At 38.6% G+C, this 72,089-nt stretch overlaps 1 protein-coding gene across 3 annotated transcripts; it reads right to left on the bottom strand.

Annotated features, from left to right (window-relative positions):
• Positions 1–13,155: 13,155 nt before the first annotated feature.
• LOC309709914 (uncharacterized protein) lies at positions 13,156–69,377 on the bottom strand. 3 transcript variants are annotated; one of them, XR_014277630.1, is made up of 2 exons: positions 68,927–69,377; positions 13,156–15,525 (listed from the first exon to the last, which is right to left on the bottom strand). XR_014277630.1 is itself a non-coding variant. In XM_082538894.1 (2 exons), the coding sequence occupies exon 2, from the start codon at positions 56,554–56,556 to the stop codon at positions 55,615–55,617; it is 942 nt and encodes a 313-aa protein (XP_082395020.1). In that variant the 5' UTR covers positions 56,557–56,569; positions 68,927–69,377; the 3' UTR covers positions 55,529–55,614. The 3 variants fall into 3 exon arrangements, 1 of the variants encoding a protein (XP_082395020.1); XR_014277631.1 differs by lacking the exon at positions 68,927–69,377 and adding an exon at positions 16,015–16,092; XM_082538894.1 differs by lacking the exon at positions 13,156–15,525 and adding an exon at positions 55,529–56,569.
• Between the last annotated feature and the right edge of the window lie 2,712 nt (positions 69,378–72,089).

The following is a 72,089-nucleotide window of genomic DNA, read 5'->3' as shown; positions in this document are numbered from 1 at the left end:
GAGACGGACAGATAGTGCTTTTAAGGGTCTCGCCGATTTAACAAATGACACTGTTTAAAGTCCAAGGAATTTCAACTCGCATACAAAAACAATACGATTTGTTGAACATTGACAAATAGACAATATGTAAATTGTTATGTGTGCTAATGCCATCAGAAGTTAATTGTAATTGTTTTACATAACACATAATAATACAATGTACAATACATGTATGCACACTAAAAAAACATGGTTGCAAAGATATGAACATCTTTGTTAAGGTGTGTGTGTGTGTGTGCTCTTAAAAAGCCTTCAATCAAGATGTGATTTACAAGTCTTGGTTTCTGTAGCCACATTTTACTGCCTACAGCCCTCTGAGCAGGAGCCTGTATTTGGAAGAAGCTTAAACCTTGAGAGCAACATTTTTTTAATTAAATTTGACAGCGGTTTCCAGCTGCAATGGTTTTCTTCAGTTCTCATGACCACAGAGAAGTGGGGTCCAGGACAGAAAGTGTGGCAGAGTAGTCAGGGAAAAGGAGGGGGGAGGAAGAAGGGAATTGGGCCACTAGGTAGAGAATAGAAAGATGAAAATGAAGGAGGTAGTATGATGATGTGATGTGAAGTGATATAGAAAAGGCTTTGGGAAGAGAAAATGTCTTGGAAAACAGAGACTTAAACTGGTTTGGTGTTGGTTGGGCTAAGGATTGGATGAGGTATCAATGCCATGAGTAGACAACAAAATATTATCTAAAATGATAGGGCCAAGTCGCTAATTCCTATGAGAGTGTGTGATCAAACAGCTAACAGAAAGTCTGACAGCAATTTCAGAGACTGCCTTTGACTTTCCCAAACTGATGGCTCTCCCTTGCTGTAAACCAGTAGTCCAAACAGATGTAAGGAGATGTGGACCAACAAGTAGCTAGCTGTTTCATTCATCTCCAGCCACCAGCTTTAATTACTCAGCACAAAAAAGGAGCTTATGCAATATATATAAAGAGAGAAAAAATAGTCGTGAATTTTTCATATTTGGATCAGGCTTGAATTGGAAGCATTGTACCCCACCTTCCGAACAGAGTATAACAAGAAAAGTAAGATTTTTAAAAAAATCTCTATTCTAAATTTTAAATAGATATGCATTTGGCTGTACTTTTGTATAGTGTTGTCTGGTTTAACGTGGCATATAAAATAGTATACACTAAGCTGTACTATGATTCTTTTTTAAATCTTTGAGACACAATGACTGGTGGCAGTAGGACTTTTTCAATGCTGTTAAATTCACAGCAGAAAGCTGAAGGAGTGTGGGGGAAAAAGGGTGTACTTGGTAAAATGTTGCAGCTCTTTTATCCAGCAATCATACCAACATTATATAGCAGGATCAACCCTCCTTAATTGTGAGAAAAACAGCATTAGGAATTCATTTTTTAAAATATATCTGAAAATTTTTAGAGCGATGCCAATCAATATTTAATTGGGACCGTGCCGAGTACCTGTCTTTGCAATCCCATCACAAATCAGCCTTTCCATTCCTTATTTATACTCCACTCAAAAAATCTAATTAAACACCAAACACAACATGTTTGGTATGTTTGGGTAGTCAGTACCTTATAAACCGATACATATTGCACCATATTGTGAGTATGTAGGACATGTAGGAGAAGAACAATTTTGATCATTCTGACTTTAATATAAATCAAATTTGATTAAATCCAAACAATAATACTGGTGCCACAAAATGTATTTAAACTTCTTTGTTTTATTTCTTACTATGATTAATAGAAGTGGGTTAAAGTTATATTCCCTAATGAACTAAGAGAGAAAGCAGAGTAAGGACTCGCTAAGAGCAAAATGCAGAGAAATAGAAAACAATTGTGATGTGAGATCTGATCATGTCTAAAATAAATTTTTCAAAATGATAAGGTAGACACTTTCCCTGTCTATTTGTTCTTTTTCTCTGTCAGCTCTTTTATATTTGCTTCCTAGTTTGTCTCTCTTTGTATTATTATTAGCCGTAATGCTCCGACAATCCATCAAGCGGTGCGGGTTCGTAGCTTAGCAAAGTCGTACTAAAACATTTGACAGATTTTCGAACGCCGTGTACCACATAAAATCTTTTTCGAAGTCCGTAAACACAACCAGAATTCATACATAAGGCACACGGGATTATAAGGGGCCCTGTCGATCTTCAGAAAAATCAAAGGATTGAGTTTAAGTGTGCCGTATTTTCCAAAAAAAACACGGTAATAACGACGGCCCGCTAGCATGCTCTACCAAAAATAGTGCTTTGTTGTGTATCTGACGGATGAAAGCTAAACCAGTGAACAACTAAAGTTGCAGCATTTTTACAAACCAATTCTGGTTCATCCCTTTCATTCAACGATCCGTTTTCGCCCTTCTCATTCTCCATTGCCGCCATGCTGGTATTGCCGTGAACGGTATGATATGGCCCAGCCCTACTGCAGAGGTGGTTTAGTTTCTTTTGCTTATAAAAAAAAATGTTTTACTGTGTCCAACAAACTAATACTTTGAGTTTTCGTCCCCAAAATACATTATTTGGAGTAGTTTAAAGAAAAGGACAGTGAAAGAAGAGCTGGCCTAACTCTAACCTATCTGTGTTACATATTTACTTCAACAGTCACTGCCCTGAGTGCTCAGATTACAACAGTCACCAGTTTGTCCGTCTCTATCTGGAAGTCACACACAATCTTAGGTTGGGCATTTTGAACCTATCCTGGGGAGCTCCTCAGGACCCATACTCTGCACAGATGTTTCTGTATATTATGCCAGCTACTTAGGTTATAGCATTCCATGTATGCCCTGCTTGCTAGAATGCTATTATGTACTGGATTATCTCAGGGGCATCTCTACACAACCTGCACCTGGCATCCTGCCTGGTGTGGTGGACCCCAGTCTCTATGGATCTTGTACTTAGAGCTTGTTCCTGTGCTGCCATGATTAGTGCCTCTGTGCTGTCTTTCAGTCCAGCTTTGTTCAGCCACTAGCTGCATTTCTCGATATCAGACACCAAGTTGCAGCGATCATCTAATAAACCATCTTTCAAGGTGGGAGGCAACCTTTCTCAACAACTGCCATACAGCTCGGCCTGACTGCAGTCACTCTTGGACAGATTGTTGAAAGTCTGCAAATGTGAATTTATAAATGACAGGTTTCTTCAAATAATCTGTCGGTCTGCACTGACCAGTTGTATAGCAGACTTATTGCTGTTTTATCGCCATGTTGACACACCATGGTCTCTTTGAAAATAACAACACACTGGGTCCTGCTCCCCATCTTGAATGCAGCGGTTTCAAAGGCAACAACAGCACAAGTTAAATGCACATGGTAATGGAGCCAACAAAATAGTTATAATTGGAAATATTTTTTTCAATCTATTGAGCTTGTATAAATTTACTGTTGCGAAACAGTTACTGATAGGTCAGTCCCTAATTATCCACTTCCAGAAACTTTCATTTTGAATCTTTATACTTAATTTAATCACTTTGGGAATATTGTAGTTATCCAACAGCCCACTGATTACATTTTGTAAAAATAATTTAATTTGTCAATTGACAGTGTAAGTAGAATATTAAGATATGTAATTAGGAGTTCATGTTTTGCCAATGTATTTGCATCATTAAAACAACTCTAAATGTGCTTAAATTAACTAAGTAAAAGACCCACCACCACTAATTATGAGGGAAAGGGGAAAAGATGTTATTAGGATAGCTAAGAAGGAAACTGATAATACATATGTAGACAAAGCTTATATGACAAAGGTGAAAGGGAATGGTACAAAAAATGATAATTAGAAAGGGTGAAGCTGACATATAACAGAAAGAATACCAGCCAGATAGCTAAGCAGAAATAAAAATGTGTACTGCCCCTTCAGAGGAGGCAGAAGATATGGAGGTGGACTTACTATTTAAGAGCTTACTTGAGTGTTTTGTCATATAGGGAAGAGAAAGAGTAGGGAGAAATGTATCACTAACTGCCTACACAGTACGCAGATTCTAAAAGTAAAAGCTCCGTCATAGATGTTTATATAACATAGCAGAAAAGATGGCCAAACTGAATGAAACGTGTATTGTACCTTTGAAAGAATGCTCCAAGTAATTGAAAGTTTTGATTAAGCAAAGCATGAGGCTGTAACAGCAGAAATTAAGTTTTCAGGTTTCCTGTTAAAGATATGTACCAGCACAGAGGTGCCATTCATCTTTTAACACTGGTGAGAGGGTTTAAAACAAATGCAACCATTACAAGACAGCAAAGTTACAAGAAAGCAAGGCTCTGCTCTGATTCCTGATTCTGTGCATACTGCACATCTGAGGTGCAGCAGGGTGTTGTGAGAGTTCACCTCATAAGATTCTTTTGATCTCCTTTGATCTGTTTCCAGTTTCTACAGTACACCTAAAGCCCTAAAATCTAGGTTAGATATGTATATGAAGATATGGAGACAGGTAGCAAAGTAAAGGAATGAACAACATAAAATTTCCTAGTAAGGTTTTAGGCCAGTAAGTACAAATAAAGCAGCTTTGTGCCTTGTATTGATTCTGCAAGTGTATGACACTGCTAGAGAGATGGAAAACAATTATTTTAATATTTCAATGTAAGGTTTTTGGTAATGGTGTTGGAGAACGCCGTCAAACATGTTGAAACAAAATGTTCCTTAAGGGTTAATTTTAGTTTAGATGTTTAGATGACTGCAAATGCCATAGCATATGATTCATAATATTTTTTACTCTTGTCAGTTCTCATCATGCTTTATGAGTATGGGGGATTGGCCACTACTATACATTGTAGATGAACAGGAAACCAAAGGGTTTAACAAAAGAATAACTGTTGAAGGAATTGGACAACTGATGACAGTTTCATGGTCAGGTGACGCCTATTCTTAGTTCCATGACAAATTAAAAAGATAAAAGGTCTGGAGCTGATTCCAACTTCTGAAGTGGCATTTGATAGCTGTTAACTGGATTTTCAATATAAAGTTCAACTAGGTGTTGTTGTGGACAAAGGACACCATCATTAGGCTGCAAAAAACAAAATAATCCCTGTGATCCCTTTTGGAGGGAGAGCAAAAACTTTATGCTCAATGCAACAATCTGGTGCATTAAAGGAATACACATCACTTAAGGAACACAAAAACAGCCTGAGAGACCAGTGAAGATGACTAAAGTGGATGATTGCAGATCTTTTACCTTGGTTAAGAAAAAACTTCACAACATTTGTCCAAGTTAATAGGAGTCTTGATCATTCTCAACGTGTATAGAGATGCTCTAATGAATTCAAATGCGAAGGGGTTGCAGTAAGGTCCTGTTTGTGGGCTTTTTTTTTGTTTTTTGTGTGGGTTTTTTTTTTTCAGCCTAATATCTTTCATCAACATCAACACCTCTTTGAATTTTATATTGAGAAATTAATTCAATACCTAACAAATGCCAGTTCAAAAGCTGGAATCTGTTCCAGATTTTTAATTTCAAGAAACTGAAAATGCAGCATTTGGTGATGTCCAAGGGCTGTAAAGTACAGACACTTATTGACTGCAGATAATTTGATTCCAAGTATTAAAACCAATCCCTATAGTTACAATGATGTTAATTTGCCCAACTGTTCAGGCTGCAATTCTTAAATAGATGATAAACCCTCTGCAATGAAGCTGAGAGTCAGCCCTTGATTTACATCCACTGTGTTGGTGCAGACATGCAAAATTAGAAAAAAAATCCATCTGTGTATATTAAAACTGCATACCCCATTAGTTAATTTAAAAGTTTTATTGTGGAACTTGTTACAGAATGACATGTCTGTCGGTGCAAGTTCCGGTTTCATTTCCTATTTTAAAATAGTCTCCCTTTTACTTCCATATTGTTTTCAACATGGGCACATAATCACAGAGACCAAATTTATTGCACTGGAACAGATGACCTGTTTGATCTTAATCAACTCCCATTTTCAGCGATTATTATGCCGTTTGTAGTGAAACCATATTGACCACAGAATGCACATTTCTTCCATCAAGGATATTTTGGAAAACACTGCCTGGGAGGTAGGCCTACAGGAAATTAACCTTTTTTTAAACTAATATGCACTGTTGGATGGCATAAACAGAACACACACTTCCAAACTTCTATAAAAAGAATAGAGCAATGGGATTGAAAAATTAATTGGATTTTCTTCAATATTTTTCTACTAAATTAATTTATGCTGGTAATACCTGGTAACATGCTAACCATAATAATATAAACATAATGAGGATAATTTGGTACAGTAACTATTGTTACTGTCTTTGGAAATGTTGCCATGCTAACATATGCAAAGAAGGACATGGCCCTGCCACTGAAGTGTCTGATAACTTTTAAAATAATAAATATTTATCTGCATCCTAGTTATTTTTCATTCCATATAGTGTTACCTCTGAAGCTGAAAATTTACCCCAATGCAAAAGTAACAAGAAATGCAGACCTAGGTGCCACGTGAGTCTGGCTCCAAAACTGTGTGAACTCCCTTAGACTCCCTTGTTAAAATGCCTAATTTTACATCTTCAAAAAGCATATTTATATCCTAGTACAAAGAAAGCTTTTGTCTTTCTATGGATAGTTTTTCATACGTGATAATTTATAATTATTCAAAAAAGGGTGAATTTCTTATAACTCTTCCCCCTGCATACTGAAGTTGGGGTGTTGCTGCTTTAGTTCACAGGTGTCTGGACATAGGTAACTGTGTTTATACCTTGGGGGAATTTTTTAAGCATTTTCTGACTGACACTATTTGAGTTGTTATATCCCACAGGCCATTGAGAAAGTTTATTTGTTCAGTTTAGGTGACTGTAATTCCACCGTTTGTTTTTTTTTAGTCTGTTACGTCAGTAAACCGAAAACCAGTGGGTGTTGTCACTGTGGTTTTGTCCATTTTTTATAATGTCTGTGGTCTTTGCCCATGCAACCCACTCTCCAACAAGGTTCATTTAATTAAGCTGAGCAGTTTGCATAGTCTTGGTGACAAAACTGAGTGAGACTAAGCAAAAACAACAAACAACACTGAAATGCGTTCCTTTACTAAAATTAGTGCTGAAGAAATTAACACTTTGACCTGATGGCACTAAATGAAAAGTCAGTGGATCATTCACATTATTAAAATCCATCCAGACAAGAGCATGAATGTACCCACCAAATGTCAAGGAAATCCATCCAACAACTGACGAGACATTTCATTCTTATACCACAAATGTCATCCTCATTGGTGTGGCGGAGAAAAGGTTTTTCCAGAGTCACAAGGACTTCATTAATCACAAGAAAATAATTAATTTCTTTTAGGTTTATGGCAATCCACTTCTGTTAATTCTTTTGCAACGCACAGTGTTCTTACAGGTTTTCAAAACTAGAGACACTTATATAACTTAATCATGCAATGTTTCAACACTTAACTCACAATCACAGTAACCCCTGACTCACATATCTCATTTCACTCTTTCACTTAAATTTTCTATACTGCAAAATTGTATTAATTGTGTTTCATCCAGCTTCTCAGCTGACTTGCATCTTTCAAACATGTGATGCTTAGATCAATACAATGGTATAGCAATAAAACCCAATCCTAAGATCTCTATGAGGCTGTTATTAGTTTTAAAAGGGAAAATCATTTGATTAGATGGGATGACTTTGCCAGGTGTCAAACATGCTACTCTTTACTTTCATTAACCCCACTTTTCATGAGATTCTTCACACTGAAATACTTCAGAGGAGATTCGTAGAGTTTTTACCCTACATAAAGCACCTTGAGGCAACTGTTGTTGTGATTTGGCACTATATAAATAATTAAAACTGAGCTGAACCAGCAAAAGGTGACAAGGGAAGCTGTGTTAAATTGTTAAAAAAAATAGCATGTGTATTTAGTCAACTTTCTCTGAGTAAATAAAAGCTTAGCAATTTTCTCCTTGAGCAGTTTTTCATTTTAAGAGTAATTTCTCTAAATGATGGGAGGTGCAGCAGTTTCCACTCTGAAACCCTTCATTAGAGGTAGCTCCTTCTCACCAGCCTTTGATTCGGGGTCAAAAGTCAAGCCACCTAAAACTTGCTTGTTTAACTGCTCATAGTTAGATTTGCCCTTTCACACATGTGTGTCATATAGCTTGGCCCCAAAACACATTTCTTGCCACATGTAAGCTGGAGTAGATTTAGAGCTGTGAAGTGGCCTTTTTTTTTTTTTTTTTTTTTAAAAAAGGGGGAAAAAAATCTTTAAAATGTTGGTTGTGTCACACTTGGAAACGAGAGCCACATGTTTATGGTTCCACTTTTAGCTTTTAATACTCAGTTGTGTTGCTAGGAGGGGATGGGAGGAACCAAAATAAAGTCGACAAACAACAACAAAGCTGACATTTGTGTGATTTATTGTGAGAATGTTAGAAACACAAAAAGGGACAGAAAGTTTTGTGGAAAATTATCAAAATCTCAATCATACAAAGCACATGTTGATTGCACAGTAGATTAGTAACAGAATAATGACACCATGTGTGTTTAGACTGGTTCCCTATAAAGCCTGGTTTTCACTAATACTGAGGTTTGCAGGAAAAAAAATAATTCTCAATGGTGCATAACAAGCATGAACAGCGTAATGCTTTTGTTTTTGTCAGTAGCTTTCAGTAGGTAACTGACATGATGATTGGTGGAACAAGTACAGAAACTGTGATAATTCAATCCAGGATAACAAAATGAAATGTATTTTCAAAGAGGACAAACATTACAAAGATAGATATATTTAGAAAAGAAACATTTAATAAGTGAACCTAAAACAGGAATTTACTCCATGGACTCCAGAGAGTTCAAAAGCCACATTTAGGTGGCTGCATTTTTAACATGCATCTGGAGAAAATGGAAAGCTTTAAGTCATGAAGTGATGATGCTTGTTGGCATCCCGTACAAGTAAAGGTTTCAAGAAAATATTCCCTGTTCCTAGAAAGAAATAATCTTACCAAGCCTCCGTATTCTCCTTCTATCTCTGCTTGAAGCTAGTAGGCTCAAGGCTTAATTAACTGGACTAATTAGTTATTAGTCTATTAACATTACTGACCCAAACATCTGAACTAACTGTCCGCGATTACATCTTGTAATGTAAAATGTCAGTACCACTTTTTCAGCAATCCAAATTAGATCTGTGGGAAAAAAAGTGATGAAAGAAGACAGAAAATGCATTTTGTGGAAACACTGACTTGTAAATGTGACAGCCTGTATGACTTAGCATGTGGCTTTAATTTTAAGAGTCATCCCATTAGTCTTTAATTATTGCTACAAGGTGCTTTCTGAACTGCTTAGTGCCAGTAGGGTCAAACGCCATAATTTTGATGTAAATTGATCCTGAATTATGCAGTGCATTTTACATTTTCTTCAAAGAGCCAGCCACCACAGGCACTGGAACCCTCTTAGTTAAGTCTAGTCTAATTTTGTTTTGCCACTAAAATTAACTTAATTAGCCAAATGTTTCACATGTAAAAACTTTGAATTATGTATCTTAAATTGATTTTGGATTTTGCAGTATCAAAGCAGTTAATCAATGATTTACTGATTCTTACTATCCAAAAAGAGCTAACAGCAAACACAGAAGTAAATATGAGAATGTTTGATGTCTAAGTGAGAAGATTTCACATATGTTTGTGCTTCAGCCCCAGAGCGCCTATCATGATGAATAAAGTGCAATCATTTTAATTTCAAATCACTTGCCTTGTGGGCTCAGACTATGCCAACAGAGGGAGGAGAAAATGTGAGTCTGGATTAACTTTGCGATAAGTTTCTCTCCTCAGGACAAGCCTTGTGTCATAGAGATTAGCAGGGTGACAGAAAGGAAAGCAAAGTTTAGTGTTTGAACAAAATTGTGTAACACCAGCCTGCATATGTGTGTGAAGTGTGTATCCACTTTGCAATTCAATGGAAACCTGACAAAAAGCTTGGCTTTAAACCTTTGCATTAAAAGTTAATATGAAATTTTAGGTCACTATTAGTGTCACTATTACCAGGTTCTATTGTTCGATTGTTCTCCCAACACAGTTTTAACATTAGCATTAAATATTGTTCCTGCCTGCTCACAGTAATTTGAATATAAGTGTCACTGAACTAGAAAAGCCTTTATCCTCATTAAGACATCAGAACATGTCACTGCTTTAACCCTGATTTGAGTTTGTGTAATTTAATACACTACAGTACAGTGGTACATTTTCGGGGTTTGATTTTTTCAAGTGTGTATATGTCACAAAAAAGACATTGTAATGGTGGATTTCATGTCAGAAAGAGGAATACAAGGAATACTTCTATGTCACCAATCATGTCCCACCCGCAAAACCTACTGTACGATATCGAAAAACTAGTGACACATTGAAAGAATGCTTTCAGACATAATGCTAGAAAGTAACAGAAAAATGTGACTATTAGTGTCACTATTACCAGGTTGTAGTTGAGCAGAATAATAGTAGATTAGACTCATTTGGAGATTCAAAGTTTTCAGTTACAGTAACACTCAGATTTTATTTTTCTAACGTTCTTTCAAAGTTTCCTGTTTACAGATTGCCTCACATAAGTCAACATGTCCGCAAAACAAGATGAGACCTGCACTGAAAACTGAGCACAACATTATCTATGTTGCCAAGAGGGAGAGGACGAGGGAAAAGAAGGAAACTCATCCAATTTTAATTTGCTGGCCGCGGCAGCCAAAACTCTCATTTACTGTATAAATTTCTGGCTGCCAAGAGCTGGTGTCCAAATCAAATAGCCGAGCACAGCAGACGCTAAAACCGCTTCAAATGGTGGACTCATGGTCCAATTCATATTTAGTCTAAAATGAGCACAGATGGGAGGAGTTTTTTTTTTTATTATTTATTCTTTGTATGCTGGTGGGTGCTCTGACTTCTCTCATCATAAAAATGCCTTGAATGGAGGAGGTTTGTACTTGAAAAGGACATGCAGTAATGAAAATGGTATCATGATTGTTCTTTATACAGTTATGATTTGAGAAAGGGAACAGGAAGAAGGCAGAGATGTGTTTGCGAATGTGAGAGAAAAAGTGGTGTGTGAGGCGTAAGTTTCTGCATGTGAGGAAATCTGTTTAGGCTCAACTTCAAATTTACAAGGAGGGTAAGTCTCGGGCTATGTACTACATTCTGTGTGCATCTCATCACCCGAAAAAGCTGTGAAATTTATGCTTAAAATCACAAGTCGCAAATACTGTCATTGTGTCAGATTTTCTTTTTTGCCCTCCAGCGTGTAATGAAAAGGCCTTATGCTGTGAAATTTGGCAGTAAAAACATATAACCAAGCTAGATTATATTTGTATGACACTGATCTTTTTGCATTACAGAGAGAGAAAGCGAGAGAGAGACAGGGTACACCATGGACAGGTCACCAGTCCAACACCGTCCCTATGTGCAATTTAGAATTTAGAATGATCAATTAAACTAACCCCACTAACTGCATTTCTTTGGACTGTGAGAGGAAACCTAGAGTACCCAGAGAGAACCCATGCAAACGCTGGGAGAACAAGCAAACTCCACACAGAAACACCCTGGCCTGATGGTGGAATTGAACTCCTTCTTGCTGTGAGGCAACAGTGCTAACAGCTGTTCTACTGTGCTGCCCCTATATATAAATATAAAAAATGTGTTCATCCCCTTATTGGTTTCCTTATAGTCACACCTGCTTAGTCTAAGCCAAAGCAGGTGTAAGGTAAGACAATTCAATTGGTGACTTCTATGTTACCAATCATGTCCCACCCGCAAAACCTACCGTACGATATCGAAAAACTAGTGACACATTGAAAGAATGCTCCCAGACATAATGCAAAAAAGTAACAGAAAAATGTGGAAGTGATTTCACAAGACATGCTGTCTCTTGTTGGCTGCTTGACATGTAAAGTACATGACATAATGTTTTTGGTCAGCTTCTCAGCTACTATCTGTGTTCCTGACACGGCACTGATAAACGGAAGTGAACACATTTGACACACAACTTGTACCTTGTGAGAAAATGAAACCAATATCCTAGTTAACTTTTATTGGAACACTACCAGGAACATATTCACTAACTCCATTTACGATCACTTAAATAGACTGTGAAAACAGTGGAGCTCATCGTTGGTGTTCAGCTAACAGGACGACTCTCACAAAGTACAGGCAGCCAAAGTGCACTGGCACTTTTTTTCCCTTCTCATAACTATGTAGTCTGGCAAACAGTAGCAGTTAGTGAATACATCCCAGCTGGAGCTCACTGTCAGACAGCAGTGACAGTCACAGCAGGATGCAGAGTGCATGAGCTGATCAAAGCTACATAGCAACAAGTATGCATCAAAAAAACATTAATGTTTTTCTTTTTCATTTTGCCAGAAGTGTCACTCTAAAGACCTATTGGATGAATATGAATGTGTTGATCACTGCATTCTTCTGGCATGAGTTTGAATACCCCAGTGCACTAATGGTATGCATATGTCAGTAGGGGTACTGTACCTACATGTCAAGAAAGAAAGAACAATGTTTTTACCTATTTCTCTAAGCTCTGTTCTGAAGCTGAAAATATAAATAATAAAAAGAATAGACACCCAGAGTAAGGTGAGAAAGAGAGGAGAGAGAAACACAGTATTTGCAGCATTGGGATGTGACAGCACCCGTGGCTAAAGTGTTCTGGAAAAAAACATTTTTATGTTTTCTTATTAGCTCCCAAAATATCAGGTTTTTACACGAGAGCTCACTCCAGGCTGAAATTAATTCATGCCATCAGCATAACTATATTTGATTATGTAGCTCCCTGCCGTGAGGACAGAGAGAAAAAAAAAACAACTTAATTAACTTTCATTTTCACCATGGACTAGGTCATGTAACTGCCATGTCTACAGTTAGAAAAGAAGTATGCAACAGAAAAACATGATCATGGAAAAAATGTAATGGTATTTGCTCAACTTGGCTGGTCATTGTACAACTAATGACTGATATGTGTTAGAATCTAATAGACACCTAATAATAATTAAATGTGCTGAACAGAGTGGAGGTTTGGCTGTAAAAGAAAAAAATAAATAAAAAGAAAGTGGAATGAACAATCTAAAAAGTATCAAAAGTTTGTGTTTGTATTCTTTATGCCATTTATTTATCTCCATGCTAACGTGGCCTTCAGCAAATAACTCACCCTATCAAAAAACCTGACTGTGTCAGGTGTGAAGTGATCAATATGGCTTATAATGTAAAGTGTTTTAAGAGGTCAATAAACTCAATAATTCAGTAACCTATTCCTCAGCATTTTTTGTTACTTTTCTTCCATACTAATAATTGCATTTTGGTGGGTGTTTGTGAGTTTTTGTGTGTGCTTTTAATGACTGTTCTTGCTCTTGTTCTAAAAATGCAGATGTATACAAAGTGTTCAGTTCAGCACTACAGCTTTAGTAGTTATAAAATAGCCTGTAAAAGATGAGATTATATTTTTGAACAAATAGGAGGTTATTGTTTTTTTTTATACCTGAATGGACTCTAAAAACAGATATGGACAGATAGAGTGAGACAAAACTAGAAAAGCTGACCATTTCAAAGTGCAGTTAATTCAACATTTTAATAATTTTACTTTAGTAGGAGTAGTACACAAAAATGATACAGTATAAAATATTTGTTTGCAGTAAAAGTATTTAAATATTATGTAAAGTTTGCAATATATATTAGTAAAATTACATTTAAGCAGTAAAAACCTATTTACCTATATGTACAGTTATGTCCATATATATAAGGGAAAAGACAGTTGGGGTTTTTTTTTTAGGTTTTTATTCAGCCTCTGTAATCAACGATGTGATTTGTACTCAAATATGTTATTGAGTAGCACACTTTTCGCTTTAATGGAAGTGCTTTACAAAAGTATTGTATTAACTGTATTAGGAAGTACGACTATAGAAGATATATGCAGGAAAATCTAAAATCTGTAAGAATATGAAATGTTGTATTTCCTCTCTGGAGCTGTTTTCAGTTGCAACCTGTCTGAGATTAGGTGGCAAACTTGACTACTGAATATTATATCTTTGTTTTGAGAAACTCTTGGGTTCTTTTGCAATATGGTTGCTTGCCATTATCCACCAGCACTACAGAGCGCTGTCCTATCAGTTTGGCAGCACTTTCCTGAATCACTACCAATACACATCAGAATCCATCCTAATGATTCTTTCTGTAACCACATCATAAATAAATACTAATTTCATTAGCAGCCATACATATCCATGCCACAATATTACTTCCACCATGTTTGACATGTGGTGTGCTTCAGATGATGAGCTGTTCCTTTCCTCTGTCATATTTTTCTCTTTCATTCTAATGAAATCTGTCAGAAGTCATAGGAGTTGGCAGGAACTTGTTGTCTAGCAACATCTGATCTGCTCTTCAATTTAATTAAAGTCAGTTTTATTTGTATTGTGCCAAAACGCAACAACAATTGCCTCAAGGCACTTTATATCATAAGGTAAAGGAAAAATGATATGATCACCTACTTTTTTTTTCTCCTTTTAGTTTTTGCTTTTGCTCTGGTAGTTTTATTTTGGCATTTCTCTCATGGTCTCCTTCTTCTGTTTGGACTTAGTACTAAGCGTTCCAGTGAACAGTTACGAAATAGCAGTTCAACACTTCCATCAATCAATTCCACATCATTCCTTTACTGAATTTTTGATGAAAAACAAGCCTTATCTGATCATGACACTGCTTGTCAGACAATTTTCACATTACTTTTTGGGCTCTACACTGGGGGACTATATAATGAAACAGAACTCTGTTAGACTGATCTAAATTCCAGAAAATTCCAAAAGAAAGCTGAAATCTGGGGAACATTCTAAAAAAAAGTAAATATATCCAAAAAATCTATTGAAAATGTCAGCTAAAGTCTTTATGAACTGAAGATAACAAATAGCTTTTTATGATCCATTGAGAATCACCAGCCCCTCATTAAACAATATGAAATAGATGAAAAAACCCTAATTTCCTAATAATAATAGTGATAATAATAATACATACATTTCAGACATATGCCTGAAACCCTAAAGTTCCAGTGTGCTTTCAATAGGCAACAAAACTGGGTAAAATGATTTGAAATTGGTCTTAATCAGTTTCTTTTTTTTAAAGTTAATATATCTACTCATCAGTTCCACAACTGTAAGACAATAAGAAAATTAGTGGACACGTATTTTCATGTCTGAACCACATAGGGCTGATGGAAGGAGAAGCTGGATTTACAGTCCATGGTGCCGCAGTCTCTTATCTACACTGTTCCTGACCCTTTCCCTCTGTATAGTATATATAGTATATTCTCTGCTCACACTCTCTGTCATCTCTACAGCATCTTCATCTGCTTCCACCTCCTCCTCTTCTTTATCTGCCTCCTACACTGCTACTCTCTCCTCCCTCATCACCATCTCACCTCTTCCCCCTCACTTCAAGTCTCATCTCCTGAACTTAAGTTAAACCTCTAACATAAGAAAATATTCATTAACATGGACAAATTATTCACTCCCAATGTCACTGCAGTGAAGTTATTGTGAACAGATTAGATATGTGATCCTCCCCTGGAGAGAGAGAGGGGGAAAAGAACAACACACAGTAAGCCATAACTGCAACAGCAACAATAGTCGGTTATAAGGTATAGTGATGGGATTTCCGGCTCTTTTTAGAGAACCGGCTCTTTCGGTCCGGCTCACTAAAAAGAGCCAGCTCTTTCGGCTCCGAACCGGCTCTTCAGGTTGTTTTGTTGCTTCAATTAATTTATTATTAACAATAATATAAAATTATGCACAAAAGGAATTACTAATGTTAAAAAAAAAAAGTGGTTTTATTTATATATGTTTATATATAAATATATACGGTGGCCCCTAGAGACAAAACACGTACAAACTCCAAAACACATTTCTAGCATGAACTGAACTTCCAAAACAGAGCTACCTAGATCACTTAAATTACACAATTGAAAGCATGAAAGCATATGTGTATTGTTTGTGTATTTATACACAAGCACTCATATATATTCAAATAATTTAAAAAAAAAAAAGTTCATTTACCTGTTACTACCACACACCAAATCCGGTCGTTGGTACTTGCTGGCTTGTGTTGCCACTAGGTAACAAAAGCTCAACACTGCCCCCTAGCATCCTGGAGTAGTGATGTGCGATACCACTGATTTCCTTTCCGATCCGATACCAAGTAATATTCAGGGTGGTATCGACGATACTGATCCGATACCGATACTTTGTACAAAACGGATTTTATTTATTGTATCTCAAATTATAGCGTCATAATGATTACAGGACATCAGAATACCTTCTTCTTATCACTTAATAATGCAGAGTTCATCATATAGAAATAAAAAAACTAAAGTTTTGTGCTATTTGAACACCTTGCCTGCCTGGAGGACTAAAGGACTCCGTGAGAGACTCTCACCCTAGCAGCACCTGTCCCTCTCCTCCTCTTCAGTTCGCCTCAACATACGCTCGTCATATTTTGTGATATGATTTACTCTGAGGTGTTTGACAAGGTTAGTGATGTTGCCACAACCATACATGCCAACCCTCCCGATTTTTCCGGGAGAATCCCACCTTTCTCCAGATTTTCCACCCGGACAACAAAGTTGAAAAACCATATCGCAGAATTCATAGCGCGGCCCAGCCAATTCCAGTTTCCAACAATGACGGCAGCGACTTAGTTTTAATATCACTCTTATTTCTCTTTCTGGGTCGCAAAAAAACTTTTAACATATTTTCAGGTGAGAATGTAGCTGTGTAAACTTCAAATATCAAATATTATAACGTTATGATGGTGTGGAGAGGCAAATTTAATCTTAAACCCCAATGCCCCTGTTCCAGGGGCACGGGCTGTGATGCCAGGTCTGTTATGTAAACGCAGACATGTGTGGTATCCACAGGAACGTTAGAATCTCAACTAAAAGCTCATATAAACCATTTCTACGACCACCAAACACAACTAAAACAGCAAACGATTAAATTAGTGGGTAGTGTAAACATTTCGTGAAATGACGTAAGTGCAAACCACCCAACAGCATGTGAGCGGAAAAACAATACATTTTCTAAAAGCTGACATCATACAGATTCCAAAACAGCAACTTTCATCACGCTCTGACCAAAACTCATTGAACAATCAACAAAAGATGACCAAAACTATGCTTTACTTTTGAAAAAACAGTAGCATGAATTCTCTTACCTCTGCTGTCTTGCCTCGAAAACTTTATGTGTATTTCTCACCTTGCAATGTGTGATTGGTGGGATTGATGGTTGATGAACCTATTGGCTTAAATGATTAAAAAGAGGGGTCAGTCATGCAAATCCGCCACATGAAGCCAAAGTTACTGCCCCTCAGAATTTAAAGTCCCGAAGACCTTTTTTGCTGTGCAAATTACATTCACACAAGGCCCATTATACGTGTGTGGGTGATTCTTCCAAAAAAAAAAAATTCAAAATCAAGCATTTTAAGGGCATGTAAATAACGTTGAATCATTTCTGCTGCTCATTACCTAAGGAATTTCAGCACTCAGAGACTGTGCCAAAATGTGCCAAACTGCAAAACACTTGGCTATGTTTTCACTGAAAACCTCTCTAACTTAACTCTGTTTCACTTTAGCAGCATCAGTCTTTGCACAGATAATGTCCATATGTTGATCAAAGGAGCTTGCAAAGAAAAGCGCCTGGACTTCTTTAAGTTGCTTGAAGACATTTCACCTCTCATCCAAGAAGCTTCTTCAGTTCTAAGGTCAAATGGTGGAGAGTCCCAGATATAAACCTAGTGGGAGTATCCCCCCACAGAGGGACAAAAGGACCCCCTGATGATCCTCTAATCGCCTGAGCCAAGGTGTGAAACTGGGTGTGGGTCCCAATCTGGGAATCTCCACCATTTGACCTTAGAATTGAAGAAGCTTCTCGGATGAGAGGTGAAACGTCTTCATGCAACTTAAAGAAGTCCAGACGCTTTTCTTTGCCAGCTCCTTTGACTACGATGACCTGGATGACTGAGAACCTTCACAGACATTCATATGTTGATGTTAATATGGGTTTTATAAGGGGTTATACTCTATTGATTTTGGGCATGTCATTTTTGAACAGGAACCACAGAAAAACCCTTGGGATTTTAAAGGTTATTTTAAAAAAACAACAACATTGTTTTTTAGATAGTTATACACCTGACTGCAATGCATTGTTTTTATATTTTGTTGTTATATTGTCACCAACAATAAATCACACAACAAATGCATAATATGGAAAATCCTACCAAGTACAATTAAGCAAAAGCGTAACTGTTCAAAGTACTTCAAAGAACACAGTGTTATTTGCCATATATAGCATAAAAGAGATTGTTTTGTTTTTGTTAAATTTATTTGAAAGAATTTAGTAGATTATACCCAGCCCCACAATTATCCATTAACATCCCGTGATCAAGTTCCTCACTAAAATGGGACTTATATGTCAGCAACATTTAAGATGTGTCTCTTTTAGCTTCTGTGACAGTCAATTCAATTCAATTTATTTATATAGCACCACATTACTACAGTCATCTCAAAGTCATGTATATTGTAAGGTAAAGACCTCACGATAAAATGTACATTAGTGCACATGATGTAAAGAAGGGAGCAGGAGAGATTTCAACCTTCCATGGTCAATTGGTGGAGGAGTACATGAGAACCCTTGAAGAGTGAAATCCTTACTGGAATTGCATACCTGTTTCCATTGAGCTGGTTTGCTTTTCAGGTAAGCCTTCTCTGGAACACTATCCCTCTGAATTTGCTTGTACTTCATGAAGAAATTTAGAAGTCCCTCTGACGATACATATATTCAAATTATGACTGCCTGGCTGTCAAGGACATTTTAATACACAAATTTCAATACGTAAAAATTATAACCCTTTAACCCACCTTTATTTATATAAAAACAAGCCTTTGATTGAAAGACAGTATTTGAAAATAATGCATTTACTAACTTGCCACATAAAGCCAATTTAATAATAATTGCATTTTTGCACTTTTATGCTTTAAAATATTACAATTAAAATATTTTTTAAATATTCTATATATAGGAAATGACATTTTGATTAGCATATTTCTTTTTGTGACTACTTTCGTGACTTTGTGTGGCTATCAGGTAATAGCTAATGGTTAAATGGCTAACTGTGCACTATCCAGGTTAACGTTTATGATGACTGTTTAATACTTAAGTGTTGCTGAAATGGGAGCAGTGTGAAAACACCATGATCAACACCTCTGTGTGCAAATGTTGCTCCTTATTGACAGGCATAAAATCATTTTAACATTTTTGGAGTATCACTCTCCTAGGACAAGAATGGAGAATGAAATAACAATGCTTAGAGACCTCCTGAAGCTTATGAGATTATGCAAATCTGTATTAAAAGCAGCAACAGAGCTCATCAAGTTTTCTGCACCTAGCCACCTGTAGACAGGTTCTGCACTCTTAACTCAGTATGTCTGGAGTAGATTGACATTGATGTGAAGAAAATGGCGAATGATGAAAGAGTCAGAGTGTTGTATCTAATTTGGTGAAATCACGGTTATCAAACTTGAACAAAAATCATTTAGTCGATTGCCCAGGTGTTTATCTAACTTAAAAGCATCCAGAGCCATTCCCCTGTTACCCTTCTTATGCGAGCTTATCAGTTTTTATTCCAACCCAGACTCTCTGTAAACTGTTATTACTGAGCCCAGTCTCAATCTTATGCCTCAGTGTTGTACCATAGTTTGGCTTTGTTTATTTCAGCCCTCACCTCCCTGCTGAATTCATGAATGCATTTTTTTTTCCTTTCGCACAAAAGACAGTTTCTGTCATCCCTTAATTTCAAAACCGAATAAATGCACGAACTGTGGTATAATTGCAATTCATTGCAGTGCTTTTTATTTTTCATATGATTTACAATATAATCCTCATATATTTTTTGTAATGTAAGTTGTTTATCTTTAAAGTGGAGACAGCCACATTACACCTCTCAACTATTCTTATTTTCCATAATCACAATCTTTTCCCTAATCATGGTATAGTTGCCAGACATCACAGGCAGTTAGAATAAAAAATAAATGCCTTTGGGCATATGAGCAAATGGAAGTACAGAACATAATCGGGGGGTTTACAGAATTGTGCAACACCTCTGTTTCTCATTTCTCATGGAAATAGGATTTGGTAGTTTCAATACTGTTTACTGTGATCCTATTACATCCTCAGTTTACCCATTTACTCCTCAAAGCTTTTTAAGATTAAACTCTTTGGCATTTTCAGGCTTAATAAGGCAGAGAATAGCATTATTCCTCTGAAGGTGATACTAATTTGCATACATAGTTGCCCACTTCATACACACACACATACATACACACACACCTACTGCAAACAGCGTCCATCCTTTTATTGTCACACCACACATCCCACCATCCTCTACCTCCCTCCCTCCTCTTTCCATCCAGCTAACCCAGCAAATGTTTAAATTACACGACCAAGTAAGCAAGATTAATTAAAATGATAATCTACAGGCTGAATATATTTCACAGTTAGCTAGGCGGCTGTTTGAAATTGCTGTGCAGAGTTTTAAAGTCAAAGTGAAGTGTTGACCTAACCGTCTGCTTTAGTGAAACAGTCATTACCTCAATTAAGAACACACAGACAATAAAGCCCCCATTATATGCAAAATACCCAGCTCTATAATATACTTTATTAATGTAATGAATTGTAATGACATTAAAAAAATATAGTAATATTTGATTTATGCTGTAAATGTTAAATCATGTATATTTAATTTTAATACAGATATCTGGAGAGCTAACATCTGTGAAAATGAAGCTATCCGAATATAAAGTATTCCCCTTAAAGGCTTAGGAAGAGAACAAGTAGTCTCTTGAGCCTCATTACAGTATACACAGTATATGCAAAGGTTCTATATATTACATTTTTGTGTTCTTTTCCATATAATACAGAACTGAGCTCTTTTGCTATATTTAGTACACTGTTACCAAAGATGATTCTTCAGGTTTGAAGATGCTGCAACAATGCAGTTCTCAACTGCTCTATCTCCCAAAAACAAGCTTTAATCAAAACATGGGTGAGATTCTCTATTTGCGGATGCCAGATAATCCTCTTATGAAGTAACTATAGACTCAAACTTGAAACGGTTTCTCATCATTCTCCCATTCATTCTGATACAACATACTGAAACAGCACACACTGTACTGTGTTAGATGAGCCCATCACCCTGACTTGGGTGAGAATGGGAAAAGATTTTCAGAATCCTCAATCACTGTCAATTATTGTCTGAAAAAGTGTAATCTCTGTGAATGTATTTGCATGTATATTATGTGTGTGCATATCTGTACTTTGTGTGTATTCCTGTGTGCACAACTCTGTACAAGCCTCCTCATCTCCATGCTTCATTTAGCTGTCATTAGTAGAATTAATGGCTGTGGGTTTGGGCCAGGGAGAGAATATGGCACATTTCCAAAAATATGGGCGAACAACTCTGTGAGCAACTCAGAAGTTGCTCAGAGTCATGGATGCTAGAAGGATGGTGGTGAAGGATGAGAATTTAAATGAGGATTAGAATAAGAGACACAAACATGGAGAAGAAACAATGAGAGAGGGAGCTGAGATGCAGATAGGGAGTGCAAGTATTAGAAAAGATTGACTTGCAAGGGAGAAGTAATTGGTATCACTGGTCGAGCGACAAATGGGTTGAAGGAAGAGTGGAGATGGAGGCAGAGACAGAGATAGATGGTGTTCATTTTGATTGAAAATGAAGGAAAGACACTACAGCTGGAGAATGGCATGATAGCATATTGGACTGTTCTTTCATTCACGTTTAAAATATATGTTTTTTTTTAATCATTTTTGACTTTCTGTCAACAAAAGATAGATTTTTCATATATAGTGAAAATAGAGGTGTTTAAAACCCACCCTAAAGTAGATGAAAAGCATCTGTCCAATTGTATTGTAAATGCAGGCTGTAAAAGGAGCATTTTGAAATCCTTTTCAGAGAAATGGTCAAGTACTTTTTCACAGAGCAGCAAAATTACAAACTGTTTTCTCTGTGTCATTGTGACCGATAAAAGTGCATTTAATAGCTTATCATTAAGTTTTTGCTGTAAAGTGGTTACTTCAGTTTTGAATTATTTCTTAGAAAAACCGTCCCGGTTTTGATTATTTGTTAGTTGGAGGATTTCAGTGTATTCACTAGTTTATGCCCAGTCAGCTTTTGTTGGATTTACCAGAAACCTGTTTTAGCAACAAAGCTGAAAAGACAAAAGCTTCTATCAGTGCACTGTGAAAAAATCTCAACAAGGACTGGACAGCATTTAGCATGTACTGGTGCATTTATGGTTTATGAGATGAATCTTTAAATCTTTAACGTAAAGTGGTCAACATGTGAAACAATACACAACATTTAAGCATTGTCATACAGCAATACTGTTGTTAATATAAAGATTTAAAGTGCCACTATGTCTTGGTAGTTTGCAAAATCTCAGAACCAAAACTATTCAGGTGGACTAATGAATGTCTTAATAAACAAACTGCAGTGCATCGTGGATACTGCCATTGATTATATATATATAAAATTTTATAATAACGGAGTGAATAATGTGATGAATGAGTCCACTGGAAAGTTGAAGGATCACGATAAAATAAAAGTACTCAACTGAAATGAAAATATCCAAGAGCTTTGGTTGCAAGGTAGAAACATGTGAGAATGTGAGCCGTTAAGGTATTTTGAGTAGCAAATAAAATGCTTTGGCCTTGCATAAACCAGTGCTTAACCGTGACACTTAATACAAGCCCTATTTTGTGCAGAGCTGGTGAAGAAAGGTTAAGTGGATGCCACTGGAGAGCAGAGAAAACACAGCTTGGAGTAAAGTCAGTGAAAACAAAAACAAAACAAAAAATGGGATGTGGTAAGAAAAGACAGGAGATTATTGTAGTCATGTCAAAAAGAAGATTATATGCAGGGGAATGACTTATACGTGCGCCTGCTATTTTATCATTGCCCTTGTCATACATCCAAATTTTCCTTGATGCAGCCATGCAGATAGGTATATTTATAGGATGTATACTTTCAAACAGATCATTACTTACATTTAGAGAAGGCACTTTTTTTTCTTTTTACATCTGTCTTGAACATCAACATTTTGTGGGTATTATCAGGATGCATGATTGAATATGTGCTTCCTCCACAAAATGAGGTTTTGGTCTTTGGGGTGAATTTGGATATGTCGTACTTCTTTAGACCTTCACGCTTACAAGGGAAATTCAGGGAGGAAGAAGAACAAGATGCCTTCTCATCAGTAGCTTGTCAAGATTAACAGCTTAATTCTGACCGAATGTTATTTACTTGGTTTCAAATCCTCTCAAAAGACAATAAAATAGATTCGACCACTGAAAGTTGAGGTATTGTGTTGTGTCCCCAGTTCAAAAAGAACACAGAAGATTCCTGTGAAATAGAGATGACTGCTATCAGAAAATGTGTTTATATCGTTTGATTTATAATTAAGTATAAGTATATATACATTTTAGATGTATAGACCAAATAAATTCTCCTGTCTTCAAAGCAGAGCCATCATTTTCCCAGAAAAGAAAGCATTGTTTTCACACTAATAAACCAGTATGTATACATGCAGCAGCACATACAAACACACACATCAATGGTGGTGCCCTGTCAGCCTAATGAGCTTTTCAAAGCCTTGTTTTAGCCTTGGATGTGTGTTTTGAAAGCTAATATGACATGCAAAGCAATTTGAAAGTCAGAGCATGGCCATTAGGGTGGGATGGTTAAGGTTAGGCTTTGTGTTAGACTCCTCTCAGTGAATGGAAGTCAGTGTAATGTCTTAACAAGCATAGCTGTGTGAACCTGTCTGTACTTGTATTTAAATACGCTTAGATGTATGCAGGCATATTCCTACAGTATGTAGTATTTGTGAGTGTCTGTATTTTACATGTGTGTGTTTCCTCATCTACTTTCATGTACACGCAACTGTGTTACACCAGGTTAGACAGTCATGTCAATGGCAGGAATAACTGAGGTATCACTAATTAAAACATTTCTAATTGCTTTACTTAGTATCATTAAAGAAGTGAGGGTCAGACTGCTGACACACAAAGACAAATGTGACACAATGAGCACAGAGTTGTACCTACATACACAGATATTTTGGTAGTGGGATGCATTTCTGGTTATTGTGCACTGCGTGGATGACACTAATCACTGTAGCATGAGGTTTCTCCTAACCTTTCTGCTAGATGCTAGATGTGGGTATATTCACAAACGGCTAGCTACACTGATGTACTTCAAATTAGTTCAGCTTTGTTATGTGGTTGTATACTGTCTTCATGGCTATATAGGAATGGCCATTTACAAGACAGCAAAGGCACAGCTTTGACAAGAACTTAATTGTTATGGTATGAAAATCTCATCAATAATAAGCTGAGGCTGTGAGTGTGTCTCATAATGGTGTCAAGCATAGCTAATTAACATTCATTGCACTGGCAAGAAACACTACAAAACAAACAAACAAAAAATGTTTAAAGGCCTTACTTATAATGAAATGTGTGGGCTTACTAATTCCTGCATGTCACCCACCATTATATGTAGCAACTGACTATTTGGTGCTGTAGATAACAGAAAATTATCAGTAATTTTCAAACATAGATTTATAAGAATGGGTCTGTTAAATCATCTGTTAGACTCACCCCACTAGTTAAACATACATGTAACTTGCCATTGAACAGGTTCGTGTGGATGGAGTGCAGTAATGTTTTAAATGTACTTTCATTTAATGTTACATTTCACAGTACAGTACAAGTGTAGAATTTACTTCTTCTTTTTTTTTACACAATACTGACTGGCCAAATTTCTTCAATGTAAAAGTCCAATTATACTCTGACATGACACCTGATCAGAAGTTCTTCAAAACACTGTATAGCCTCCTCTGAGAAATAGAACTTTGTAAGTTATACAGTCATGTGCACTGCTGTCAGTATGTGTTGCATTATAACCATATCTGTATATACAGTTTATTTTGATGAGTTATGAAATATAATTGTTTATATATTTATTTTACTTAAAATGATCACCATGGCCTGGTGCTTGCCTCACAGCAAGAAGGTCCTGCGTAGGTTCTCTCTGCAAATGAATTTCTGTCTCTCTGTGTTAGCCCTGCACTGGGCTGGCGACCTGTCCAGAGTATACCCTACCTCTCACCCTGTGGTCGCTCCCGGAAAAAAAAATAAGCAGGTGAAAATGGATGGATAGGTGGATTAAATGATCAATTCAAATCAGGTGGCATATTTGCTTTCACATCATGACTGTTCTTCCATTGTTCTCCTTAGGACTAAATACCTCTATTTTCTACTCTTGTTGTCAAAACAGACTTGTTACTTTAGGTTTTATGCATTTGAGAGGAGTAGTTATTTCACTTTGCTGCAATGATTCTCAACATCAGCCCAAATGGAGGGAACAATAATACATACAGTCCTATTGATATAGCCATCACAGGCATTTACTGCACATAAAGAGATGCAAGAGGCAGCAAATAAACGAATAAAGCCATCTGCTGTACTATACTCAGGTGTTAATGTGCCCCTGAAGATTTCAGAATGGTTTTTGGTGCAAATCTCCATAAGTGGTGGCCGTGGTACATCAGCATGTAGCTTAGGAGTAACTTCATTTAAGTTGCAGGTTATTTCAAATGCAGCATTTCCAATAGCTCATCAAATATCAGAAAACACACTTTTTCTGTGCAGTTTTTAATCTATATCACAAAATGTATCAGCTACAGGTACAGGTACTATATTTCTTAGGGAGAGAAAAGATTGTTTTAATCTTCCTGAGGTGGATAAAGATGTAAGAAAGACAGAATGGGAGAGGAACAAGAGATTATTTTTAGAGGTATGGACTGAAAAATTAAAGCTTTTAGGTAATTTTTTATTTCTTTGCAGAGATATTAGATCTATACTAGCTCTGTTGATGAAGTTATGTTTGTTTCCATATTTTGAAAGCCTTGAAAAACAAACTGAAGCATACTAACTATGTCTTTTTTAGAGATTGCATGAAGATTTCAAGCTTACTTTTGGTTAAACGGGTTACTTTACTGCATTGTGGTAATAGCTCATGTAAGATCTGCTTATATCTTGTTGAATTCAGTTGCCAAAATCCACAAAATGCAGCAGCACAAGTCTGCTGATCACAGCCTGCATAGAAAATCTACTGGAGCTTACAACAGGAATTACTGTGACATATTACTAAGTGACTCTTTTCCACACATTCCACCACTATAACCGGTATTATGGTTTGCACACCTGCCAAATCTCACTTTAACCCATGACTAAACAAATTTTTCTGTTTAGGTGCAGAGGCAATGTTGCTCGTCTACGGTGCAACCACAAAAGCTATTTTTTTTATTCCTTTTGTTTTCTCTGCTTGTATTCTACATAACAGCTGTTCAGGCTTAATACATTCATTAGAATTTGAATTTAGGTTGATATAAAGTTTTATTCCCTTTTATTAATATTTCTTATCATCATACTAATGTAGCATTATATAAGAGTCTATTATCTTTGGTTAAAAATAGATGGTATAAATGTTCTAAACCTAACCTTTACTTTCATAATTTAAGTTGAATCAGCACTTTTTCCTAGAGTATTGCTTCAATACAAATGTCAATGCTTCCACTTAAGTGATGAACATCTGCACCTTTGACCTCTCTGCTTTTGGTAGCATTATGTATTGTGATCTTTGTTAAGCACATCTTTTCTTCAAAAAGATGTGCTTAACAAAGATCACAATACATAATGCTTTTTCCAGACATGCCACATCTTTTCTTCAAAAAGATGTGGCATGTCTGGAAAAAGAAGACAAAGAAAGGGAAAAAAAACACATTTCCACAATTCATTGGTTATTGGCCCAACACTGTACCATCATTGCCTCTCTCTTCATGTTTAAACTGTGATTTTCCCTCTTTTCCACCATATTATTTTATTTTTCAATAAATTGTGTAAAACAAGAGGTATGACCTTAAAGTCCTGTCCAGAGTGAATGCATTGTGTGTTAACTGCATCATAAATATTTCAATTGAAATGTTGATCAATAAATGTCAGTGACCCAGCGCTACAACATCTTCAGTTTTCCACCACACACTTCACAGTATTAGCATTCTGATTCCAATACACCACACTATATTCATCGGTTCCCTGTGAAGGACGAGTAGAGGTCATGTTCGATAATTACAAGCAGTGGATCACTAAGCTGTAAATAACATCAGCATCATTAGAGTGTGTTCGAGCAATTAGGATGCATCTGTCTTTACTCGCAGGTTGAGAATACAAAAGTATGCCAGCAGACTCGCATCTGAAATCATACATTGATCCTGGGTATTTTATTTGTTTGTCTGCTTTTGCTGTGTGCTTTGCTATCGAATTTTGGTAACTAAGTAAATAAGTGAATGGATTACAAAACTTTCCAGTTTGTTTGTTTGTTTGTTTTATTGCAGAATTATAGCGATCTTCTAGTTTTTCAAAATAATGATACAAAAAAGTATAGTCCTTTAGATAAGAAATATGTTACACCACCACTCAAAACCCCTTCTCTTCTTGACACACACACACACACACACACACACACACACACACACACACACACACACTCAAAGATGTAATGCCACTTGAACTTCATTTATTTTAAAGTGAACCATTTGTGTTTAAAGCCAGAGTCAGAGGCGCGCTCATGTGGCATTGCATTGTGTTTGTCAGGAAACACTGATCTGCACATAGTGAGAAACTGATATCATTGGCAGTGAAACCTTGGAGTGTAAGAGCGCCACAAATTCGGTCATATGCTGCCGATGCCAGAGGATGAAGTGCAGTCTCCTGCTGTTTGCATGATCCACAGGCAGTTAGCTCGGTTTGTGAGCTCCAGGGGATCCAGCTGAGGATTTTTTACAGTTTTGAGGTTTTGAAGTCTTTCGGGGACTGGAGATGTCAGGCTGACATGTGGTTTATGAGCTCCAAGTCATGTTTTTTTTTTTTTTTTAATTATTATTTATTAATGTATTTATTTATTTTCTTGTTTTATAGTGAATGGCATCATAAAAAGTTGTACTATGATACAGCATTATATTACGCTTCAGAGTCAGTATAATGCAATCTATATATTGAGGATGCCAGTATAAAATGGTGATAATGGTGCTGCACAGTGCAGAAAACAGCATGAACAAGGCCTGCTGTGGCCTTGGAGCCTTCCTGGTGTTAAATCTGCCGAATTTCCGGCATACCTCTAACAGATCGTAAGGCTGTACAGATGGCTGGAATTGAGGTGTGAAGTGGTTGGTTGAGAGGTGGGCTCAGCCAGGAGCGGATATCAGGTTGTTTTTCAGTTGGTAGTCTGGTTAGCTGGTGGGAGATCTGTTAAGCAGAGAAGACATCCACTAGCAGCTGATATCCAGCAGAATGACACATGCAGAACCATTTTACAGTAAACCTGGTAACCCAATTACCATCCGTGTTTAAAGGTTGACTCCATTTCCTGTAAATTGTTTTCATATAGCTAGGAAGTGGGGTTTTCAGTCTGTTTTTGTTTTTGATTGTTTTTTCTTTATGCTGTAGTTGTAACTTTGATTTGTTTATTGCTGCTGGTGGTGTTTTTATTAAATGAAACAACAAATAGTTGTTGACAGACATTCATAGCACAAATTCAATTTGCTGTTAAACTTAAGTAACAAAATGCATAAAAAAACAGTGTCTCAAGTCACAGAAAAGTTTTGTCGTACTAAAACTGAACTGGTTTTAAAACATGTTTGGGTCAGATTTTCCTTTTGTCTTTAAAAGAGAATACAGTATTGTCAATGCAGTATTGTCATGGCAGGTCAGTTTGGTTTTTTGCATATCTATGTTCTACTTTTGGAGGTCTTTCATCAGGTGGCGTTGCTGGGATGGCTCAGCTTGTGGTCTGCGCCTGGTGGTGGATTTTCCTGGTAGATTACCCTCCTCTCATACCTGGGGGAAATCATGTCATTGGCCATTCAGATATATATTAGGCTGGTAATCTGGCAATTAGTTATTAAATAAAATGCCAGGGTAGGTTTTTTTTTTTTTTTCATCCCAGTCCAGTCCTGTATTAGATAGATGGTGCCACAGTTCCCCACCAGACCATCTTCATCACTATGGTGATGATCAGGCCACTGCTGGATTGTTGTAGATCTCACAGTTTTTTCTGGATAAACTTGTACTTTGTGTTCCTTAGTTTGTTACCTGGATGCCCTTGTGGGATCTTGGCTATTTGGCAGTAAACGTACCTTCTCTTGGTGGTTCACCCTTTGGAAGTCAGCAACCAGCCAGTTCCTCCATAGCAGCCATGGCCTCCACCTGCTTCTCCTCGCTCTGCCTGCCCGATCTCCACCTGCCAGCATTCTGGAACACTCCTGCAGGCTCAACACCCTTCCTCGTCCTGTTTGTCTGCAATTAAAAGTAAGATCAAATCTGACAACCTGTGATTATTACCCTTTCCTGTTTGGAAACCTGGCTAACTTCCAGTCCCTCCCTGTGATTTTGTCAGAGTTAAGGCTCCCTTGTTCCAGTATCACATTTGTCAAAAACTTCCCTTACTAACTTACTTACTAAACTTACTAAAGCTAAGCAAACAATAACTAGCTCCAAGTCTGCCTTTTCGGTCCACCTAGCACTCTATCAAGACAAATATTTGATACTGTAGCTTTGAATTTGAGGTGTGTATGAATAAAAGTGGTTTAAAATATGTACAGCATGTGTTTTGTTGGTAAAGGTTGAGTTGGGAGTTACATATTTGACTGTATTATTATCTTGAATGCTGGATATATATTAAACCGTAAAGCTCATTTGATATTGCATGTACTTATTTGAGGCTACAGACTGAAATTAGCTAGTAGCTAAATCTGGTATAATGCGTCATTTCTCTTATAAGATCAATGTTTTGTGAAAGGCCGCTGAGAAATAAAGAGTGAAATTAAAATAAACCCAAAAACTGATATAAACCTTAACCAGAACGTCATCAAGTGGAAAATATTAATCTATAAAGAAGAGGCAGCATCATTGTGTTTTCCTTAGTTAATTCTTCTGGAGAGAGGCTTAATGGTCAAAAGCTCTACCACCTATTTTAGTTTTTGAAACTCTGTGAACCACAAATAAACCTGTATTCTGATTCAGCCAAATAATTCAAAGTAAAGTAATAATATGGTCTCTCTTTATTGTCCCTGTTAGTACTCGCACTGTGGCATTTTGGATCAAGTGAAGGCTTCAAAGGAAGCTTTTATGGCAACCACATAATAAAAAATTACAGTCCACACGCATATAAACTTGAGTGAAATCCCTTTCTTAATTCATGTGTTTAATATGATGTTAGCCCACGCTTGCAGCTTTAACAGCTTCAACTCTTCTAGGAAGGCTTTCCACAAGGATTAAGAATGTGTTTCTGGATCAGTTTCTTTGACCAATCTTCCATGAGTGAATTTGTGAGGTAAGAGACTGATGATGGATGAGAAGGCCTGGCTCACTTTTCTAAGTCATCCTAAAGGTGTTCTTTGAGGTTGAGGTCATGACTCTATGCAGGCCAGTCAAGTTTTTCCATATCAAACTTGCTCATCATGTTTTTATGGATCTTGCTTTGTGCACTGGTGCGCAGTCATATTGGAATAGGAAAGGGTCATCTCCAAACTGTTCCTCTCAAAGTTGGGAGCATGAGATTATCCAAGATGACTTGGTATGCTGGAACATTAAGAGTTCCTTTGCGTGAACTAAGGGGCTGAGCCCAACTCCTTTGAGTTGCTGTCAATTGCTATTGTCAATCCCAGTTGTTATAATACCACTAACAGATGACTCTGGAATATTTCGTAGTGAGGAAATTTCAAGATTGGACATCACATCACAGTACTACGCTGGAATTCACTGAGCTCCTGAGAGTGACCCACTTTTTCACAAGTGTTTGTATAAGCAGTCTACATGCCTGTGTGCTTGATTTTATGCACCTGTGGCCATGAAAGTGATTGGAACACCCAAATTCAATGATGGTCAATGTGTGAGTAAATACTTTTAGCAATATAGTGTATCTTATTAACAAATGATTGCAAGGTTCCGCAGCATAGAAACTCTTTTTTATTCTTTATCCTTTGCAATTAAACACATGCATACACATACATACTCACAAGGTCAAAACAGTACACATATTGCATTAGCAAAATGTGTAAATAAAAATGCTCATATACCAAATGAAAGGTACATACAGATTCATATTAGAATTTCAAAAACCTTAAACAGCAGAACAGTTACATTTTCAGTGGGATAAAAATTACTTTTGTTATAGCTGCTGCTTCTACATTTGTTATCTCCTGGACCATGTTCTGAAATGATAACAGACTCAGGCAAATGATAGCAAAATACCTCATTGTTTTATTTTCAGTAATGTTGCTTGGTCCATCAAGCTTTTATTTAACCTGCTGGAGGGTTTTAATTTGTAGGCTTCAAGCTTCCCCTAATAAAGTTGAGTTCAGCCTTAAGCCAGTGTTTGCCAGTCAGATCAGGAACCGATCTAGAACCCTCCTGTAGTATAACTAAGACTTTAAAAGCTTGTCTGTGAGGTACCTGTGGGTGTTATTCATTATTAATGTCACCAACAACAGTTTTTTTCTGCTTTAAATGGAGGCTACAGCCTGAACATAATAATATATTGTAAGTTGACTACAAATTATATTTTAAAACATCTTCCATGCAATACATGCAATACTAAACTATATTTAGCTCAAAAATATATAACATAGTGCCTTTGGCAACTAAAGTTCAACAACACAACTATATATTAATTTTTGGCATCCTCACCTTTATATAACTTAAACCGCAAAGCATGCTGAAGGAATCTACTATATCTACTATTGTTGGGGGGAGGGTGGGAGGGAGGGGGCATTATATCCAGGGAAAATTGGCTGGCTGTTCATGAATGCACAGTCTTGCCAAAAATCACATATGCTGTGGAAAAACAATGCTTAAAGGGGTTTTCATTTCCCAAAGTAAGAGTGATGTGGTAAACAATGACATTTAGAGAAAAGAGTCAGAGAAACAGGAAAGATGGGAAGACAGAATTATTAAACTGGTAGGGGGCTAATTACCAACTCCTGAGAATTTCCAGTGCCATTATGGAATAATGAAAATATCACTCAAAACACTATTATAGAAATATTACATTTCATTAGACACCCCTAGAGCTGCCCCACTCCTTTATCACATTTTACAACTCAGGACACTTGTTTCATTCGCTTAATATTTAATGACTGATGGAATTATTAGTTGAACCACTGAGCACTCAGCTTTTGTGACAAAACTCAATCTAAATGGAGACTGCATTAAAGTAGATATGTAAAAAGAAAGGCAGCATTGAATTTAGGTGAGTTTTGTGGACTACATTGGAAAAATGTCAACCGAATTGTCAAAGCAGGTAAGGAATTTGTTAAATAGTCAAATAATAATGCACAAGACATTATACCACTGTAATAAATAAATAAATAATCACAATGTTCATTAGAGGCATGTTGGTCTGAAGATGCCCCTTTGTGAAGTACACGTTGCATGCAGATATTTTAAAAGGCATTTGGAATATTGCAAATATCCACAAGGAAATCAATTTGGCACATGAGCTGAAACAAAAGGAGCACTAGAGAAAGAAAACTAGGAATCTGCGAAATAAAGGAAAATTTGACAAGTACAGCATTCAATTATAGTGTGCTAACTAGCAGGTCGATACACAGGAGAAAGTATTTGGTAAATCTAAGAGTTGCAGGACACAAAAAAGCATGGAGAACAAAGAAAACATTAACAGTTGAATGAATTTAGGCATATTGCAGAGGTAGATGTGGTTGATCTGATCAGATTAGTGTAACAAATGGTATTGAAAGACTTAAAACGTCCTTTTCTACAGTTGCACTGAATACTGCAACTGAATGTAAATGATCAATGCCAAATGTCACCAAAGCGAGTTGTTCAGAGGAGACGTTTAACAAGTATCGTCAACAAGAGATATGGATATGGATTTCTAACACTGGTTTGTTAAAGTGTTAACAGGATTCAGTAAAATTTCTTCAAATATGGAGCTTCTTGTTTACTGTATGTATTCTCTGATGTTCAAACTGTTCTCTATAGCATCTTACAAAGGGTAGTTCTGATCCATTACATACTGAATCAGAGCAGATTAACGTGTGGCTGTCTTGAGAAATTTATCAGCTTTATTATTGTGATTTTTTTGTCCAAGGTGATTTTTTTTTTTTACATTTAAATTTACATTTTTTAACGTGGAAAATTCCCGAAAAATGTTTTCTTCCTAGAAAACCCCTCTAAGCTCAACTCTGAGCGCTATTATTGTTTCAACACTCATCCAGGAGCGGGGATGTATTACTGGTGAGAGACGCTAAAAGTAGAAAAAGGACGAAGAGATTGTGAGGCAGATAGACAGGGAGAGAATGAGTTAGAAAGAGATGAAAACCTGCATTAGACAGTATTATTGTTATAAAAATATTGCATATTGAACCCTTGCATATTGTTCAATATTCATGCGTTCACGCTGTGGTCTGGGCAGAATTGGCAAAAATTTGTCTTTGCGTAAAAAGGATTTCCATCATAATAGTTGTCTGAGGCATATTTTGAACTACATATATTCTTTTAGAGTGTCTAAAATAACAACTCATTTGATATTAATAAATGGATGATTAATACTTAACTATTTAAAAAGAAGATTGCATTTCTTAGGGTTTGCATCACCTGTTTTGGGAGAAAACGTCTTTTATACAATATTATGTCCTGTGTTAAACATAACTGCCATAATGATTTAAATCGATTTTATGATTCTTTTATTGAAAATGAAAAAGTCAAAATTCTTCCACATGTAGAGTGAGATGCTCATAAAGTCATACAAAAAATGACTCCTTCAAGTTACTGGTGCTAAAAGTAGTTCCACCACCTACAGAATCATTTTGTCTCAGAAAATTTCAGAATCATTTAGTTTTTGTTAAATAATGTTACCATCAGGGACTGGCCAAAAAGACCTAAATGCAGGATTCACAGAAAAACATAAATGAACAACAAAAAAAAATTAAACTTTTATTAAGTGGGATGTCCATCATAATTCAACACAGGAAGTTCACAACAGAATCCAAAACTCCAAAACACAAGGTACACTTGATAGGAGGAGAGTAAGGAAAAGACTAAGACACACTCAATTCAATTCAATTTTATTTATATAGAGCCACAGCAGTCGCCTCAAGGCGCTTTATATGTATATCTATATACAGTAGACACAGAGAAAAACCCAACAATCATATAACCCCCTATGAGCAAGCACTTTGGTGACAGTGAGAAGGAAAAACTCCCTTTTAACAGGAAGAAACCTCCAGCAGAACCAGGCTCAGGGAGGGGCGGCCATCTGCTGTGACCGGTTGGGGTGAGAGAAGGAAAACAGGATGAAAGACATGCTGTGGAAGAGAGACAGAGATTAATAACAGATATGATTCAATGCAGAGAGGTCTATTAAATGGCCTGCATTTGTATAGCGCTTTTCTAGTCCCTAAGGACCCCAACGCGCTTCACACTACATTCAGTCATTCACCCATTCACACACACATTCACACACTGGACACTGGCGCCACCGGGCCCTCTGACCACCACCAGAGGGCCCTTTCTTATTCACTAACACATAGTGAATAAGAAAGGTGACCGAAAAGGAAAAACTCAATGCTGCGTCTATTGCAGCATAACTAAGGGAGGATTCAGGGTCACCTGATCCAGCCCTAACTATATGCTCTACCAAAATAGAAAGTTTTAAGCCTCATCTTAAAAGTAGAGATAGTGTCTGTCTTCCAAATCCAAACTGGAAGCTGGTTCCACAGAAGAGGGGCCTGAAAACTGAAGGCTCTCCCTCCCATTCTACTTTTAAATACTCTAGGAACAACAAGTAGGCCTGCAGTGCGAGAGCGAAGTGCTCTAATAGGGTGATATGGTACTACAAGGTCATTAAGATAAGATGGGGCCTGATTATTTAAGACCTTGTATGTGAGGAGCAGGATTTTGAATTCAATTCTGGATTTAACAGGAAGCCAACAAAGGGAAGCCAATACTGGAGAAATCTGCTCTCTCTTTCTAGTCCCTGTCAGTACTCTTGCTGCAGCATTTTGGATTAAATGAAGGCTTTTCAGGGAGTTTTTAGGACATCCTGATAATAATGAATTACAGTAGTCCAGCCTGGAAGTAATAAATGGATGAACTAGTTTTTCAGCGTCACTCTGAGACAGGATATTTCTAATTTTAGAGATGTTGCGCAAATGGAAGAAAGCAGTCTTACATATTTGTTTAATATGTGCGTTGAAGGACATGTCTTGGTCACTCGAACAATGAATATCAGCCAACTGAGTGAGATTTAAAATAGACAATTGGTAACAGCGGAAGTGGAGACAACCAGCAAACTACGTACAGGTAAAAACAGGTTAACACAAATTAAAGAGATGGAGACTAAATAAGTTACAAGATAACACAGGGGAGGCCGAATCTCAATGAATTAAATATAAACTACACATGCAACCACACATAGGAACTAGATTTTCAAAAGGTAGCAATAACTAAAACTGAGAATATAAATGTGAAGAATTCACCACAGCTAGGAAAGCTGCAACCACCAAATAGAGTACACCTAAGCACTTTCAGATATCCTGCTGGATAGTAAGCTGGCTAAAGAAGGAGATAGAAAGAAACCAGTGGCACCAAGACAAGAAAGCTCCTCACCATGCATGGAGGGTTTCATCCCAAGTCCAACACCCTGAGCCTGTACGCTAAATGTAATGAAGGATGCTGAAGACTAGTGAGTGTCAGAACCACTATCCAGGATGAAACAACAAATATTCATCAGTACATCAGGAAGATGACCACAACTGATCATGTGTTTAGTAAATACCTCAGACAGCTGAAACCTGAGGAATAAGAAGAGGAACAGGAGGAACCATCACAGAGGACAGGCCCCTGCACAGCATGTACTACTAGCAGATAGAAGAAGTGGCTGACATTGAGATGCCATGCACTCATGGAGTGCAGTCAGCTTCTTGGGAATCATGTTAGGGCCTGGTGCTGTCCGACTGTTCATTCTACATACTCTTTCTTGGATGTCTGCCACTATGATGGTTACTGGATCCTGCTCAAGGAGGTTGCTGAGCAGGAAAAGTATGCAACTTCCATCTGAACTGCCTTGATCTTGGCCTCTAGTGTCCTTCTCCATGGAAGGTGCTGCTCCTTGTTGCTGTTAATCTTGTTGCCAAGCATCTCTGTAATCACTGCTGCCATGGTATATATCAGCTGATTAGTTTCGGTGATGGTGGCGGTAGGGATTGTCCGTAATGCTGCATTCACATCTTCTAGTAGGAGTAGTAGGAGTCGAACCCCTGACTTATATATACTCATACACATAGCCTCTATGATGTGGGTCATGAGCTGGTCAAAAAGTCCACTGTCCATTTTCCAAGACATTTCCATACCTCAAGAGGTTTGACATCTGAACCAGCCGTCTTTCCATTCTCTTTCTACTACCCTCACTTCTTTCTTACTAACCCAGTGCACTTCCTGATTCACTAACTGTCCTCCATCTGTCCTCCTCTCTCTCATTTTTGACATTCATTAGCTCCTCAAAGTCCTCCTTACATCTTCTCAACACGTTCTTCATTTGTTAGCACATTTTTATCTCTACTCTTAATCATCCAAACCTGCTGCACATCCTTTCCAGCTCGATCTCGCTGCATAGCCAATTGATGTAAGTCCCTCAATTAGCATTTAGCTCTACATACATCTCAATATAAGCATTTTCCTTTTCCTCTGCCACCTCTCTCTTTGCTGTATGGATAGCCTCAGAGTAATCCTATCTATGTTTTTTGCCAACCTCTTCCTTTAAATACTTTCCTCTACTTCCTCTTTACACCACACTATCTCCCCCTGGGGATACTCCATTTATGTTCCTATCTACACTATGGTAAAAACAGTTTGAATCCACCTCGAGTCCTCCTGCCCTTGCATCCCTTCCACCTTGTCTCCTGCAGACACAATATACAGTGGCTTGCAAAAGTATTCGGCCCCCTTGAACTTTTCCACATTTTGTCACATTACAGCCACAAACATGAATCGATTTTATTGGAATTCCACGTGAAAGACCAACACAAAGTGATGTACGCGTGAGAAGTGGAACGAAAATCATACATGATTCCAAACATTTTTTACAAATAAATAACTGTAAAGTGGGGTGTGTGTAATTATTCAGCCCCCTGAGTCAATACTTTGTAGAACCACCTTTTGCTGCAATTACAGCTGCCAGTCTTTTAGGGTTTGTCTCTACCAGCTTTGCACATCCAGAGACTGAAATCCTTGCCCATTGTTCTTTGCAAAACAGCTCCAGCTCAGTCAGATTAGATGGACAGCGTTTGTGAACAGCAGTTTTCAGATCTTGCCACAGATTCTCGATTGGATTTAGATCTGGACTTTGACTGGGCCATTCTAACACATGGATATGTTTTGTTTTAAACCATTCCATTGTTGCCCTGGCTTTATGTTTAGGGTCGCCCCAGTCTCAAGTCTTTTGCAGACTCCAAGAGGTTTTCTTCCAGGATTGCCCTGTATTTGGCTCCATCCATCTTCCCATCAATGCTGACCAGCTTCCCTGTCCCTGCTGAAGAGAAGCACCCCCAGAGCATGATGCTGCCACCACCATATTTGACAGTGGGGATGGTGTGTTCAGAGTGATGTGCAGTGTTAGTTTTCCGCCACACATAGCGTTTTGCATTTTGGCCAAAAAGTTCCATTTTGGTCTCATCTGACCAGAGCACCTTCTTCCACATGTTTGCTGTGTCCCCCACATGGCTTGTTGCAAACTGCAAACGGGACTTCTTATGGTTTTCTGTTAACAATGGCTTTCTTCTTGCCACTCTTCCATGAAGGCCAACTTTGTGCAGTGCACGACTAATAGTTGTCCTATGGACAGATTCCCCCACCTGAGCTGTAGATCTCTGCAGCTCGTCCAGAGTCACCATGGGCCTCTTGGCTGCATTTCTGATCAGCGCTCTCCTTGTTCGGCCTGTGAGTTTAGGTGGACGGCCTTGTCTTGGTAGGTTTACAGTTGTGCCATACTCCTTCCATTTCTGAATGATCGCTTGAACAGTGCTCCGTGGGATGTTCAAGGCGTGGGAAATCTTTTTGTAGCCTAAGCCTGCTTTAAATTTCTCAATAACTTTATCCCTGACCTGTCTGGTGTGTTCTTTGGACTTCATGGCGTTGTTGCTCCCAATATTCTCTTAGACAACCTCTGAGGCCGTCACAGAGCAGCTGTATTTGTACTGACATAAGATTACACACAGGTGCACTCTATTTAGTCATTAGCACTCATCAGGCAATGTCTATGGGCAACTGACTGCACTCAGACCAAAGGGGCTGAATAATTACGCACACTCCACTTTTCAGTTATTTATTTGTAAAAAATGTTTGGAATCATGTATGATTTTCGTTCCACTTCTCACGTGTACACCACTTTGTGTTGGTCTTTCATGTGGAATTCCAATAAAATTGATTCATGTTTGTGGCTGTAATGTGACAAAAAGGTGGAAAAGTTCAAGGGGACAGAATACTTTTGCAAGCCACTGTATATACCTTCCTTCTCTCCATTATATCAGCCAACTCTCCCTCTTTACCAGTCATAGTCAATACATTTAAAGTGCCTACGCTCACCTCCTCACTCATGCCTTCCTTCTGTCTGTCTACACCAGCTCCCTGGTAGCCAACAGAACCAGAAGTGGTTGTTGTTAACCCAGACCGACCAATCTAGTATGTAAACCTCATTCTTGATGATCCACATGTTTGATTTTATGCCTGAGGTTTGAAAACAGCACAAGGAATACAATGGCTTGTGGGCCCCATGGCTGGGTTGAAGTCTCTTTCTGTCATGACTGTATATGTTTGTAAGTGTTCCGGTGTGATTCTACTGTAATTTACTCCCCTCTTATCATCAGCTGTTTGTAACAGCAATGAAAGTAAAAGCAGATGTTTCGATTTAATCTTGTGAGGTTTATGCATACTTCTTTTTCACAGTGGCCCAGCTTCTTTACATTCAGTCGTAATTATTATATTTTTATCCATTTAGTAAGTGATTGCATCTCAAAAGATATTTAAGCTTGTGCATTATGTGAACATTAACAATCAATCACTATCTTTTAATCATCATTACCACCTTCTAGTTGAATTTCACGTAAACCATGTCCATAGTTTGCAGTGAAGATAATTAGAGGTTTTAAACAAAATCTTACAACAATAATCTATTGTTATACTGTTGTAGTTTTTCTATTTCATGGTGTGATTAAAAATGAATATTGAGTATAAAAAAAAAGCAAAAAAAATTATTCACTGTTTCAGTGTGCTGTCAGATAATATAAAACATGTATTAGAAGCTTCACTTGTGCGTCTGATGGTAATTGATGCTGCAAAAGCTAAACTATTTTAAAGTCCATCAACAAAGAAGCAAAGAGAAGTGATATATTTTTATGCTCAACTTCTAGTTGAGAGAACAGAAGATTTTCTATATTTTAAAAACATTAACAATCTGTGTTATTGTCAGCAATCAGGTTCATGTGTGCTGACTTGATAAAATTTTAGAACTTCATAAATCTGGTAATTCTTTCACCAAGTGAGATGAGAAGATAAACATACAATTTAGCCTAGCTAAACAATCACATTACCATTTCTAACCACTGATCTGCACAATGCTTTTGAAAGACTGCCTTAAACCCCATCCAAACGAGCACTACCAAAAACAGAGCACTGATAGTAGATGGTGGAAATTAACTTGTCATTGGCCATCAGGCTAATTGGCTGGGCGATGTGACAGCTCACGAAGCAAGGTTGTGAGGCTCCAAGAAGACTTTATTCTCTGGTTTGCATGGTCTCTATGATGCTCTCCCTCTCTCTTTCCTGTCTGTCTGCCTGTCTGTCTCTCTCTCTCTCACACACACACACACACGCACACAGACGCACACACACACACAGCTATACTCGCAGCCACACAAACTCACACCTACCTCATCCCTGTGACAGCTAAATTGGGATTAACGAGCTTTAAGGGAAAAGCTGTAACAGCAGATCCCTTTCCCTTTGTTTTTCTTCCATTGACACCCCCATGCATGCCTGGCAGGCTGACTGTCTAACTGCCTGGTGCTTGGTCTTGCATCAAATGGAAAGGTTTCCTTTTTTAACATGGTATAGACCGTGTTGGTACACACAGCCCAAGGACTTTGGTTTTTTTCTGACGCAACATTGGTGAGCAAACTATGCTTTGGGATCAAGCTCAATTTGGAATGAACAGAGAAATTTTTGTACAAAACATAAACATTTGAGTTTAAAACACAGCATATTAAAAAACACCCACTCAAATACAAATATTAATAGGACAGGACTAAAAGGAACAAAAGTTAATGGGCCCTAATGTAACAGACCATAACAGATGGTGAGGCTTTGAGTTGGCAAAGTTAGACTAAGCTGAACTCAGCATGATATACTAGTGCCAGTTTCACACCATGCCATATTTTATGGTGAACCGAAGCTTCACAGCATGCACAAATATTGTGGGAAATATTGGTCTTTGGTATTTAAGACTGTGCCACAGAGATACATTTTTGTCAATAAAAACATCCGACTGTCTTTTGACAAGGCTGTATGTTGATTTATTTAATGGCCTACTGTGGGAGGGAAGGTAGCGATCTGTATAGAACTTTCTCATAATTATCAGGTTTTTTTCTGTCTCTTGCTATCTATGTCCAAGAACAGGTATCCTGCGTCTTTTTCTTGTTCTAGTTGTCCCATGTGCACATGAACTGAATAGATTTAGGACCTTATCTTGACTTTTCTTCTCAGTTTGTGCTTCTCAGTTTTAATAGAAATGAATTCCTCCTATTGTGTAATACAGAATGAGTGATAGCAACATATTCTACTACCTTTTATCTGCTACTACTAGTCTAAAATCATGCTTATTAGCCAAGTATTTACTCATTTGTTATCTGATCATGATTACAGCTTGAGAATTATGCCATACATCATATACTACAAATAGAGTTATTATGTTTTCTTTTTCTGGTACATGAGCAGGTGACACATCAGAAAAGCCTAGGTACAAGGCTGTCATTGCCTCTTATATAACTGTAGAATAATTTCCTGACACACTGCAACATAAAATGAAAAGGATTTGCAGCTTTAGGTTGAATGGTTTTATTACCTTCATGGCTGTCACAGCAGTCTCCTTATGGACTACAAGGCTATAACGATGCTCTGGTTATTTGGCACACAATCCTGGCTCCTCCATTTGTAAAGATGAGGGGGATTTCTTAGGTACCCCAGGGAGGACTAGAAGACATTAAGATGCTATTCGCAGTCTCACCAGGACACGTGTACCCTTATCCCCAACATCAACTGTGTGTCTGCAAGGGTTCAACTGCCAAGTATGCCAGAGAGGCTTCTTCTGCTGGTTTGTGTGTCATCACTATTCTCCTGTAAGTGAATGTGTGCAACCAAAAATGTGCATACAGGCACATGACTTTTAATTTTTTGTGCAAATGTTTTCTGTTATTAATGGTTTGTCAGCTGTAAATGAGCCAGAGCTGATTATGGGAGTACAATTATCCTCTGTAGTCCCTGGCCATATGTTAAAATATATCTTGACAATTACTTTGAAGGAAACAAAAATGCACACAATGCTTAAAAAAACAACAGTGCTCTAGACAAAAGGGTATGTCTGTGATATCAACACTTCAAACAGTCTTTGTCAGAGACAATACGGATATATTAAAAAAGAACATTTTATTTTTATTAGTCCAACTACAAGTGTCAGTGCATTATGCAATAAACAGTACTGACATGCATCTTCATTTCAGATACATTGTGGTGCCATACAAAGCTAAAAATCTGAAAATATTGTAAGAGCCCAAACATTTTTAAACCTAACTCTAGTACCTACAGACACATGTACTTATGCCATGCTTGAAAAGGTATAATTCTTCATTTTCATTGTAACAGTCAGAAAATAGTAATTACATTAAGATAAGAATACTTGCCCTTACTGACCAGTAAATGAACTAGTGTAGCTTTTCCCCCATGTCACAGTACTTTTCATTAGCAAGAGTTAAAATTAACTTTCAATTTGTTTTTCTTACAGAACTGTAAACTTGCGTCTAAACATAGTCCAGAGTTGTTTCACAAAAAGAAATCCAAAGTTTACACCTAATTAGAGTTACTATGTAATGTTATATAGTTGAAAGAAAAAGAGAGACACATTAATTGAAGTATAATGAATTGTTGCATGCGAAATAAACTGTGAATTAAGAAAAATATTATGACATGATGGAAGTTCAGAGCATTTCTCTTTCTTTCTTTTTTTGACCGAGGTGAGTAATCAGTGTTAAAAAGAAGGTTATGTCTGGTTTCTGTACAGTATGTGCAGCATCTGTGTTTAGTGTATCCTTCCAGTCATTGCCAGATAGCTAAATTACAATTTCTCCCATCTGTTAGCCAGGCCCAGGGTAAAAAAAAAAAGCTGAGCATACAGGGAGCAAAGATGAAGCAGAAAAAAATGGGGAAAATACATATAATTAGGGAGAGGGAAAGAGACATCCAGCTGAAAAAAAATTATGAAATAAAAACTTTAATTACGCACCCCATGACAAAACTGCGTACTTAAAAGTTTATAAAAAGGTACCGTTTCAGTTTCAGACCCAACCCATCTCTGAAGAAGGGACACATAAACATTCATAAGGTCAGAATTCATTAGTTAGAAAAAAAGCTTATAAAAACAAAACTGCCTCTTACCTTGCTCTCCCCTCACTTATTTGTTCTATCTTCCTTTAAAGCTCAGCAGAAATAATGAGCTGATAACAAAGTGTCTGTTTGACACCTGCTGAAACTCTAACGATTTTTTTGTTCGTTTCACCGATTTCTTTAAAGGTTTTCAAGAGGGAAAAAAACCTTGCCACATTTATTTATTTATTTTTAACATGCAACGTGAAGTAATGGATTTGAAGTCTTTATTCAGCTATTTAGTGATAAATTAGTGTAGTTATTATTTTGCACTTGTTTCATATATCCAGGGTGTACTGAGCACTTACACACACGTACACAGCAGAGAGCTAGCATGAATACCAACACTTTTGATTATTTGTGGTCCATGATTCTCAACCTAGTGAAATGGAAAAACTACAGGCCAGGCAACATGAACACACACACACACACATAAATATCAGAGGATTGACTGGCTTGTAATTTAAATAATAGTAATAATTTTAAAATAAAGTTGCCATTGGACCAACTCCATTGACAAACAAGGCCAAGCAATTCATATCAATGAAATAGCCTTTAAACACGAAACACGATTTGAATAATTCAGTCAGGTTTTGTTGTTCTCGACAAAAACAAGACCATCTTCAAAGCATGGCAACTGCAAAAAGTACCAGTTATTTGAATGCATGAAATGGCCTTAGAAAACTGCAAAAAGGTTTCAAAGCATAGTTTTATAGTCCCAGAGTGTCCTCATAATAATACTAAATCAGTCTCACTCCTGCCTTTGTGCACTTATCAGGAGAGGGGAGACTGTGTTGCAGCTGAATGACATTTCCCTAAGCAACATTCACTTTCTCCCTGATTTGTCTGAATAATGTGCTGCTGCATGGTGCCGCCTGTTCTGTTTTGTATGTCCCTGCACTATCAGTGTCCTCTTTTAGTACTGTGACATTTTTAGTTTCTTCAATACATAAAAAAAATGGCTGTGTGGCATGAGAAATGGAAGAAGTTTCAACTGCATGGATGTCACTGTGAGTGCATGAGAGCTGGCAGCCTCGTGTATAACCTCGTTACACAGACTGATTTAGTCCCTTCAGGAAAGTCCCCATCGCACCAGCCGAATCCTATACAATCAGTGAGCTAATGTTCATGCGAGTTGATTTTTGGCTGCAGTGAATAGACCAGCCAGGGTCTTTAAGCATAACATTCCCTACATTATGTTTCAAATCAGTGATCACAGGTAAGCTACGACATATTTGTCACCTCTGAAAACAGACACATTCAATTGTAGATCATGGACTCACAGAATGTTAAAGCCATTTTTTTCCCCTTTGTTTTGACTTTATCACCTTGACCTGATTGGAAAAAAAAATATGGATGAATTATTTCATTAGTTGCTGAAAAGAGTAATATGATTATATGATCATTTTGAAAGGAAACGTCAATATATTCACCTAATAATATGGAATATATTTGTATTTATATACGTATTTGTTTGCTTAAATGACTGCATATATGAATACACTAACACACACACACACACACACGTGAACACAGTCATTGAGAACCACAAAACTGCTTGTAGTATAACACTTTTAAATAAGCTCCCTTCTATCTATAACATTTCTACTGTGTGCCTGTCTTTCATGAATTTACATTTAAATGTACAAATAAGAACTATCATGAAACCTTCTTTCTATGGTAAAGCACTGTTGTTGCTTTATATTTGCCTACCGAACTTTTCCATTTTGAGCCACAGTATTGTTTAGAGCTACAGTTCCCTATGCTGTAATTCCTTAACTAAAGTATGCCCATACAGTTATTATAAGAGAAGTCTCGGTGATTACTCATATCACTGTGAAGGTAATCTCTCTTTTGGCAGCTTTCTGTATCATGCTGTGGGCCATATGTCCAAGCAATGGTTGTGCCCAAGCCCTTCTGTCTAGGTGATAGACTCAGCCCAATTAATACTAACAAGATTCAGACCATGGAAAAGCTCAGTGGTAAGTCATCAGTTGACTGTAGCCTTCTGTTTTTCTATTTGGAAGTTGTGCTCATCTTTCTTGTTCATAAGCTTGGCTCTATTCTGCCTTTACATCCTTTGTCTTGCTTTTATTGTCCCCCTTCAGTCAACAGTGCTTGGTTCATTCCTTCATCTTGCCTGTATGGTTGTTCTTCCCATAACAAGTCTTCTTATATCCCCATCCCTCTTCTGTTGTCATTCCTTCTGACCCCACCCCCTGCACCCCACTTTATTTCCTTGATTGCACTTTTACAAGCTTATAAGCCACACAACTCAATAAACATTGTTTCTTCCTGTCCGTTTTTAGGCTTGCTCTATTTTACTCACCCTGTTTTACTAAGCAACATTGTTTTCTAATTCTTTTCCTTCCTCTCTTTTTCATGTATTCCTACCTTAATGCTTGATCTTTCTTTACACAGATTGGATTACAAAGGTAGGTTTAAGGTATGAATGGTGAAAACAGGACATCCTACCACGGTTTAGAGAAACACACCTAATATTCTCTAGCACCCTTTTGTTAATCAATATTGTCTACACAAGCCATGATGGCAAATTCTTGGTACATACAATTACAATGGAGGAATACATTTGAATACATTTGGTTCCTATTCAGGTGTATTCATTTGTTAATTAATGGGTGCCCTTTGGGTTGATTGCAGATTTACATTTAATTTCCCCTTTTACCCTGGCAGTCACAGTAGACTATGCCATTCATTTTTCTTTTTCTCTAGCTATTCCATATGTATCAACAATAATCACTACAGTGGCACCATCTTTTGTCATAGCAGCAGCCAAAGCCTTTGCTTAAAGCTATGCTTCTTTTTTTAACCTAGCCCCATGGTGCTTAACATCAAATCAGATCACAAAAGCTATTTCTTTTATTTTAAGGGCCCTTAAATCAGAGTTCATAACAGATTCATAACAGAGTTATTCAGGCAGTTGAAAAATAATTTGCTTCCTTTCCTCAAATGGTACACAAATAAGCAAAAAATTATAGTGAAGAGTAAATTATTGTATACATGGTTAGTCATATTATGTATGATTAAAGGAATATATATATGTATATACATATAAAATAATTTGTATTTTAAAGAGGATTAGTATTTTCACAATGCTAGAGACTGTCTATAAACTGTGAAACTTTTTTTTAATAGCTGCTAATAATTTAAATGTTTAGATTTTTTTCCCCCTAAACTACTTCCCCAGCTACCAAGTGGTTTGCATAGGGGCTATTTTCGCTTGGCTTCAGTATTGTACATCACTTAGCTGGGCGCCTTTTTTTTTTAGATCTAGCCTTCAGCAGTGCTCTCATCATTCACTGAGACTAATGAGATGTCTTTGCTGATGTAATTTACCTCATTTTGTGCCAGTTCATATGAAAAATTTAACCATCACCATGAGAAATAGTTATGTTTTAGCCCTTAATGATGTGCATATCTTTGCCAGTCACACGCTGTTAATTCTGCCAGTCTGTTTGAACCTTGGCTTTCATTTACATCTGTTTGTGACACGTGAACATAGAGAAAATATAGAGATGTGTGCTCTCCCAGGAGTTCAATACAATGATGAAGTCAGGGGGCAATATTTGTTAAAGTGGCAAATTCTGCTCTGGTGTAACCATCTGGGTCATGTATAGGCAGTATTTTCAGAGACAATAAATGAAAATGGCATTATGCTCTGCTTGTTAACATTAAAATTAGTTAAGGAAAAAAAAATACAAATCTTTTTCCCATTTTACAAACCTCCATTGTTTCATTTGTTCCTTTTCCCCAATTACAAACTGGATGTTCAAGTAGGTAAGTTAAATATACTGCACAAAAATATGGTGTAGGGAAGTGCCTCAGTGCCTGGTAACCATACATAAAATTTCACTGACATTACAACAAAACAACAAACAAGATTTCATGACTAAATTAAAACCACAAGAAAGAGAAAAAACACATTAACTATGACCTCAAAAACCCAGCATCAAATAGCTGAGATGGCAATTTATTCTACAATGGCTTAAATCATTTCTGAATCTCACTACAGTATGCATGGAATGACAGTTTGGTCGGCAAAGGAAAAATCTGTAATTGCATCAGTAAAAGGTTTCACAGCAATCCGACAGACAAAATGTTCCAAGAAATGCACTAGCAATGAATAATACAATAACAAAATATTGTCCTAGGCAAGTGCTGAATTTGCAGGACCAGGACATTTCCCTCTACAGTACCAGTGCCAGCTGCAAAGGGTTAAAAAGCCACTGTGTACTGCATAATGATGAAGAGTTTGATGAACAAACTTGTAGCTTCAAAGGCAAACTGCCTCAGGGGCATGCTCCTTGATGTTTGAGTTTTGTTCTCTTTCTATCAGTCAGTTTAGAAGGCAAATATACTTTTGTAGATATACATTTGCTTTTAAGTCATCCATAAATGGAAATAAGCCTATTTTATCCTCATATGTATTTTTCAAGTAGATGCATTCATATGATCCTCCAGAAGTACAAGTTTGATAGACTATAGTTCCACAAGGGTAATGAATAAACAAATGAATACATTATTAAGATTTAAATAGGGAACTACAGTAATAGAAATCTGATCTCTGTATTTGACAGTTTAAAAAGCTTGATGAATGAAACAGTATCCAGATTATTAGTTATATATGAATTTCTGAACACTAGTATATTCATCAAACAAGCTTAGACATAGTATATTTACATAAAACTTCTAACAAAGTCTGTAAAGTCTAAATGTGTAGCAAGACAACAGAAAAAAACAAAAACAAAAAAAACCATTAGACAAATGTTGTATAAAAATACCTTACCAGACATGATATTAGTATCATGGTCAGCTCAGATGTCTTCTAATAACCAACATGCTCAAGTTAAAGTTTGTTTTAGAATGTCTGTGAAGGTTCTCAGTCATCCAGGTCATCGTAGTCAAAGGAGCTTGCAAAGAAAAGCGTCTGGACTTCTTTAAGTTGCTTGAAGACGTTTCACCTCTCATCCGAGAAGCTTCTTCAGTTCTAAGGTCAAATGGTGGAGAGTCACAGATATAAACCTAGTGGGAGTATCCCCCCACAGAGGGACAAAAGGACCCCCTGACATCCTCTAATCGCCTGAGCCAAGGTGTGAAACTGGGTGTGGGTCCCAATCAGCCAGAGTTTCGGGTGAGTTCATTGTGATCTTGCATCTTAAGGATAAAGGACACTCTTTCGAGGATGCCAATGTTCACATTTTGGACAGAGAGGACAGATGGTTTGAAAGTTTGTCACACACACACACGCAGCAGGCCTTTTCCACACCTAGACCAGACTCACACGCTGCCCACCACGCCAAGCACGACATCCCAGTGTATTTCAGACCCAGCAACACGCTCAGACAAAAACTGGTTCACCCGAAAGACAAAACGCCAAAACACAGACTTAACAATGTGGTGTATGCTGTACAGTGCAGCGAGGAATGCCCAGACCTCTACATTGGAGAGACCAAACAGCCACTTCACAAGCGCATGGCACAACACAGAAGAGCCACCTCCACAGGACAAGACTCAGCTGTCCATCTGCATCTTAAGGACAAAGGACACTCTTTGGAGGATGCCAATGTTCACATTTTGGACAGAGAGGACAGATGGTTTGAAAGAGGAGTGAAAGAAGCCATCTATGTCCACTGTGAGCGACCATCTTTGAACAGAGGCGGTGGTTACGACACCAACTCTCTGCCATCTATAATCCAGTTTTGAGTTCCCTCCCCAGACGCCTTAACGCCCACTCACATCCTGGGCCATCTGACCTCAGGAAGTCGCATGATAAGGTGGGGCCAGGTTTCACAATGAACTCACCCGAAACTCTGGCTGATTGGGACCCACACCCAGTTTCACACCTTGGCTCAGGCGATTAGAGGATCATCAGGGGGTCCTTTTGTCCCTATGTGGGGGGTTACTCCCACTAGGTTTATATCTGGGACTCCCCACCATTTGACCTTAGAAGTGAAGAAGCTTCTCCGATGAGAGGTGAAACGTCTTCAAGTAACTTAAAGAAGTCCAGGCGCTTTTCTTTGCAAGCTCCTTTGTTTTAGAATATTTTGGCATGAAACATGTATTATTCCAGTACCACATAATGTGAAAAATGCTCAGGATCAACAGTTTTGCTATTTGCCAGATGTGAAAATTAAAGTTTTCTCATTAATTTAATTTTAAAAAAAAAGTTTGGCATTTTGTTTCCCGCAGCACTTATTTGGTTTTGAACATTTGTGTAAAGCAATATTGCTCAATAGGACTCAATAGGGTGAGTGATATTAAGGTATTTAAATGCTTTCTGATTGTTGGTGTGTTTGCTTGAGGGAATTCAGTGATTGTTGTTTCAGAAAAAGCAAACAACACAGAGATAAATGACCTACATGGTAAATGAAAGCCAGAATAGTTCCTGGACAGGATTTTCCCATGTCCAGCAAAATGACTACAAAATCCACAAAATTGCAACTGTGGTTTATTAACTGTTTAGACAACACTAGTTGCCACTTATTAGTGAGATTCGTGTGGATGTTAAGGGTACATAGGCATAACTACAGATATGTAAACCTAGAAGTAGGAATATATATTACCAAATCATGTTTTCACATAAAAAAAAGCAATCTCCTTAAAATTAATACCACTGACAGATGAAGTTAATAAAATTGATCATCTTGTTACACTAGAAATCCTTGACAGTGTCGTGGTTTTCGGTAGGGAAAGAGACGACACCTTGTAGAGCAAACAACTTCGACCTTTATTTGTCACTTCCGGTACCCAACACCTTTTCACCATAAAACCGGATATACTTAAACAGATAACACCACATCCTCCTTTCTCAGAAAACAACAACTTATTGAAACATTTACTGCGTAAGGTAAACTGTACTTTCGTTACTTCTTAGAACCTATTGCAGAAACATAGCTACTCTATTTTTAACTCGAGAAGCTTTGCTTTATTTAATCTCACAAGTTCAATCTTTGTGGTTTTACGACAACTCTGCCAGCTCTAGTTCTGACAAGACCTGGGACTTCTGTCTTGGGAGTCAGAGTTGTAGACGTCGATAGGTTGGGAGCTGGCAGGGTATTTTCTCTGGGACTGACGGGGGTAGATGGGGTCTGTAACTTTGGTGTGGACTCTGGCAATGGCTGGAGGTGACGTCTATTTCTCCTGATGGCTCCTGAAGGAGTCTCAACCATATAAGAGCGGGGTGTGGAGTGAGAGGAGATGACCGTCCCTTCACGCCTAGTGTCTGTAATCCACACTGGTTGCCCCGGTGCGAGTGGAGGAAGTTCAGTCGCCCGATGTCTCCTGTTGTACGCATCACTGTCCCTCGCCCTTCTCTCTCTCGCTTTTGCCAACACTGTATTCTTATTGGGCAGGCTGGGATTGAGTAGGGAAGGAAGCTGGGGAACTGGCGTGCGCAGTCTCCGTCCCATCAGTAGTTGCGCCGGGCTATATCTGTTAGCCAATGGTGTTGCTCTGTAAGCTAGAAGTGCAAGATATGGGTCTTTTGCCTTCTTTAGCAGGTTTTTCATAGTTTGGACATGACGCTCAGCCTCGCCATTGCTCTGTGCAAATCTAGGACTGCTTGTTACATGTCTGAACCCATAGGTTGCTGCAAAGTCTTTGAACTGTTGTCCTGAAAACTGAGGTCCGTTGTCAGTGTAGAAAAGCTCTGGAATTCCATGTCTGGAAAAGACAGATTTTAGGTGTACTATAACATCTTCTGATCTGGTGGGGGTAAGTTTGGCTATTTCCACGAATTTCGAGTAGTAGTCCACCAAAAGCACATAGTTGCTGTCATTGAGTGTAAAAAGGTCTGCACCAACTTTTTGCCATGGCCTCTCCGGGAGTTGGCTTGGCATTAAAGGTTGTACTGGGTTAGTACGCTCTTTGATGCAAATGGTGCAGTTTTTCACAAGTTCATTTATTTGCCCACTCAGACCAGGCCACCACACTGCCTCTCTGGCTCTCTCTCTGCATCTAGACATTCCCTGGTGCCCCTCATGTAGGGCACTTAGGACAGAGTGGCGCATAGCAGTGGGGATTACTAGTCTGGTGCCTTTCAGTAGCAGATTGTCATGTACAGTTAAGGTCTCTCTGTGTGGCCAATATGCTTTAATTGGGCCTATGAGATGGCTATATTCTGGCCAGCAGCTCTGACAAAAAGTCATGACCTCTGAACATATGCTGTCGGTTTTTAACTGTTCTTTTACCTGTGTGATGTATGTCGAGGTAGCAGGCATGCATTTGACAATTTCATCCACATAAATATTTGTGTCTTCAAGAAATTCGGCTGTAGCTTTTGAATCAGGGTCTTGGTTAATGGGTGCACGTGACAGTGCATCTGCTGTGAGGAGTGCTTTACCAGGAGTGTGTGAGATGGTGTAGCTGTACCTCATAAGCCTTAGGCGGAATCGTTGGATCCTGGGTGGAAGCTCGGTTAGGGCTTGCTGGCCTAACAGGCTGATGAGTGGCTTGTGGTCAGTCTCTAAGGAGAAGTGTCTCCCGATGAGGAAATCTTTGAATCTTTCACACCCCCATGTTAATCCAAGCGCCTCCTTCTCCACCTGTGCATACCTCTGTTCTGTTTCCGTTAAAGAACGAGACGCATATGCAACAGGTCTCCATTGCTCTCCCTCTTTTTGAAATAGGACTGCTCCCAGTCCATAGGAGGAAGCATCTGCAGACAGTTTTAACTCTTTGTTTGGGTCATAGAGTGCAAGAATGGGAGTTGACGTCAGATCGCCTTTCAGCTGCTTGAATGCTTTTTGCTGTGCGCAGCTCCAAACCCACTGATTTTTCTTCGAGAGCAGGTCTCTCAGGGGCTTATCTTTTTCAGCAAGTCCTGGGATAAATTTGCCTAATTGGTTTACCATCCCAAGAAAGCTGCGCATTTCACTGACGTTTGATGGCTCTTTCATTTCTGAGATTGCTCTAATTTTGTCTGGGTCAGGCTGCACTCCTTCCGCAGACAAGATGTGTCCAAGAAACTTCACTTCCTGTTTGCTCAGCTCACATTTCTGCATGTTTAGTGTGACGCCGGCCTCTTGAAGTTTACTGAGCACTGTGTGCAGTCTGGCATTGTGCTCCTGCTGATCCTGTCCCCAAATGAGAATATCATCCATGTGACAGACCACGCCTGGCAGCCCATTAAGGATTACTGACATTCTACGCTGAAAATGTTCTGGGGCAGACGCTATTCCAAAAGGAAGTCTGTTGAAGTAGAAGCGCCCAAAGGGTGTAATGAATGTCGTGTAGTGTGCTGACTCTGGTGACAATGGAACCTGCCAGAAGCCTCTGTTTGCGTCCAACTTGCTGAAGACTTTAGCTCCCGCCAGAGAACCTAGAGTCTGTTCAACCGAAGGCAGGATGTACTTTTCTCTGCACACTGCTTCGTTGAGGTGGGTGAGGTCAACACAAATACGTACTGAGTCGTTTTTTGCTGGCACCGGGACCATTCCTGCGCACCACTCCGTTGGTTCTTCTACTCTGCTGATTACTCCCATGGACTCCATTCTTTCCAGTTCCTGTTTCACTTTTCCTAACAGTGGAATGGGGACCCGTCTCGGTGTGGCCAGGGAAAAAGGCACAGCCTCAGGCTTCAACTTAATTGAATAAGGTTGTTGCATTAAGCCTAAACCCTGACACAGTTTCGGGTAGTTTTCGTGCAGCACATTCATGTCAATACTGTCGGCTCTACACACTAGGTTCAGCTTGACACTCGCCGGCCTGCTTAACAGTGCTACGTGCAAATCTTTGATAATGTACACATTTTCCTGTATTCCCTGTTCACCTTTGCAAAGTGTTTCTCTGCTCATACCCAACACGTCAAGTGGGGAACCACTCGGACCAAACAACGGTCTATCTGGTTTGCATAACCCTGTCTCGTTCTGGTTTATGCTGTAAAACGTCTGGGCAGGGATAACAGATACGTCAGCTCCTGTGTCTATCTTAAATCTGACCTTGTGGTTTCTGATAGTGAGATCTGCATACCAAGGATCTGAGCCTACGTCTACATAACCAAGAAACACGGGTGTAAAATCGCTTTCTTCGGCTTCTATCACATGCACAGATTTAACAGATTTACACACTTTACTGAAATGACCTCTTTTACCACATGAGTGACAAAATACATCTTTCGCTCGGCATTGATCTTTACCATGTGCAGGGGTTTTCCCACACCTGTAGCATGATCTCCCATTAGATGTTTTGTCCTTTGATGTGTATTTGCGATCTCCACGGGGTTTGAACGTTGAATGCCTTTGTTCCTTGTGCTTAGCTGACACAGCGTCTATTTCCATTTTATTTTCCCCTCTGATGTCCGACTGCTGCTTCTTGATGGCTTCCGACTGCCTGGCTTGGTTAACCGCTTTCTCTAACGTCAAATCTTTGTCCATTTGAAGTCTCTCCGCTAGGCTGATGTCCTTCAGACCCACGACGAGGCGATCTCTTATTAACTGCAGTTTTCCGCTAAAGCGTAAAGTGCAGTGACAAACGAGTCTACAGTTTCATTAGCTTGCTGTGTTCTCTGATTAAAGCGGGCTCTCTCGTAGATAATGTTTTTTCTGGGAACAAAGTACATCTTGTCATCTCCAAAGTGTCTCTTACTGCTTGATACTGCTGTCTCTGTATGTCAGATAACGCTTGTCCTCGGAGGATATCATCTGCTTCATCCCCCATGCAGTAGATGAGAGTGTTCACCTGGTTAGCCTCGGAGCTAAGGTGTAGGTTGCTTGCGAGTCGAAATCTTTCAAACCTCCTTATCCATTTTTCCCAATGCTGTGGCTTCGAGAAATCGAACAGCTCGGGGGGCTGGATGGTGAAAGTGGCATTCGGGGGTAGGTTGGCGTTAGCATTGTAGCCGCCGTTAGCTCGCTGGTGGGGCGGTGGCGTGCGAGGCCGCGTAACTGTTGCGCTAGCTCCCGCTTCTTCGGCCAACATCTTTCGTCTCGAGAAAACTCTTTATCACTCCCAAAGTCGCTTGCTGTCACTCCCCGATGATAAGGCACTTACATCCATCCCACTCCTGACACCATGTCGTGGTTTTCGGTAGGGAAAGAGACGACACCTTGTAGAGCAAACAACTTCGACCTTTATTTGTCACTTCCGGTACCCAACACCTTTTCACCATAAAACCGGATATACTTAAACAGATAACACCACAGACAGCACCCTCCTTAACCATCAGAACAATGTAGTACAGTACAGTAAAAACTGCTTAGGAATATCCTGAGTAAAATGACAGAGAGCCCCAGTGTTTGAGCCAACCTTTAAACTCTATAGACCATAGTGTGATCAAGCATCCATGACTTTCACTGGTTGTAGTGAATCTCAACTCACAGGACCAGCTGATGGCCTCTCCCTGCAAGACACAGGAGGATACCCCCAGAGAACTGTTTTTCTTTCTTTCTTTAGCTCAGCAGTGCCGTACAGACCATTAGGCAAGAGGTTTTACTGTTGTGTCTGATCAGTGTGTAACCAGTTAGTAACTAAAATAAAAACATAGAATAGTGTAAGAGTCTAAAAAACAAGTAAAAAGTAAAGAATATTTAGTATTTGATGTGTTATCAGTTGTGTAATCATTAAAACAGAAACTATTACTAGGGATGTTAAGAACTGTCCAGAACTCTTGAAAAGAGGTAGTAGTGTGATAGTGGCAGTGTAATTTATTACAGTATTAGATATTCAGCACTCAAGCCAAGATCCTGAAGGATTGCTAATAGCAAATTAAAATGGTCACAGAGGAACCCAGTGACATTAGTGACAGAGGGTGACATGTTGCATTTGGTACTGCTGTTATCCTTTGTCTGTTAGAATAGTTTAACATTCACAGCCATATTCACTGTCTCAGTGAGCCATACAGCTACTCAACATCCCCATTGTGAGATAACGATGAATATTTACAGCTGTCAAAACAAGTTCAGCAAAAATAGGAGACTTTGTTCAGTGTTTGGACCCAGCTTTGTTACTCTGTGAAGTGTGAGTTCTCAAATAATGAATTACGTTGTGGCAACGCATAATGACTGAAGACACATGATAAGACATAAAGTGTCTTCCTGACTATAACCACTCAGAGAAACTGAAAATCAAGTGCATTTTCATTAGGAATTATTCATGTTTTTATCCTCCTTCATGTTCTTTTACATTTTAAAAATTATCTTACTTTTCAACCTAAACTTTAGCCTCACATGTAGCTACATACTAAGGAGCAAATGAAATAATTTAACATATTAATAAACTATGGTTTAAACTAACAGAGGCCTGTAGACATCGTCTACACCAACAGTTACTATTGGTGGTTCATCTGTGTGATGTCTCTCATTAAGAAAAACTTTGCTGTGAGCTGTTTTATTATACAGTCCCCCCCCCCCCCCTTTTATCTAAAATGCCTCTACTTATTGTATGCTCATTAAAATAATTTGTATTTTAAAGACTCAAACAAGTCCTCAAACAAGACTGAATGATTTGATTTTGCAATATTTAAGCAAATATATATATATATATATATATATATATATATATATATATATATATATATATATATATATATATATATATATATATGTATGTGTGTGTGTGTGTGTGTGTGTGTGTGTGTGTGTGTGTGTGTGTATATGTGTATGTATATGTATGTGTATATATATACATATATGTATATGTATTAAAAAAAAACACCCAGCACGCCCCTGCGGGCGGTTTATCCTTCAAGCTCGGGTCCTCTACCAGAGGCCTGGGAGCTTGAGGGTCCTGCGCAGTATCTTAGCTGTTCCCAGGACTGCGCTCTTCTGGACAGAGATCTGTTGTTCCCGGGATCTGCTGGAGCCACTCGCCTAGCTTGGGAGTCACCGCACCTAGTGCTCCGATTACCACGGGGACCACCGTTACCTTCACCCTCCACATCCTCTCGAGCTCTTCTCTGAGCCCTTGGTATTTCTCCAGCTTCTCGTGTTCCTTCTTCCTGATATTGCTGTCATTCGGAACCGCTACATCGATCACTACGGCCGTCTTCTTCTGTTTGTCTACCACCACTATGTCCGGTTGGTTAGCCACCACCATTTTGTCCGTCTGTATCTGGAAGTCCCACAGGATCTTAGCTCGGTCATTCTCCACCACCCTTGGGGGCATCTCCCATTTTGACCTCGGGACTTCCAGGTTATACTCGGCACAGATATTCCTGTACACTATGCCGGCCACTTGGTTATGGCGTTCCATGTATGCCTTGCCTGCTAGCATCTTGCACCCTGCTGTTATGTGCTGGATTGTCTCTGGGGCATCTTTACACAGCCTGCACCTGGGGTCTTGCCTGGTGTGATAGACCCCAGCCTCTATGGATCTTGTGCTCAGAGCTTGTTCTTGTGCTGCCATGATTAGTGCCTCTGTGCTGTCTTTCAGTCCAGCTTTGTCCAGCCACTGGTAGGATTTCTGGATATCAGCCACCTCCTCTATCTGCTGGTGGTACATACCGTGCAGGGGCCTGTCCTTCCATGATGGTTCCTCGTCTCCCTCCTCTTTCTTGGGTTTCTGCTGCCTGAGGTATTCACTGAGCACTCGGTCAGTTGGGGCCATCTTCCCAATGTATTCTTGGATGTTCGTTGTCTCATCCTGGACTGTGGTGCTGACACTCACCAGTCCCCGGCCCCCTTCCTTCCTCTTAGCGTACAGCCTCAGGGTGCTGGACTTGGGGTGAAACCCCCCATGCATGGTAAGGAGCTTCCTTGTCTTTATATATATATATATATATATATATATATATATATATATATACAGTGGGGCAAAAAAGTATTTAGTCAGCCACCGATTGTGCAAGTTCCCCCACCTAAAATGATGACAGAGGTCAGTAATTTGCACCAGAGGTACACTTCAACTGTGAGAGACAGAATGTGAAAAAAAAATCCATGAATCCACATGGTAGGATTTGTAAAGAATTTATTCGTAAATCAGGGTGGAAAATAAGTATTTGGTCAATAACAAAAATACAACTCAATACTTTGTAACATAACCTTTGTTGGCAATAACAGAGGTCAAACGTTTACTATAGGTCTTTACCAGGTTTGCACACACAGTAGCTGGTATTTTGGCCCATTCCTCCATGCAGATCTTCTCGAGAGCAGTGATGTTTTGGGGCTGTCGCCGAGCAACACAGACTTTCAACTCCCGCCACAGATTTTCTATGGGGTTGAGGTCTGGAGACTGGCTAGGCCACTCCAGGACTTTCAAATGCTTCTTACGGAGCCACGCCTTTGTTGCCTGGGCGGTGTGTTTTGGATCATTGTCATGTTGGAAGACCCAGCCTCGTTTCATCTTCAAAGTTCTCACTGATGGAAGGAGGTTTTGGCTCAAAATCTCACGATACATGGCCCCATTCATTCTGTCCTTAACACGGATCAGTCGTCCTGTCCCCTTGGCAGAAAAACAGCCCCATAGCATGATGTTTCCACCCCCATGCTTCACAGTAGGTATGGTGTTCTTGGGATGCAACTCAGTATTCTTCTTCCTCCAAACACGACGAGTTGAGTTTATACCAAAAAGTTCTACTTTGGTTTCATCTGACCACATGACATTCTCCCAATCCTCTGCTGTATCATCCATGTGCTCTCTGGCAAACTTCAGACGGGCCTGGACATGCACTGGCTTCAGCAACGGAACACGTCTGGCACTGCGGGATTTGATTCCTTGCCGTTGAAGTGTGTTACTGATGGTGACCTTTGTTACTTTGGTCCCAGCTCTCTGCAGGTCATTCACCAGGTCCCCCCGTGTGGTTCTGGGATCTTTGCTCACCGTTCTCATGATCATTTTGACCCCACAGGATGAGATCTTGCGTGGAGCCCCAGATCGAGGGAGATTATCAGTGGTCTTGTATGTCTTCCATTTTCTGATGATTGCTCCCACAGTTGATTTTTTCACACCAAGCTGCTTGCCTATTGTAGATTCACTCTTCCCAGTCTGGTGCAGGTCTACAATACTTTTCCTGGTGTCCTTCGAAACCTCTTTGGTCTTGGCCATGGCGGAGTTTGGAGTCTGACTGTTTGAGGCTGTGGACAGGTGTCTTTTATACAGATGATGAGTTCAAACAGGTGCCATTCATACAGGTAACGAGTGGGGGACAGAAAAGCTTCTTACAGAAGACGTTACAGGTCTGTGAGAGCCAGAGATTTTCCTTGTTTGAGGTGACCAAATACTTATTTTCCACCCTGATTTACAAATAAATTCTTTACAAATCCTACCATGTGGATTCATGGATTTTTTTTTCACATTCTGTCTCTCACAGTTGAAGTGTACCTCTGGTGTAAATTACTGACCTCTGTCATCATTTTAAGTGGGGGAACTTGCACAATCGGTGGCTGACTAAATACTTTTTTGCCCCACTGTATATATGTGTATCTGTGTATATATATGTATATATGTGCATGTGTATATATATATATATATATATATATATATATATATATATATTAGGGGTGCAACGATACACAAAATTCACGGTTCGGTTCGGTTCGATACTTTGGTGTCACGGTTCGATATTTTTTCGATACAAAAAAAATGTTCATGCCTTTTTAATTTGTCATTTATTAAAATTATAAATATATATTTTAACTCAAAAGTACAGTTTTTAAATTTAACCCTAACCCTTGTGCGTGTTTTTTATTTTGACAGCAAATGCGCACCTGCGGACCACTTATGTGCAGCCCTGGTTATTTAGCTCGTCATATTGCAGCCACAGAAATTCTTTTGTCCATGAAACCATAAAGCTGCACTTTCTTTTTGCCTTATAGTCTGATTTGTCATAACTTCTCCGTTTTGTGGTAAGCTTTTCTTTGGCTGTCACTTCTTCACCCTGACCTGTCTTATTTGGCTCAGCAGAACTAAAATATATATCCTGCTACTTTTACACACGCACTCACATAAGCTCAGCGATTCTCTGCACGATCAACCTCTCACATGTTTAAGCTTGCTGCGGGAGATTTCACTTGTCATGTTTGCATAGTAAGCTAACAATTAATAAGACGATGTCAGAGGAATTGGTGCGCAAATTATCATCACTCACAGATCAGTGCTGTCGCTCTCTATACACAGTTCGCGTGATTGCAAAGTGAAAGCAAAAAAACAAGCGCAAATTCAAACGCGATTTCAATATGTCACATATTGACAGTGGCTCACCGATGCCAATGACATAATTACCCAGCTACATTTCTGAAAGAATGCAAAAGCATTGACATATATTTTTCCTTCCTACAATAGCCCGACTGGCAGGGCAGAGATAGATTTTGGTACCCCGACTGAAAAAATCGCTAGCCCCGGGACGTTGGGCTAGCGATATTGCGAGCCCTGTATCTGATTGAGGAATCACTCATCTTTGGAAAAGAGAGTTTATTACAGAGAAATGTCTCTTTCAAAAATAAAAGCTATACTATCCGTTTCTTCTGGGCTATATTCTCAGCAGCATATTAAACAGCTGTCTAAATGACTCGGCTAAAGTTAGTAGCATGCTTGCTTGTTTTTTTTCTGCTTCCACTTGTCTTTGCACTAGGATGATGTCGGCGTAAATGTGCAGTCATATTCGTTGTGTTCCCACTAGTGCTTTCAGGTTAATCTCGTTGAAATGACCTTAACGCCAGAACACGGCAAATCTCCGTTAACGAGCTACCGCCGATCGCCCCGTGCATGGGGCTAGACGGCCAACACGTTAACGAGCTAACTGCGCTAACACACTAGTTCCCACCCATGCAATTGAGCATTGCATGGCACATCCAACATACTGTTTTACTTTAGTCCATGACTCGCTTACCTTCAGGGTCATACGTCACATGAAAACCAAAATAATTCCAAACGCCAGATCTGAATGAGGGTGGGGGAGGTCCATGTTGTAAGTAGAGCTTAACTTCTGTCTCGCTAGCTTGCCCTGCGCTCTTCCTTCTGATGATGCTGTCTGTGTTGAGCGCTCAGTGAATCTGCGTTCGACTACTCCGCCTAGGCTGCACTGTCGACCCTAGGCGGAGTAGTCGAACGCAGATTCACTGAGCGCTCAACACAGACAGCATCGTCAGAAGGAAAGTTGATAAAATAAATTACAAATTTTGTATTGTTCGATACATATGCGTACCGAACCGAAAGCACTGTATCGAACGGTTCAATATCGATACGAATATCGTTGCACCCGTAATATATATATATATGAGGATAAAAATGGCAACCACCCACAAGACAGGCAAGCTTTTGATGTAATAAAAATAATACAAATAAAAATTATGTCTCAACGGCTCCATAATTTCCCTCCTCTAGCACACAAAGTGACTACACAAGTAACTAAAGAACTGATGTAAAATAAGTAACAACATACTTGTAATGCAATTACTGAATATAGTACATTAACACATTATTTTGGAATTTGTTACTCCTAATACTTCCCAGCTACAATGCACTGCAGGAGCAGAGGTTGTCCTGTTTAATAGTTCCCAGACTTAACTTGGCAAACAATTAGCTAGTGAATAATAATCATCCACTGTTCTTAAAACATCAATGCATGTGTTTTGATGTGAGTATATGGTAGCCAGCAACAGCAAGGTCTATAACCTATTATCTGCCAAATATGAATTCCTGCTCAGGTTCCCATCTATCCTGTTAGTTTTGTTTTCCTAACAATTTTGGCTTTCACCAAATAAATAAATCAATAAATGTGCTGTTAAAAATTAATTTATGCAGGTAAATTGTGAAGTATTTTACTGGTTTCTATTGTTGCTTCAACAGATATGTGGTTGTGTTGGCAGGATATTTGTCTTTGGATATTTCAATTAGAGAGTCTGTTGAGGCCAAACAGTTCTGGGACACTGATATTATAGTATTCTTATCAGGTCCCAAATAAACTGGAATATGTGGGAACCTCAAAAAATACTTTAAATTTTGGAAAAAGGTTTCAGACACTTGCCCTTTACAGGGAGTGCAGAATTATTAGGCAAATGAGTATTTTGTCCACATCATCCTCTTCATGCATGTTGTCTTACTCCAAGCTGTATAGGCTCGAAAGCCTACTACCAATTAAGCATATTAGGTGATGTGCATCTCTGTAATGAGAAGGGGTGTGGTCTAATGACATCAACACCCTATATCAGGTGTGCATAATTATTAGGCAGCGTCCTTTCCTTTGGCAAAATGGGTCAAAAGAAGGACTCGACAGGCTCAGAAAAGTCAAAAATAGTGAGATATCTTGCAGAGGGATGCAGCAGTCTCAAAATTGCAAAGCTTCTGAAGCGTGATCATCGAACAATCAAGCGTTTCATTCAAAATAGTCAACAGGGTCGCAAGAAGCGTGTGGAAAAACCAAGGTGCAAAATAACTGCCCATGAACTGAGAAAAGTCAAGCGTGCAGCTGCCAAGATGCCACTTGCCACCAGTTTGGCCATATTTCAGAGCTGCAACATCACTGGAGTGCCCAAAAGCACAAGATGTGCAATACTCAGAGACATGGCCAAGGTAAGAAAGGCTGAAAGACGACCACCACTGAACAAGACACACAAGCTGAAACGTCAAGACTGGGCCAAGAAATATCTCAAGACTGATTTTTCTAAGGTTTTCTGGACTGATGAAATGAGAGTGAGTCTTGATGGGCCAGATGGATGGGCCCGTGGCTGGATTGGTAAAGGGCAGAGAGCTCCAGTCCGACTCAGACGCCAGCAAGGTGGAGGTGGAGTACTGGTTTGGGCTGGTATCATCAAAGATGAGCTTGTGGGGCCTTTTCAGGTTGAGGATGGAGTCAAGCTCAACTCCCAGTCCTACTGCCAGTTTCTGGAAGACACCTTCTTCAAGCAGTGGTACAGGAAGAAGTCTGCATCCTTCAAGAAAAACATGATTTTCATGCAGGACAATGCTCCATCACACGTGTCCAAGTACTCCACAGTGTGGCTGGCAAGAAAGGGTATAAAAGAAGAAAAACTAATGACATGGCCTCCTTGTTCACCTGATCTGAACCCCATTGAGAACCTGTGGTCCATCATCCAATGTGAGATCTACAAGGAGGGAAAATAGTACACCTCTCTGAACAGTGTCTGGGAGGCTGTGGTTGCTGCTGCACGCAATGTTGATGGTGAACAGATCAAAACACTGACAGAATCCATGGATGGCAGGCTTTTGAGTGTCCTTGCAAAGAAAGGTGGCTATATTGGTCGCTGATTTGTTTTTGTTTTTGAATGTCAGAAATGTATATTTGTGAATGTGGAGATGTTATATTGGTTTCACTGGTAAAAATAAATAATTGAAATGGGTATATATTTGTTTTTTGTTAAGTTGCCTAATAATTATGCACAGTAATAGTCACCTGCACACACAGATATCCCCCTAAAATAGCTAAAACTAAAAACAAACTAAAAACTACTTCCAAAAACATTCAGCTTTGATATTAATGAGATTTTTGGGTTCATTGAGAACATGGTTGTTGTTCAATAATAAAATTATTCCTCAAAAATACAACTTGCCTAATAATTCTGCACTCCCTGTAGATTCACTGGTCTCTACCCTCACCTATGTGACCAAAAGAATGAGATCATGGATAAGCAAAACAATATGCATAGAAGATCTTTTTTAAAAAAAGGTTTCTGCAGTAACTTTGTTATAAGGGTTGCTGGCTGATCCAGGTGAGCTTTAGTGGCTCAAGTCAAAGATCAAAAGCTGTGACCCAGTGATATTGTTCTTAAGTGTATCTCACGGAAATTTGGCAAAATGGAAAAAGATTAACAACATAAACTGCATCCATATTATGTATATAGATATAAAGATATTAGAGCTGTTCTATCCAAGCAACTGGGTGTTAAGACTGCTGCCAAGGCTCCAAGAAAGAAAAAAAAAACTGTTGTTATTGCTGTTAACCCTTTGACTGAGTAGTGTGTTTGCCTTAATTCTGCTACTTCTTTACTTCTGTTCAGTGATGTGGACCATGTATGATCTAAATTACTGGAACTGAAATGATTCAGCAATAAGATTTCAGCATTATCACAGACTGGAGATAAGCGTTGAACAAGATTGTTGTCTAATATTTACCATATATGAATACATTATTTGTGAAGGGATTTTACAGTTGTTGACCTTGTCATTAAAAGGAGGAGAGGCTCAGAGAGGAGGGGAGATAATGACAGTCTGTCTCAAAGCTCTTGAAACAATAATTGTTCTGGCAAGAAGTGCTGGCAAGTGATGAACCAGAGGGGGCTAAAGCCGTAAGGAAATGAAACACCTAAAAGAGATTTAAACTAAAATACACATTCACTGTGCTTTTGAGTATCTATTTAGACCATAAAATTATTCCTCAAAAATACAACTTGCCTAATAATTCTGCACTCCCTGTATATCATAATAGAAAGTCCTGGCAAATTCAGTTTCTGCATGATAGGATTCTGTAAATACTCATGTAACTGTTCTAATGTAATATCACGTCTTCTTATTTTATTTCTCCGTCATCTTTCTAGTGTCTTGTTTTCCATAGTGTCTTGACTGGTTATCCATGTGAGCTTTTTGTGTCACTCCTTGTGGATGATTTTGTATGCACCTGTCTTATTACTTAGTCAGGTCCGTTTATATTTCAGCCTATTTCTAGTTCAGCCCTGGTCAGTTCATTTGTGTTTGTGCATGAGTTAGTATAAACAACACAGTCACTTCAAAAAGTGGCATGCATAACTCCTACACTGAACTTCAGTGTTTCTAGTGTTTTCAAGCCTTCCATGATGTCACCTAACTTGACTCTTTCGGTTGTCACAACTGCTACAGCCATTAATTTGGGACATTTTGTCATGGTCCTGCGACCATGACTCAGTGACTTTATGTTTATGTTCTTTATTGTTATTACTTTCATTATTATTCATGGCTGTTTTGGGATGGTTTGTGTTTGGGATTTTAGACACTGGGTTCTGGGTTTGTGCTCCCTCTGTTGGTCCCTGGTGTTAGTGTTCCCCTGTCTCGTCAGGTTAATCAGGTCCAGCTGTTTCCCCCACCTGTGTGTGATTTCCCAGTGTCTCTTTGTGTACTTATAGTGTGTGATTTCCTCTGCTCCTCGTCGCGTCGTCTGTGTTCATACCCGGTGAATTTCCCTGCGTGCTCTCACTGCTGTTCTCCCTTCATGTTCAGGTTTGCCACTCCTTTGTGTAGTTTCTCCCAGTTTAGTTCGTCCTTAGTTCTGTTTGCCATCTCCACTTTATGTTCAGTATTGTCAATAAATCACCCTTCACGTCTGAAATAGTGCTGCGTTTGAGTCCTCCTTCCACTCTTCACACGGCCGCTGCCCCGGACCGTGACACATTTGCTAAAAGAACTGTATCATACACAGTTATTCAAAATTACTTAACCAGTTCTGGCGTCAGATCTTCATACAAATGTCACTATCCATATTTCATTATTGGTTAGACAGTATATGGTTGGGCTCTCCCTGCCATATTTCCACTAAAGTGAATAATAAGCTCCCCTCTCTTTCAGCTGGTTGTGCAGGTTATATAGAGGCTATTTGCTTTTGCCTTCAGTCATTCTGTTCATGATAATGTGGTATTTCGAAACACAAAGATTGACATGGAGACATTTCAAGACTGCCAGAACACAACCTTATAAACAACATGGGATATATTCTGATGCATGACATTCTGAGAGTCACTAACCAAATCCACTTTACTTTTCTTTATAGATGACATGAGAAACAATAATAATAACGAAATATAAAAAAGAAAATCATTTGGAGGGAAACAGTTGTGGTCGCAAAGCAGGAGAGGGAAGAGAGGATAAAAAAGGGAGGAGGAAGATTACAAGCAGACAGGACAAGTGAGTAGGACGAGGGTATAATATTAGCTATAATCAATGTGACAACAACTACAGCAAACCATATGTTTGTATATATACAACCTGTTGATATTTGAATTACAGGACACAGGAAAATTTATTTTGTTTAATTGACTGGTTTGAATAACAAACAGCTCCCCACAGAGCAAGCAATTTGGATCACGTTCATAATTTTTTTGTCTTAACATTTCTGCATATGAGATTTTGTGGCCAGGCTTGATTAAAAACAATGTCTGTCAGCAGAAAGGTAATTTAGAGCTAAAACGGCAGAAGAAACTAAAAGGAGGTGATTACAGAGAACCATTAGTCATGGCACAAATATAAAAAATTCTTCTTTTTAGCAACATTTACATTCACACATATAGAAACAAATGTACAAAGAGATGATTCAAGGAATGACAAAACCATTTGGAATATGATCTAACATACTTTGACAGTGTATGTCCATTTTTTTTTTCAAACGTTAAAATAAGATACTGTACAAGCAATTGGCATGATGCAGTTCTTCAACTTTAAAAAAATAAATAAAAAATTTTATGTTAAATAAATGACCCAAACAAACCTAAACAAAAATCTGTACTACACAAATTCAGTAAGGAACCTATGAAACTCCTTACCCTAACTATTCCTACAGTTTTTGGCAGCGCTGCAAAGCAAATATCGAAGATTTGCTTTTGTTTTGTTTCTATGTTAATTTTGTCCTCCATCAATCCTCTGAATATTTACTTCAAGTAATTTTCGATGGACATATCCACACCCACTACAATCACTGAAATGACATTTTGAATATTTCATGGTGGCTATAGAGAAATGTGAGTAAGTGCTTGAAGACGTTGGATATCAAAAATCCTTTTAAGGTTCTCTATTTTGCTACCTTTTCCACCATATCTAAATGGTCTAAATAGATACTCAAAAGCACAGTGAATGTGTATTTTAGTTTAAATCTCTTTTAGGTGTTTCATTTCCTTACGGCTTTAGCCCCCTCTGGTTCATCACTTGCCAGCACTTCTTGCCAGAACAATTATTGTTTCAAGAGCTTTGAGACAGACTGTCATTATCTCCCCTCCTCTCTGAGCCTCTCCTCCTTTTAATGACAAGGTCAACAACTGTAAAATCCCTTCACAAATAATGTATTCATATATGGTAAATATTAGACAACAATCTTGTTCAACGCTTATCTCCAGTCTGTGATAATGCTGAAATCTTATTGCTGAATCATTTCAGTTCCAGTAATTTAGATCATACATGGTCCACATCACTGAACAGAAGTAAAGAAGTAGCAGAATTAAGGCAAACACACTACTCAGTCAAAGGGTTAACAGCAATAACAACAGTTTTTTTTTTCTTTCTTGGAGCCTTGGCAGCAGTCTTAACACCCAGTTGCTTGGACAGAACAGCTCTAATATCTTTATATCTATATACATAATATGGATGCAGTTTATGTTGTTAATCTTTTTCCATTTTGCCAAATTTCCGTGAGATACACTTAAGAACAATATCACTGGGTCACAGCTTTTGATCTTTGACTTGAGCCACTAAAGCTCACCTGGATCAGCCAGCAACCCTTATAACAAAGTTACTGCAGAAACCTTTTTTTAAAAAAGATCTTCTATGCATATTGTTTTGCTTATCCATGATCTCATTCTTTTGGTCACATAGGTGAGGGTAGAGACCAGTGAATCTACAGGGAGTGCAGAATTATTAGGCAAGTTGTATTTTTGAGGAATAATTTTATTATTGAACAACAACCATGTTCTCAATGAACCCAAAAATCTCATTAATATCAAAGCTGAATGTTTTTGGAAGTAGTTTTTAGTTTGTTTTTAGTTTTAGCTATTTTAGGGGGATATCTGTGTGTGCAGGTGACTATTACTGTGCATAATTATTAGGCAACTTAACAAAAAACAAATATATACCCATTTCAATTATTTATTTTTACGAGTGAAACCAATATAACATCTCCACATTCACAAATATACATTTCTGACATTCAAAAACAAAACAAAAACAAATCAGCAACCAATATAGCCACCTTTCTTTGCAAGGACACTCAAAAGCCTGCCATCCATGGATTCTGTCAGTGTTTTGATCTGTTCACCATCAACATTGCGTGCAGCAGCAACCACAGCCTCCCAGACACTGTTCAGAGAGGTGTACTATTTTCCCTCCTTGTAAATCTCATATTTGATGATGGACCACAGGTTCTCAATGGGGTTCAGATCAGGTGAACAAGGAGGCCATGTCATTAGTTTTTCTTCTTTTATACCCTTTCATGCATTGTCCTGCATGAAAATCATGTTTTTCTTGAAGGATGCAGACTTCTTCCTGTACCACTGCTTGAAGAAGGTGTCTTCCAGAAACTGGCAGTAGGACTGGGAGTTGAGCTTGACTCCATCCTCAACCCGAAAAGGCCCCACAAGCTCATCTTTGATGATACCAGCCCAAACCAGTACTCCACCTCCACCTTGCTGGCGTCTGAGTCGGACTGGAGCTCTCTGCCCTTTACCAATCCAGCCACGGGCCCATCCATCTGGCCCATCAAGACTCACTCTCATTTCATCAGTCCAGAAAACCTTAGAAAAATCAGTCTTGAGATATTTCTTGGCCCAGTCTTGACGTTTCAGCTTGTGTGTCTTGTTCAGTGGTGGTCGTCTTTCAGCCTTTCTTACCTTGGCCATGTCTCTGAGTATTGCACATCTTGTGCTTTTGGGCACTCCAGTGATGTTGCAGCTCTGAAATATGGCCAAACTGGTGGCAAGTGGCATCTTGGCAGCTGCACGCTTGACTTTTCTCAGTTCATGGGCAGTTATTTTGCACCTTGGTTTTTCCACACGCTTCTTGCGACCCTGTTGACTATTTTGAATGAAACGCTTGATTGTTCGATGATCACGCTTCAGAAGCTTTGCAATTTTGAGACTGCTGCATCCCTCTGCAAGATATCTCACTATTTTTGACTTTTCTGAGCCTGTCGAGTCCTTCTTTTGACCCATTTTGCCAAAGGAAAGGACGTTGCCTAATAATTATGCACACCTGATATAGGGTGTTGATGTCATTAGACCACACCCCTTCTCATTACAGAGATGCACATCACCTAATATGCTTAATTGGTAGTAGGCTTTCGAGCCTATACAGCTTGGAGTAAGACAACATGCATGAAGAGGATGATGTGGACAAAATACTCATTTGCCTAATAATTCTGCACTCCCTGTAGAACTTCACTTTTATGCTCAGCTCTCTCTTCGCTACATCAGACCAGTACAACATCTGCATTAGTGATGGGATTTCCAGCTCTTTTTAGTGTCTCTTTCGGCTCGGCTCACTAAAAAGAGCCGTCTCTTTCGGCTCCCAACAGGATCTTCAGGTTGTTTTGTTCCTTTAATTAAATTATTATTAGCAACAATATAAAATTATGCACAAAAGGAATGACTAATGTTAAAAAAAACAACAACGTGGTTTTATTTATATATGTTTATATATAAATATATACGGTGGCCCCTAGAGACAAAGCACGTACAAACTCCAAAAAGCACGTACAAATTCCAAAACACATTTCTAGCTTTAACTGAACTTCCAAAACAGAGCTACCTAGATCACTTAAATTACACAATTGAAGCCATATATGTATTGTTTGTGCATTTATACACAAGCACTCATATGCATTCAAATAATTTGAAAAAATGTTCATTTACCTGTTACTACCACACACCAAATACGGTCGTTGGTCCTTCCTGGCTTGTGTAGCCACTAGGTAACAAAAGCTCAACACTGCCCCTAGCATCCTGGAGCACTTCTGTTGTCTTTTGTACGTGTTTTGTAGTTTGTATGTGCTTCGAAGTTTGTATGTGCTTCAGAGTTTTTACGTGTTTTGGAGTTTTTACGTGCTTCGGTGTTTGTATGTGCTATGCAGTCTTTACGTGTTTTGTTGTTTTTACGTGTTTTGGAGTTAGTACGTGCTTTGTCTCTAGGGGCCACCATAAATATACTTTCATTTATTCACTCCACATAAAATGTAATAAATAAATCATATAATACAAAAATCAACTATTTACATTTCAACTTTTAACTATTCAAATTTTCAGCGTTTTCCTTTTAAACAAATTTAAAGTGAAACAACACAAAACACTGCAAACCACAACACAATTAAATATAAATTCAAATATGAAAACAAAAAGAAGATGCACATTCTCTGCCATATGGGCCTGCATGAATAAACTTTCTGAATTCTTTATCATCTGCAACTGAAAATAGTTGTGGATGATTACTATACCTTTCTAATGTGACGTTGTTGTCCTTGGCTCTCTTTCTCTCTCTTTCCCTCCTGCTCGTGTTCCTGTGTTACTGTGAGTGTAACTGCTGCCCCTCCCCCCTCTTCCCAGCGCAAAGCACAAGGCTCATGTGCGGAGTGAAGCGGGAAAAAAAGTGCAAGAGAGAGAGGGTGAGAGAAAGAAAGAGTCAGATCCGTTTCGTTCGCGACGGACACATCACTAATCTGCATCACTGTAGCTGCTCTCCTGAACCCTCACTTGTGAACAAGACCCTAAAATACTTCTACTCCTGCACTTGGGGGAGCACCTTGTCCCGAACTCGAAATACACACTCCAATTTTTTCCTGTTGAGGACCAGGGCCTCGGACTTGGAGGTCACATTCGGCTGCAAATCACTCCAGTGCAAGCTAGAGGTCACCACGTAATGAAACCAACAGATTTTGTTTTTTTAAATTCTGGCATTTTTCTTGCATTTTTAGTTCCATTGTCAGGGCAACTAGTCATGCAGTTTGTAAAATAATTATTCCATATTCCCTGAATTTTTTCCTAGTTCTTTATTCCACAAGTGGAAAAAAGCTAAACAATTCTGCCATTAAGTGTCTAAGCACATAAAGTGGGTGAGCTTGAGGCTCTGCTGACTCAGTAAGTGCATAGTTATTTCCCATCCTCCCCTAGCATTAACATCAGCACAAACACTGTGCACTGGGAGCTTCATAGCTTCATGGCAAGTTTTCATGGCTAAGCAGCTCCTGTAGGCCCAGTACTTTTCTCCATATTTTATATGACTTTTGATAACTTAACTAATAACCATCTGCAAAAATGTTGTTGCGGTAAAAATGTATACGTTTAAATATTATTATTATTGTTTTTATTATTATTATTATAAAAGTATTATAAAAATGTATTCATCAGTGTTGTGAGAAAGACAGGAATGACAGTCTATTAGCAATTTGTTCGTGAAACTGGATTAGAATGCAAACCTTCACTTTTTATTTTTTTGCAAAGCAGAACCTAGCTTAAGCCTTTCATATTAAGTCTATGAAATGCAAACACCATGTTGTAAAGCTTTTTGCTAACAGTATAAGGAGTAATAATATGTTTATATTATGCCGAACCCAAATATCATTAGCATCTCCATGCTGTATTCAAATACGCCATAGAGACATCACTGTTTAATGGTGTTTTTGTTTGTTTTATTCTTTGCCGTCTTTTTTCTTTGTTTTATTCCATAAGAGCGTGGCAGTTTTCACAGTTTCCATTGGACAGGAATGATTGATTTATTATTCTGTGTAATAAGTTGATGGAATGGTTATATGTGCCAATGAGCAAATGGAAATTTTCACTAAAAAATAATGGCTTTCTTCTCGTTGCTTCTGCAAGAAATGGGACAGAAATTCTATATTTGTGGCATTTAATTCTGTTTTGCCATGGTGATGTTTCAGCGGGATCAAATGGGGTGATTGTGTTGTTTTTGTATGAGGAAAAGAGAGTGGAAACAAGTGCTGCAGAGAGATAAATATTTGTGTGTCTATGCCACAAATGATGCAGTTGGCAGTTATAATAGGAACCTCCTTTGAACAAGAATTTGCATTATATTGTCAAGACATGTTGACAACAAAAATCTGCTGGAATATTGATTCAGCTTTCTATTTGGTGACTTTGTCATTTCATAATTTAGGCAGTAACAGCAGTGAATGAGGGTAATTCAGTTGTTTTTGTCTGAACCAGATTTCCTCAATATTGTTTGGTGCAGGTCCCAAATTTGGTTTGTAATTATTTCTTTCATTTCACATATTTTGGAAGAGTGGCGGCATTCACATTTCTGTGGTGACTCATTATTGCTGAAAGGATGCAGAGTTAAACCCGGTGACCATCAACTGACCATCTGACGCTAGAGTGAAATCTCTGTGGGAGGTCTGGCAAGGTCTCAAGGCTCTAATTTCTGTATGGATTTTTACTAGTTTGGTTTCTTTCATCTGTTTACAGATAGGCTCACTAAACCATATCCTGTCATTTGTTCCCAACTGAGGCAAGGTTCTTCTCAGCTTGAGACCACACCACACACATGCACAGACGCAAAAGAGAGCTGCTTTCCATCTGCAACCGCACCACACAAAGAACTCTAAGAGCACAGGAACCCAACATACATTTGTAAAAAAGAAAGGTCCAAAAAAATGCTGTGTACTTCAAGGACAGACATTTCAGACATTTCACTAGGTGAAATATACACTTATTTCACCCACTGGGTGGAAGATATTTACTGAAAACTCTCAAGGCAGTTATAGTCTTCACCCTATCTACTTTTATGTTAAAGCTTAAAGCACCCGTCTGGATGAGGTGTTGCTGAACCATCACCATGTTCTGCCTCTAAAGGCTAAATGCTGTTGTGGGCTCTTTCATTATGCACAGAGAATCTTTCATCTATTCTTTTGGCTTTTTATCCCATGCATTTATTTCCCACTATTGCATGTCTCTTTATGTCTTCACGGTCCCTTAATTTGTGATTTGGTCTTTCTGGGAGTCTCACTTTCTACCTATCTGCATGTTCCTGCAGCTGCATGACTGGTCCTCATGTAACTGCCCCAAGCAACTTTCTGCATTATTATATTGTCGATTCCCACCACTGCTCCCTGTCCCAGCTGACAGTGTCAGATGGCTGTTAAAGCATTTTTTCTTTCTTTTTGTTTTCCAATCTGTCACTATATATGCATGCTCATAGGGAATCAGTGGACCATTACCTAATTCTACCTATAGTATGAACTATTTTGAGATCTATTATGAATTGGTCCAACATGAATCTTTTGCAATTTTTTAGTTTGGTTACATTAAACCAAGCACCTGCATTGCAAGTGAATAACAAAAAAACAATGTAAAGAAAAACTTAATTTTACATTTTTGGCCCAACTACAACTTAAAGCACTGTTCTTGTCACGAGCTGAAAGCAGGGACTCAAGCGCAGAGCAGGTTGATGTCTCAGAACACGATTTATTTACACACCCGTGCAATAATATATACAGTGACGGGAAATTCAGGGTTCCAGGGGATTAGGGGAAGGCTCTCTCTCTCTCACGCTCGCTCACGTCCTCACACACGTTCGTACCGCGGGGAGGTCACAGGTCCGGGAAGATAAGCTGGAACAGGGAAAGGGAGACATCAATCACAAAT

This window comes from Aulonocara stuartgranti, assembly GCF_965226115.1.
Source record: "Aulonocara stuartgranti genome assembly, chromosome: 7".
NCBI classification, from domain to species: domain Eukaryota; kingdom Metazoa; phylum Chordata; class Actinopteri; order Cichliformes; family Cichlidae; genus Aulonocara; species Aulonocara stuartgranti.
The sequence above is the reverse complement of the archived record's forward strand: the minus strand, read 5'-3'. Positions and strand labels throughout refer to the sequence as shown.

Excerpts from the sequence above, each read along its gene's own strand:
- LOC309709914 (XM_082538894.1), bottom strand. The coding sequence starts at position 56,556 with ATGCATGGGGGGTTTCACCCCAAGTCCAGCACCCTGAGGCTGTACGCT.